Raw genomic sequence first — 72089 nt, 5'->3', positions numbered from 1 at the left:
AAATTTGCACAGAAAAATTTGTTGCACGTCAAAATTGGGTGCGGTCGCATCAAAATTGCGTGCAGTCGCATAAAGAAAAGCCACGGGAGACAAATAATGCAGGCAACAAAAAAAATTTGTGCGACAAATGCGTTTTGCGAATTTTCAGCTGTTTCGCGAATTTTCTTGCCGTTTCGCAAATTTTATGGTGAAGCGAAATAGGACAGATTCGCTCATCATTATCTACAAGTTCTATTCCAGTAGTCACTAGACAGAAGCCTTTGTGCCTAAGCTATCTTATTTACAGATGTATGCTATTGGCACATAGATTTAGTGACCAGTTCCTGTCAAGGTTGGACTAGGGGGTGCAGGGCCCACCAGTGCTGCTGCCCCCCAAATTGCCCCTGTCACCCGTGTCATCCACAACCCCCACAGGGGCCCCCACTACACCCCCTAACCTCCTTCAGGGGCCCCCACCACCCGCTCGACATTCTCCCTTGAGTACACATAAGTGAAACGCGTCAGGGAGGACATCGGCCCCACCAGGGCCCACCAGGTTTTTTCCCGGTGTCTTGGTGGCCGAGTCCAACCCTGCTTCCTCACTCTTCAATATAGTGATTGGAATGGGGTGGTTCTTCTTCTAAGGGTGATGACACACAGAGCTACTACTAGCAGCTAGTTTGCGTGGCTACTAATATAGCCAATGCTGATCTTTTACTGATAATTGTTGCTATGTTTATTTTAGCAGAGGCAATTCTCAGTATTGTCTATGGCAGGGTATTTTCTGATGTTTAGTTGCAGTAACAAGCCGTAACTGCTGCTAAGTAACTCCTTGTGTCTTTGTGCTTAAGATTCTTGCTATAAAGAGACAATTCTTCTAGAGAATTTAGGGAATGGGGGACACCCTGTGAACAAGGTTTAGTCAGATATAGGACTAGATTTGACCAAGTATGTTCTAAGAATGTAAGATAGAGAGACATAGCTAAAAAAAAAAATAGCAGCTTTGTACTCCACCTAAGGATTGATATCTGGATGTAGCTAACCCATAGGCATAACTGCCCTAAAATGAAAGGGCCACAGTACTGAACGCATTCGTCCTAGCCATATTGCTGCCTGAACATCTCCATAGGAGGGGATCCAAAAAAGTTGTAGCACTCACTTTTAAATATACCAATTAAATGCTCAAAAACTCCTACTTCCATCTTGAAAAAGCAATTGGCACAGTTATAATTTGCACTGTAATCATTTTCTCATTGTCAGCCTATTGACTACTGTTACATGCAAGTAAATATAAGTTGAGCTTATACTAATATATGGGATCTATTATCAGTATTGACAAGCAACATTTTTGGCAGGTATGAATTTGCGTTGAAATTATGAATTTTGCCATCGGTGAATATTTTCAAAACACCACAAAATTTGGTGCATAAATGTTTGCTGTAAAAAAAAACCCCTTAGATACAATGTATTCAGAACGGACACGGCAAAGCAGTGGTGAAAAACGTCCATAGACTCAAATGTATTCTGCGCAGAATTAGGGGTGGGTGAAATGTTTTGCTAGGCATGGATTCGCGGCGAATTTTCGCGTTTCGCCATTGGGGGATTGTTTCGCAAAACGGATGAAAAAATTTGACGCACGTCCAAAAATTGTCTCCGGCGTCAGAAAAGAATAGTAGCGGGCGTCAAAAGAATAGCCGCACGACAAAATAATAGCAGCGGGCGACAAAAGAATAGCCGTGCGACAAAAGAATAGCAGCGGGCGACAAAAGAATAGTCGCAGGCGACTATTTTTTTTGACGCACAACATTTTCGCCGTTTCGCGGATCTTTTGAAAGATTTGCAATTTTTTGGCGAAGCGAAAAGGAACAGATTCGCTCATCACTACGCAGAATAAGTCACTTCATTGTATTTCACCAATTTTAGCTGTTTCACAAATTTTCCCATGGTTTCGCTAGTTATTCTGCAAATCAAAGCAGAACTAGTAATGAGCAAATTTTTTTCGCCAGGCATGGACTTGCTGCAAAATTCTGCATTTCGCTATTGGCAAATTTTTTCGCCAAACTGATGCAAAAATTCGACTAAAATTCACAGAGTGAGGAAAAAGTCATGGGCGTGTCAAAAAAGTTGCAGTCACATCAAAAAAGTCATGTTTGCACCAAATAATTTGTAGTTCCGTTAGTGAATTTTTCACCATTTCCCGAATTTTCTGCAATTTCACAAACAGTACAGGTTCCATCATCACTACACAAGACAGATTTTCCCATCTCTATAGAAGACCATAATCCAGAAAGCTACAAAATACGGAAATGCCATTTCCCATTGAGTACTATTTAAGTAAACGTTACAATCTTTATTATTTTTTTATTGATTTCTTTCACATAAGTCCATTTTATGGCAAAACATAGTGATGAGCAAAACTGCCCTGTTTTGCAAAAAATTCATGAAACTGTGGTAAAATTTGCAAAAAGGTGACATTTTGGGTCAATGGGCATTTTTTTCTTGAGCCACATGCATTGGAGTCATAGGTATTTTTTCTTTTTTTCCATACCAGTATCATTTTCCATCTACACATAACAAATCACGTTGTATCTAACATTTCCAAGCAGCGCTGATAATTTAAGTACACAACATCTTTATCTTCCTCCTTTAGCAGAGGGGAGATGACTGACTAAACATGCGGTGTTTTATTGATGGCGCAGTAGAGAATCATCAGATTTCTGTCAAGCATCAGACAGTCATGAATGGAGTAGGAGGTGGCATTTGGGGTGGAAGTATTGACCCAGGTGACCACCATGATCCAAGTGCTGGAGATGTATCTGACATTGTTTAGGCATTTTCCGACATTTGTTAAAAATAATAACAATAGAATAACATAAAAATAAAGAAATACAGCCAATTTGCAGTTTTCCTTTGCCACATCCATAGCTTTGAACACTGTAATGTCATTGGGATGCAATTACCCAGCATGCACGCGTGCAGTTGAGTCAATAATAATGACTTGACAATGGCATAAATTAAGGCCAGTTCATAGATCCATGGAAATCACGGGGAAGTGCTGACAATTCCTTTGTCTGCTTATAATTATATGTTTACAGGAACACAGAGCAGCATTAACAGATCTAATGTAGAGAAGGAAGGAGACATGACTTGTGCAATATGCTCTGAAAGCCTTATGCGCTGAAACAAGCACAGAGGCCATAGAGCAACTGGCTGAGTGGGAGAGGGGCATGCTGGGAGCAAGGCTGTAGTTAGTGATGTCGGGGCCCTAATTATTTCTAATACAACCTGCAGCACTCCAGCCTTTATTTGCTGTATTTCCTAGAACCCCAAACTAGAAAATGACTATACGCCCTTACACTATTCCATCATTACAGTCCCATTGCCTAACATTTTTACTTTATGGCAGTCCTTCATTTGACTCCATATTGCTTTACTGTACATATGGTGCTACTGTTACATCCCTTTCCCTGATTATACCTTAGTACGCATGAAGTGACGTCATGCGTAGTTGTGCATATAACATCACTTCCGCAAGCTGGGGGTGCAGCTAGTAAGGTGCCTAGGGTGGCACCGGACCTAAATATAGCGCTGGAGGTGCCATACTCTTCTTTTATTTACTCCATATATAAAACTGCTGATCTAAAGTTAGCCATCAAAATAGAGTCTGGGCAATAATTCCTGCTTGTACCCCTCAAGTTATGGTTCTACAGCAGGGGTCCTAAATCTTTTTAAACAGGGGGCCAGTTCATGGTCCCTCAGACTGTTTGGGGGCCGGACTCAAACTCCGGCCCACTCCTGCTGCCTGATCCCCACTCCTTGCTGTATCCTCAAACTCCGGCCCACTCCTGCTGCCTGATCCCCACAGCCTGCTGTGTCCTCAAACTCCGGCCCACTCCTGCTGCCTGATCCCCACTCCCTGCTGCGTCCTCAAACTCCGGCCCACTCCTGCTGCCTGATCCCCACTCCTTGCTGTGTCCTCAAACTCCGGCCCACTCCTGCTGCCTGATCCCCACAGCCTGCTGTGTCCTCAAACTCCGGCCCACTCCTGCTGCCTGATCCCCACAGCCTGCTGTGTCCTCAAACTCCGGCCCACTCCTGCTGCCTGATCCCCACTCCCTGCTGCGTCCTCAAACTATGGCCAACTCTTGCTGCCTGATCCCCACTCCCTGCTGTGTCCTCAAACTCCGGCCCACTCCTGCTGCCTGATCCCCACTCCTTGCTGCATCCTCAAACTCCGGCCCACTCCTGCTGCCTGATCCCCACTCCCTGCTGTGTCCTAAAACTATGGCCCACTCCTGCTGCCTGCTCCCCACTCCCTGGTGCGTCCTCAAACTATGGCCCACTCCTGCTGCTTGCTCCCCACTTCCTGGTGTGTCCTCAAACTATGGCCAACTCCTGCTGCCTGCTCCCCACTCCCTGGTGCGTCCTCAAACTATGGCCCGCTCCTGCTGCCTGCTCCCCACTCCCTGCTGCGTCCTAAAACTCCAGCCCACTCCTGCTGCCTGCTTCCCACTCCCTGCTGCGTCCTCAAACTATGGCCCACTCATGCTGCCTGCTCCCCACTCCCTGCTGCGTCCTAAAACTCCAGCCCAAGCCTGCTGCCTGCTTCCCACTCCCTGCTGCGTCCTCAAACTCTGGCCCACTCCTGCTGCCTGCTTCCCACTCCTTGCTGCGTCCTCAAACTATGGCCCACTCCTGCTGCCTGCTTCCCACTCCCTGCTGCGTCCTCAAACTATGGCCAACTCCTGCTGCCTGCTTCCCACTCCCTGCTGCGTCCTCAAACTCCGGCCCACTCCTGCTGCCTGCTTCCCACTCCTTGCTGCGTCCTCAAACTATGGCCCACTCGTGCTGCCTGCTTCCCACTCCTTGCTGCGTCCTCAAACTATGGCCAACTCCTGCTGCCTGCTTCCCACTCCCTGCTGCGTCCTCAAACTACGGCCACTCCTGCTGCCTGCTTCCCACTTCCTGCTGCGTCCTCAAACTCCGGCCCACTCCTGCTGCCTGATCCCCACTCCCTGCTGCACCCTCAAACTCCGGCCCACTCCTGCTGCCTGATCCCCACTCCCTGCTGTGCCCTCAAACTCCGGCCCACTCCTGCTGCCTGATCCCCACTCCCTGCTGCATTCTCAAACTACGGCCCGCTCCTGCGTCATCCCTCTCCCTGCTGCGTCCTCAAACTACGGGCCACTCCTGCTGCCTGCTCCCCACTCCCTGCTGCATCATCCCTCTCCCTGCTCCCCCGCTCCATCGCCCCGCTTCACACTGTGTCCTCCTATTCCCCGGTGTGTCCTGCCACTCCCTGCTGCATCCTCGTGTCATGTCACCGCAATGAGGCAGACAGGTAGTAGCCAGGGGTGAGGACGCAGCTGGGGCCGGGTAAATCACCTTGGGGGCCCGTGGTCCGTAGTTTGAGGATACCTGTTCTACAGTAAAGTGGATGCTGAAGGTAGCCTATACTGCACAATTAGAGTTTGGCATCGATTCAGACTGAGCATCTTCAGAGTAAATATTAATGTACTAAAAGCAGATTTAATTGTCTTTCATAGGTATATATTTCTACAATTATATACTGTATAGCAAGCTTGGCTATTTACATAACAGTCTAATCATTCTGGGCTCTCTCAGACATATATGTTTATGTAAGATGTAATTAATGGTTGTACATTTTTCCTTTTCCTGGCTCCTGCACTTCTAAAGAACCATTAAATTGCATTGGGTAATAGAACGATGAGGGAACAGGTGCAGGCTACAGTCACTGTGTGGTGCGACATTGCAGCTGTTCTGCTTTGCCACCCTTCATAAGGCATACAGAGGGGGGACCCTGTATGGTAACTAAAAAGGGTGCTCAGTGCCATGAAAAGCTGCACATTATTCACTACTTTAACTCAAGAGGTTCAGACAATAATTGCAAAATAATCAGATTGTTGTGAGACGAGAAGCTGAAGATAAAAACTGTGAAGGAAACATCTGTTCTGGCTATCTGCAACTGCTGCATTTTATTGGAAGGAGCATACAGTAGAAGTGCAAGTCTGATCTACTGCCTGAAGCAATCGGCTTACTGTACTTGCATGCAAGACTAATGCGCCGATCAATATCTGTACACATACATATTTATTATGAGGCCTTTAAATGTTATGGCCCCTGCATAGCATGTTATGGAAAGGATTTATTTCCATCTTTTCTTTTGTCAACAAAATGTGTGTAATTTTCTGAAAATAAATAATTCATTTTTTGCAACCAGGACTGTATGCACTGTATTTGAGGGCCTGTGCTTAGGGCAGCAGCTTCGGGGAGTTGGCATAGGGTGCACACAAAAGAAAAAAAACCTTCCTTGGGAATATTTGCAGCTGCATCTGGTGGTGGAGCTAAGGGGTAGATGGGGGTTACCTTGTTCTTCTGCATTTGCGCAATTCAGATTGCCCAGGGAAGGGGGCAGGCTGAAGTCCAATGCCCAGGGAAGGGGGCAGGCTGAAGTCCAATGCCCAGGGAAGGGGGCAGGCTGAAGTCCAATGCCCAGGTCAGCACCAGACCTAAATACAGCCCTTACTGCCTCATTCTAATTTGTTCAGATTCTTAGGGCAATTGCGCAAGGGTCAATTTGCAGCATTTTGCCACCTTGCTTGCAGTTGCTAGCTTTCCAGGCAAGCAGAACAATTCTTGCAATTGTCCCTCATTGATAATTATCTGGACCCTGTTTTGTGAATCAAGCAAAAAAAAAAACAGTAAAAAAAAAACAGTTTCCCTACTAAAATACATGGAAAGCCCTGTCCCAGATGCTTCAGCAATGGCTGCTTCTTCTGCAGCTCCTGTTCTACCCAGTGAATGAAGTTTGTCTTGATAAAGTGAGTAATAAAATGACATTTATCTAATAGCTTTGAGTTCTAGGATTGATACCATGGATCCATATTAAAAGAGAATTAGGAATGCTGGTATCTGCCCAACTGCCAATGTCGTACAATGTTATACCTAATGCTGCCCAACAGGGAAATGTTTTTAATGTCCCCTCAAATCCAATAGCTTCAAGCAATATAACTAACACATACAGATGGAGCACAATTTACATAAAGAAGAAGATAATACAAACTTTTACTGAAGATTAATCAAACCAAAGCTCCATCTTTATACTAAATTTGTGCTTCAGTTAGAATCAGCATGAGGCCTTTATACCCCTGGGTCCCCAGAGCAGCTACCTCTGTTAGTATTCTGTTGCCCAACCCTTTCCATATTTCATAAATTCAGGGCACATGAATGCTGGCAACTTGTAAAAACCTAGTGCCCATACATTGTAATTATCCACTGTCAGACCTAAATTGGGCATCTGTGATTTATACCTGGGCTATAGCAAGCTGTGGGTCAACTGCAAAGGACCTGGTCTAGCAGGGTTGGTCTATAAACCTAAGCTGTGTGCATACTTAGGGAGTTATGTAATAAAAGGCACTAAATTTGCCTAGGAGCGGTAACCCATAGCAACGAATCAGCAGGTTGAATTTACTGGTTACCTGCTTAAAAGCACACATCTTATTGGTTGCTAAGGGTTACTGCTCCTGAACAAACTTAGTGCCTTTTATTACATATGGGGGTTAGAGAATAATATGGCTTAGCCTTTAAAACATGCTCTCCAAAATATGTTCTGCAGTGTAAAATCTTCTATCGGTAGCCTCTGCTACATGTATGGGTTGTATGGTTGATCAAGGTAGTGAAAGAACTTCTTATCCCTTAAGGTTTTTGTCACTGCCCAGGTTCTGCCTTTTGTGATGACCCTGGCAAGTAATGGCTGGGCTTGGAGTCTTTCTAGGTGGTAGCTATCAATGGGTTAGGTTATAACTACTGGACTGCTCACTACAGGTCTTGTTAACACTGAAATCAGGGGAAATAATTTGGAGGATATGCAGTCCCAAAATATATTCACGTATGAAATTCACCCCTGGTAACTTTCCTTCAGCCAGTACTAGGGCTGAAAAATGGTAAAAGTCAAAGCAGAGACTTCCCCTTAATGAAAATACATGGTCTGTTCTCCTTACTTGTACATTATGGCATTTTATTGCGCCGCTGTGAAACGGAAAAGCATTTTTAACATGGCAGCATTCAGCAATCTATGCTAAAGTAGCTGAGCCGGTCTAATGCCATTCCCCCCCCAACCCAGGAAACAGAGTTATGAGCTCCTTGGCGCCCATAACTCAGCACCTCATACTTTTTCTTCTTATCACCGAGATGGATTTCTCTGACACATTCTACTATTATGTGTAATTGATAAGGCTGAAATTTTTAAAGGGACACATAGATAAATAAGGATGTCACGGAAAAACCATTTTTGATGTCATCGGTGATATAACGATGCAGATCGAAGGGGCTGAATTATGGCCAATAAGATAACCATAACTCTGCTCGTGAAGGTTTTTATAACATCACCTAAGACTAATAACGGCTTTTTAATGCAGTTTCTCTGTATGGAATAACAAGATAAATCTGATTCGTCATTTAATATTCATTCAGAGAAACGTCTCTGTTTTTCTTTATTTCCAGGTTTCTAACAGAATCATAGAAATGAATGTGTATTGCTCTGGAAATCACAGGCACATCATTACGCTCATTCTTCTGCACATTCTCCTGCTGTCACACACACGGATACAGAATGCCTGCAGTTTCTATATTGTATGCCAACGGGCAGAATCTGACTATGTTAATCACGCGGGTGGGATAAAAGTGTTCACAGTCGTGACCAAATATTATAAGTAAAGATTTATATTTATATATATATATATATATATATATATAGACTGGCCAGCCTTAGTGACTTTATGCTTAGGTGCTAAACAGAGTATCTTACAATGTTTATGTAGGAGCTGAGATAGGGATCTTGACTTTATTTCTCATCAAATAAAACACAGACACTCTGGTAGGCTGTCTAATATTCAGCCAGGTTTTATCCCAATGTTAGCAAGGATTGGACAGTAGATGGAGACAGAGTTGCATAGAAATTCCTCAGGAACTGCAAGTCGCAGCTGGAATATTTAGGGGGCTAAACATTTATATGTGTGGGTACCCTTGCTATTCCATAGCCCAGAGACACATATAGAACCCACAATTGCTGAAGATGCAGACGCAGTTCTTGTATATTCTAGGCGGAAGCCTTAGATTCTCCTGTGAAAAAAGCATTTATCTTCTGAATGCAGAAAATAAGGGCAACGTTAAACACAAATGCATAATAAACCAATAAGCTGTATTTTAAAAAGCAGCATTTTTTATGGCTCGTATGAATCATGCGAATAACAGGAATATTTAAGGAGGCCTAATGCTGTAATTTGCTCATACATCACAAAGCAGGGTGCAGCATTGACAGAATCTAATCTCAGTACTTTCCATATTGCATTGTGGGAAATGTTTATTAAAATAAATGGATATAACTGGGGAAACGGTTTCTCTTGCACTCCCCCACACACTTCACAGGGGCCTTCTGGGGAAAAACTATAAGAAATATACAGTAAGATATAAATGTTGCACCAGGCATAGTTATCAACAACAACCAAGCAGATGCTGGAGTGACCAATAATTGCCACTTGTAGACTGATGGGAGTTACTAGGGCTAGTTACAGATGTAAACTCCAGGAAAATATATTTGGTTGTGTCCTGATTTCTGAGGCGTGGTCCTAAAAACCAGAGATACAAAACATGGCAGGCTCATTTCAAGGTATAAATGTACAAAGTTATCTGATTAGTAACCATTATATCTGACTTGTAAGTCAAATTACATGGACCTGTAATTGGGATGTATGCAACTGATGAATCAGAGGTTTTGTGAGATAGAACAAGTGGACAGAAATAGAGGTACTTGGCGTGTAGTAAAAGTGAGAAAGTTTGCACATTGTATAGTGAACGATAGCGACCAATGACATGTTTGCTTTCAAACAAGTGAAGAGTACATACTACCTGGGACAGCTTTTTTTATTTCCTTAACCTTATAGCGAGGGTGCTAAACAGGAATGTGTAGGTCTTGCACATTAGTCTCAAGAACGGGGTTATGGCTATTTGTAAACAAAATTTCCAGCCAATGGTATTGTTTGCCTGAAGATAGGCAAAATGCGCCAGTCCCATCATGTACAACATGCTAAATGATCATAGTCAAAAATGAGTTTTTTTTGTGCAGTTGACCACTTTTGAAAATTGTAGACAATATTCCAACACCAGGCTGTCAAACCAGGTACTGGGAGATCCTTCATTAAAGTATTAGGAAGTCATTCCAGATGTATCATGTATCCCATGAGGCTTAAAGCCAGGCAGCCATTATCTTATGAACCATACTGTCAATGCACAAAAATATATCCTTCTCTTTATCAGACTAGAAGGAAACACAAACAGCCAAACATAGGGCAGACTGTCAGAACATAATAATTCACAGGGTCAAAAGGATCCCATCTATAGTAATATACTGAAATATACTCTTCTTATTGTGAATACGACACTGGCATTTGCGCTATTGTATTATTGTGAGCTGTTGTTTAGCCAATTGTTTTGTAGATACACCTCCTAGATACCCTTTTCATTCATAATCTATATCACTACCAGTGCATCTGAGGCGCCATAACAATCCAGTACATCCCATGGTTTCATTTTAAAGCTCATTGCACAAAAATGTAAAACTGCATTTCAACCAAGACCACAACAAGCTTCAGAATCAATGAAGGAAAGTTATAATGCAGATAATTATTTGGATATTAATTGTGTGCATCCAGATAAGCATGTAAAATGATGCCTGACTGGAAGCACAATTACATTAAAGTTGGGGGAGAATAATTTATCACTGTCTAAATTCCAAAGGGAACATGATGTACTTGCACCACTGCTCTGTATTTTCCACTTCTCATTCATCTAAATGGCAAAATACAGCTGTCCTTCCATCAGCCTTGTGATACTGTGTATTGTACTTTCAGTCAATACACGGACAACTCTCTTATTGTCTGTCTATCCACCTGCCTATTTCTGTATCAGCCTAACCTTCTGACTATCTGGGGTGCAACAGACAGCCAGTTCCCACTCCCCTACAGGACTACTGTTTCACCTGTCCACACTTGAAGAGTAAAATTATTTTCATCCCTTGGTATGGTACGGGACAGGGCCATTGCCTTCACTTTAGATTTTGTTCTGGTTTGGGTCAAAATCCCATGGTGGCGTGTGGGGGGGAATGTCTTATCATTTTTTAATACCAGGCCGTCCTACCTATAGCCCTTTAGCTGATGTTGGGTTAACAAAAGCTGAGGGGCCATAGTCTAGCGAATTCTGATATAAAGTGATAGTATAGACATCTTGCCGACACCTACTACTGTTACCAGGTCTGGACTGGGATTCAAAGAAGGCCCTGGCACTTCATGTACACAGAGACCCAAACAGCCCCAACCAGCCCAAAAAATAGTGACTGTCTTTGACATTTTACAGCAGCCCCTTTGGAATTTGGGCAAGGCAAGAACTGGGATTTCCAGTCCTGGCCTGACTGTTACTCTCTGGGCCCCCTACTATGTGTGGGGCAGGGGTGTACAATTTAAACAGTGTTTTGTTGATTGTAACCCCCTGTCCTGGGCAGTGGTGTTCCTACACAACAGCAGACCCCTCATCTACAGAGATCCAAGAGAAAATGTGGCTTGGTGAGAACCATGACTGTTAACTTTCCTGTCTGCACCCATACCTTTCCTCCTATCTGTGGTTCAGGGGTCCCGAAGAAAAGGAAGAATAGCCAATGCTCATTAAACCAAGGGATTTCTCAAATTTGCCACATTCAATTCTAAAATGCTAAAAATGCACATAAGGCAAGCAGACACCCTCAGGAGACATACATGGAGTGCTGCATGGATGGCTGAGTAGGACCAAAACAGTTGTGCAAAGATAAAACCTGTAGAATTCTGACTAGTAATAATCATTGGACCCCCTACAGTTCTACCACTGTTCCCCACTGATGATGACCCTGCTTGTATAGTTCTTGGCTGCCTTAAAGTGGACCTGTCACCCAGACATGAAAATCTGTATAATAAAAGTCCTGTTCAAATTAAACATGAAACACAAATTCATTTTTATATTAACACATCCAAACCCATTATAAAGGCATTTAAAAATCACAGCTGTCAATCATATATTGCTTGCCCCGCCTCTATGCCTTAGGCATAGAGGCGGGCAGACAATAACTTTAGCTTTCCATTCAGCACTTCCTAGATGTCACTGCACATCTCACTTTTCCCCTCCCTCCTCCTCATCTAATTGTCTAGCCAGTGCATGGGCATGGGCATCTGGCCCCCCATTGTGGCACATAAGCAAGATTTTGGCATGATACAAAGCTTGTCTTAATAACAGTGCCCACAAAATGGTGCCTGCCTGCTTTGATTGAGTAATTCCGAGACGGAAGGAAACACGATTTATATTATTTATATAGAGTAAGTAAAGTTTATTTTGCTCAACTAACAATATAGAAAATAATTTGGACTTATTTCTTAGGGTGACAGGTCCGCTTTAAGGAAATGATACGGAAGTAATACTTCCCCAAACCAGTATTTCAAGGGGCATTACTTACATGTGTACTAACTGACTTGAAAATAGTCTATTTTTTGGGTGCAAAACAACTGATTTTGATTATATAAATTGCACACTGGCAGGAAGGGATTACCTTTAGCATTCCTGTGACCATGTGTTTGTCGAACATATATTAACTATGCAAAAAATGATTTGCATTGAGCAGATTTTTTTCTGTTAATGCTATTTATTACATTCCCCCATAAATCCTTACACAGGAGCTCTTACTCTGTCTCTGTGCAGTCCCTAATGGGAAAGGCAGTGACTGACAGCGTGACTTTGCATTGCATTGTTAGCATTGCCTTTTAGACTGTAAGCTCTAGTGAGGAGAGACCTCTCGACCCCTTCTATCAGTCTGTGCTTACTTGCAGTGGGTCATTTTCTCAGCTCATGCTGCCTTTCTATAAATACTTGATATTAATGTGTGATCTAAAATGCTCTTGTGATGATCCGTGACTAAAACCGGCAAGATTTAAGTCTAATAGTGTTTGTATAAAACATACTTCTTATTTTTTTACTATGCTCTCAATGACATTTATGAGATTTGTTATGTTTAGAAAAAAAAAAAAAAAAACCCAACACGGCCGACTCCAAATCAGTTAGACTTACAGAAAATCAGTGAGAGCTGACAGCATTGCTGCCCAGTTATGAGGAGATCGGCCCCGCTGCTTAATGATTTCAATTGATTTCTGTTGTGCATGGGCTATAGTTTATGTTAGGGATATTCCTGGGCAATATATTTGTTAAGAAGGGAGGAAAGTAGAAAGTCACCAACCTGCTGTTTTAAAGTAATGGATGCAATGGAGGAACAGTGTCTAATCCTGCACAAACAATGTCAGTCCTGTCCCCCTCAAAGCATAGACTCATATTGGGGGTCATTTATAATAACTGGGCACATTTGCACCTAAGCAGTAACTCATGGCAACCAAGTACAGATATGGGACCTGTTATCATAAGGGGTCTTTCCGTAATTCGCATCTCCTACCTTAAGGGGCTGATTTACTTACCCACGAACGGGTCGAAATGAGTCCGATTGCGTTTTTTTCGTAATGATCGGTATTTTGCGACTTTTTCGTATGTTTTGCGATTTTTTCGGATTCTTTACGAATTTTTCGTTACCAATACGATTTTTGCGTAAAAACGCGAGTTTTTCGTATCCATTACGAAAGTTGCGCATTTTTCGTAGCGTTAAAACTTACGCGAAAAGTTGCGCATTTTTCGTAGCGTTAAGTTTTAACGCTACGAAAAATGCGCAACTTTTCGCGTAAGTTTTAACGCTACGAAAAATGCTCAACTTTTTACGCAACTTTCGTAATGGATACGAAAAACTCGCGTTTTTACGCAAAAATCGTATTGGTAACGAAAAATTCGTAAAGAATCCGAAAAAATCGCAAAACATACGAAAAAGTCGCAAAATGTTCGTTTTCAAGTCGGAACTTTTCCAATTCGGGTCGGATTCGTGGGTTAGTAAATCAGCCCCTAAGTCTGTGAAAAAAATTATTTAAACAGTAATTAAACCCAATAGGATTATTTTGGCTCCAATAAGGATTAATTATATCTTAGTTGGGATCAAGTACACTTACTGTTTTATTATTACAGAGAAAAGGGAATCATTTTTAAAAATGTGAAGTGTTTCATTAAAATGGAGTCTATGGGAGATGGCCTTTCTGTATTTAGAACTTTCGGGATAATGGGTTTCCAGATAAGGGGTCCAATACTTGTAGTTATTTGCATTCATTGTTATACCCTAAAGCATTATGCATTGGTAGAACTGAAAAGGGTTGTTCACCTTCAAATTATTTTAGCAAGATATAGACACTGAAAATCTGAAGCAATTTATAATTAGTCTTCATTTTTATTTTTAATTTTTAATTTTTTTTTTTAGATTTTTGTTTAGCAGGGTCTGTCATACCCCAGAAACCAGGCAGCAGTTTGAATGAGAGACTGGAAGATGAATACGAGAGGGGCTAAATATCAAGATGAGTAATAAAAAGGAGCAATAACAATTGTTGCTACACAGAGCAATAAAATACTTTGGTATGCTGGGGTCAGTGACCACCATTTGAAATTTTGAGAGAGACAGAAGAAGAAGAAAAAATAAAAAACTACAGCTAATAAAAAAATGAAGACCAATTGAATAGTTGCTTAGAACAGTCCACCCCTTTGAAAATAAATAATAACATTCCCCTTGTAATTAGTCACATCACAGGGTGACTTCTATTATCTTTTACTTTTCTATTGCAAAGGGTCAGTTATCTTTTTCTGCTGTATGTACAATTACATCAAGGGGTATATTTATCATTTATCATGCTGTGTAAAAAGTGGAGTGAAGCATTCCCAGTGTTGTTGCCCAGGGCAACCAATCAGCAATTAGATTTCAACAGTTAGAAAAACAAAGCAAAGCATCTGATTGGCTGCTATAAGCAACATCATCAGGAAAGTTTTACTCCACTTTTTACATGATAAATATACCCCCAAGTGTTGGAGGGAGAATGAGGGGTGGTATGTTCAAAAACATATGGATGAAGATCAAGCTCCCCAAAAGTATTAGGTAGCAAGTAGAAGCAAGTTGCTTTGGTTCCTCCCCACTTTCCTGTTGAGGAGTAAGACTTGAAGTTAGGGTTAGTGATGAGTGAATCTGTCCCATTTCGCTTCACCAAAAAATTCGCAAAATAACCCCAAACATTTGTGAAACTGCGTAAAATATGCAAAGCCCGTTTGTTGTGTGACTTTTCCTGATGCGATCGCACCCAATTTGACACGACCACACCTATTTTTATGCGACTGCACCCAATTTGATGGGACCACACCTATTTTACCCCGACCATGAAAATTTTGGCGTGTAACAAATTATTGCAGAAAATGGCGAAATGTGGAAATTCGCTGCAAATCCATGCCTGGTTGACACCTTTTTTTGTTTGTAATACGGGCCTTTGGGTCGGGTGCTGCCCATGATGCAATTGGTGGGGGTGGGGCTATGGCATAAGGGGTGGGAAACGGCTAGGTGGGAAAAAGTCAAACGGGACCAGGGAAATGGTGGGGAAATGATGGACTGCAGTAGCCCCTGATAGTAACATTACAAGCAGACTGGGCTTGGAAATAGGGTGGCTTGTAAAAATAAGGCATGAGGTGAGAAAAGGTAGGGATTTATAGAGTATTACAAATGTACTGGCAAGTACTGTACATAGCCTGTAAATTTGTAATACTGGTGCTGGCCTTAGCTGGTTACTTACCAGCTGGGCTAGTTAAATACCGGCTAGGTGGCAACTCTACTTGAACTATTTCTGCCTTCCTTTCTGTTGGCTGGTCTTTCCTTGAAAAAAATAAAAATAAATAAATTATATATATATATATATATATATATATATAAAAATTCACTGTATTTTTAAAGTTATTATGTAATATAATGATATAAAAGCTCTCCTAAGATCATTAATATGATACAATAGTCTTTTATTACTTTATATGATGCATTGCAGCTTTAAATGCCAAGCAGCACTAATCTGCAGAAAAGAAATGGTGACAGTGATAATTTTACTCAAAGCAAATCACTTTATCTATTCATCTCATTCTGATGAAGGGCAGGTCCCCCTAAGTAATGTATGCACTGTTTATGCAAATAAAAATACAATGACTTATTGCCTGTAGCAATTGAAGTGTACAGTTCCTGCCTCTCCTAAACACTGATTGTCATGCTAGCAGCTTAGTTCTGCTCGTGCATTTTATTCACAGTGATCATCATTTAAGCAAAGGCATCTTAGGATTCTCTAGGAGGAAACACTTTAGGGATATTTTAACAGCAGACCTACAGCTTCCTAGGGACTGCGTCTGACTGTATGACTGCAGGTCATATCTAAGCGAGAGCCATGCAGGGACAGACTCCCTAATGCCTACATATTATGGCTCTACTAAATGTAAGAAGAAAGCATGGGAGAAAATTTAGTTACCTACCGAATTTTCCACTCTTGAATGTGGTGGCAGTGTAGGAGCTCCTATAGTAGCTGACATAATAACCTTTGCATTTAAGCTACTAAATGTAGTAGAACAGGTATAACAGAAAATGCCTGTAGCTGTGGCAGATAATGTCTTCTGGAAAGGGCTTGTGGCTTTTGGTTAGCAGGTATAGTAGGGAGAGATGGTGCCCATAGTAGCAGTGGGGGTAATAGCCTCTGGGAAGGGACTGGGGCTGCGGGATAGCAGGTATAGTAGGGAGAGATGGTGCCTATAGTAGCAGTGGGGGTATAATAGCCTCTGGGAAGGGACTGTGGCTGTGGGATAGCAGGTATAGTAGGGAGAGATGGTGCCTATAGTAGCAGTGGGGGGATAATAGACTCTGGGAAGGGACTGGGGCTGTGGGATAGCAGGTATAGTAGGGAGAGATGGTGCCTATAGTAGCAGTGGGATAATAGCCTCTGGGAAGGGACTGTGGCTGTGGGATAGCAGGTATAGTAGGGAGAGATGGTGCCTATAGTAGCAGTGGGGGGATAATAGACTCTGGGAAGGGACTGGGGCTGTGGGATAGCAGGTATAGTAGGGAGAGATGGTGCCTATAGTAGCAGTGGGGATAATAGCCTCTGGGAAGGGACTGTGGCTGTGGGATAGCAGGTATAGTAGGGAGAGATGGTGCCTATAGTAGCAGTGGGGATAATAGCCTCTGGGAAGGGACTGTGGCTGTGGGATAGCAGGTATAGTAGGGAGAGATGGTGCCTATAGTAGCAGTGGGGGGATAATAGCCTCTGGGAAGGGACTGTGGCTGTGGGATAGCAGGTATAGTAGGCAGAGATGGTGCCTATAGCAGCAGTGGGGGGATAATAGCCTATGGGAAGGGACTGGGGCTGTGGGATAGCAGGTATAGTAGGGAGAGATGGTGCCCATAGTAGCAGTGGGGGGATAATAGCCTCTTGGAAGGGCTTGTGGCTGTTGGTTAGCAGGTATAGTAGGGAGAGATGGTGCCTATAGTAGCAGTGGGGGGATAATAGCCTCTGGGAAGGGACTGGGGCTGTGGGATAGCAGGTATAGTAGGGAGAGATGATGCCTATAGTAGCAGTGGGGATAATAGCCTCTGGGAAGGGACTGTGGCTGTGGGATAGCAGGTATAGTAGGGAGAGATGGTGCCTATAGTAGCAGTGGGGGGATAATAGCCTCTGGGAAGGGACGGGGCTGTGGGATAGCAGGTATAGTAGGGAGAGATGGTGCCTATAGTAGCAGTGGGGGGATAATAGCCTCTGGGAAGGGACTGTGGCTGTGGGATAGCAGGTATAGTAGGCAGAGATGGTGCCTATAGCAGCAGTGGGGGGATAATAGCCTATGGGAAGGGACTGGGGCTGTGGGATAGCAGGTATAGTAGGGAGAGATGGTGCCCATAGTAGCAGTGGGGGGATAATAGCCTCTTGGAAGGGCTTGTGGCTGTTGGTTAGCAGGTATAGTAGGGAGAGATGGTGCCTATAGTAGCAGTGGGGGGATAATAGCCTCTGGGAAGGGACTGTGGCTGTGGGATAGTAGGTATAGTAGGGAGAGATGGTGCCTATAGTAGCAGTGGGATAATAGCCTCTGGGAAGGGACTGTGGCTGTGGGATAGCAGGTATAGTAGGGAGAGATGGTGCCTATAGTAGCAGTGGGGGGATAATAGCCTCTGGGAAGGGACTGGGGCTGTGGGAGACCAGGTATAGTAGGGAGAGATGGTGCCTATAGTAGCAGTGGGTGGATAATAGCCTCTAGGAAGGGACTGTGGCTGTGGGATAGCAGGTATAGTAGGGAGAGATGGTGCCTATAGTAGCAGTGGGATAATAGCCTCTGGGAAGGGACTGTGGCTGTGGAATAGCAGGTATAGTAGGGAGAGATGGTGCCTATAGTAAAGGTTGTTATAATAGCCAATTGCTTTAGTTGGATAAAGTGGTAATGTTTTTAATTCTGTGAAAATGTAATTGTTGTTAGAGTGCAGTATAATTCTCTACTCCCATTAACACATGTAGGCTTGTAGTTACAGTTCAATAGCAGATGACGGTCTCTATTATAGACCAACCTCTTGCCTCTATTATTGTCCTTATTAGCATAGAATGCTGGGAGTGCAGTAGGTTGCCTATTCTTTAAGACTGCAACATGGTGATCTTACTATCAACGTAAGCAGATTTCTGAACCAAAATAAACCACCTGAATATGTATGTGGATAAGGGGTAGAAAATGTTTATAGCTTCTAACCCGAATCTCCAGCAGAACAAGCTGCAAAGGCCGTCAGACTTGTTACTCTGAGAATATTGAAGGCATGAATGCTCAGTCGCTCACCTGACCGTGCCATATTTATGCCACAATGACAGACTCAGTTTCTGTTAATGGCTGTTAGAGCAGAAGCCATTAGCATGAATATGTCTTGCTCCTGTCCCCAAAACAATAAGGAAATTATCATAAATCCTGTCACATTTTTTATTACTTTTTTTTTTTGCAGCAGCTTTATGAGAGAGAAGTGGTGGTGAGAGAGGGAGAGAAAGGGCTTTTGTTCCATAAAGGAAACTTGATAATGGAAAATATCTTGTAAAATAACCAAAAAGCTTTCATTTTTTCTGCTGCTCTGTAATACACAGTGCATTTGGGGGTTATTATGTTTTTTTTTATAGCACTTTATAATGTTTGTTTAAATAAACCTGGATGAGAAGAATAGAAGTAGCGAAGAGAGAATACAAAAATATTGATTTCTAAAATTACTTTTATGTACAGTCCAGTCAGCGGGCCAAGTCATTCCAATTAAGTATAGAACTGGAGCTCTAAGTGTTAGAATCTTACAGGGCCCCATCTGGAAAGGTTTGTTTCTGATGGCTGCCTTATTTATGCACAGTTTCTAATGCCATTATGAAACCGTGTAGTGAAAATAACACAGAGAAACAATTTTTTTGACGCACTTGGGAAATATGAATGCTTGGTAAAATTTGATCTCTGGTGTGCCAGAGACTACACAGTGTAGGTTAATTTTTGGTGAGCGGGAGGCAAGTGCTGTAGTTTTGTAGTTACATTGTTTTCTGCTATGCCCATCTAGCACTGAACTTCTTTGATTGCTTTAGCATATTGACATAGTTCGGTTGGGTAGCCAAAATAAAATAGCCTCATTTAAACTGTTCAACTGATCCCCAGTGAATATATATATATATATTTAAAGTCCAGGAATGGTGCACACAGAGAACTCCAGCTACTGCCTGAGTGTGTGGTTAACATAACATAATTAGTAACACAGACTCAAGCCGTCTTCAGGACACACAATTACTGTACGTTGAATTAGACACCATTATTTTTGCTTCATACAAGTCTTGTTGGCCAACTATTATACAGGTATAGGACCCGTTATCCAGAATGCTCGGGACCAAGGGTATTCTGGATAAGGGGTCTTTCCGTAATTTGGATCTCCATACCTTAAGTCTACCAAAGAATCAATAAAACTGCAATTAAATCCAATAGGATTGTTTTGCATCCAATAAGGATTATTTGTATCTTAGTTGGGATCAATTACAAGGTACTGTTTTATTACTACAGAGAAAAGGGAAATCAGTTTTAAAATTCTGAATTATTTGATTAAAATGGAGTCTATGGGAGACGGGCATTCCGTAATTCGGAGCTTTCTGGATAACGGGTTTCCGGATAAGGGATCCCATACCTGTATATCAAAGTCAGCCCCGGTCTGGCCAGTCCTAATTAAAAGGCAACCATTTGGGGGTTTTAACCTTGAAAGCAAGCAAGTTGCAGGTAAAACTCAGTCCCTTTGCCAAATGTATATTGAAGAAGTTGAATTCTAATTTAATCAGATAAAAGTAAGTGTAGGACTGGCCAGACCATGGAAGAATTTGATGTAGCTGGCCATCTTGAATATATTGCAATATATTTATAAACAATCCCTGTTTTGCTTAAAGAGAAGGGCATATTTTGGTAGCTTAATGTCCTTATATTGATAATGGACGAGTGCATAGGAGCTCTTGTTGTTTTGTATATATATATATATATATATATATATATATACACAAAGTTCTCAAGAAAGACCAAAACTTTGGAATAACAAATAAACTTTATTTCTTTTTCACAGTATTTTTAAGTCCTGTGAGTGCCCTGCTTTATATTTTTACTCTTTTGCGGGTGTGCACCAAGGTACTCTCTCTAATAAGTGTGTGCAGCTATTTTTTGCATTATATATATATATATATATATACACACATATATATATATATATATATATATGTGTGTGCTCTGGGTTCATTGGTCATTGTGCCATTGGGTACTCTTAGATTGAAAATTGCCATCCTGGGATCATAGGATTAACAGTGCACACAAACAAGCCAAGGCACACATACATGCTAGGCCCCATCAGCCAATGAATAGACTAATGAAGTTTTGCCTTTTGCTGAATCCACACTTCTTCCTGTTACAGTTAGAGTTGCATTATTTCCTGTCAGGTGATCTCCGAGGGAGCACACAGTCCATCACTAAATGGTGGCTCTAGGGGAAAGATGTAAAAGGGCAATATTTACTGATATATATAATCCAGTTTGGCAAAATTCTTTAATAGACCACTTAATATGATATAAACTATCTGTTAGTTATTTATTTCTTATGGGGTTATAGTTTCCTTTAATATTATTAATGAATATTGTTCACTGCATCACATATAAAACCAAAAGAGTTGAGTTCCCCTTTAAAGATTATATTTTTTACAAAGGCATTGATACAACTGTAAAAAAATACATACTGTATGAGCCTACTGACAATATGACATCCAGGGGAATTGCATTCACTTTGTTCGGTGAGTTAAATGAGTAGCATTGGGTTGAATGGCAGCGAGACTAAATACCGCTCTGCCGGTTTGTTTGCTAAAATCTGTTGGTTAAGTATTCATTCTGAGGGTATAGTTTTCCTTTAAATTTATTTCTATGCTGACAAAAAAACTTAGCAGCATATTGACCAGAGTGCCTATATTTTACATTTCCTGCCCTGTCCCTGTGGAGCGGTATTAGCGAACAAAAGCTTTGATAAAGCTGTCTGTGGTATTTCAAGCAAACGAAGCAGTCGCTCGGCGTCCCAATTAGGAAGATCTTTTAGTAGTATTGATAAATTTTCTTTTCATTTGTCAAAGTATTGTACTGGTGTCAGATGCTTAAGCCAGCAAGTAAGGTGGCTGGAAAAAAAAATATGTTTTTAAATTTTCTTGAAATGGAGAGTTGTTGGCAGCGGGAGGGGATATGACTTAGAGCATAATTTAATTTTGCTGATTATTCCTTGGAGATTTTTTTTACAGCAGGAGATAATTAAAAGAGGTCGATAGCAAAGGTTGCAATGGACCATTGTAAAGGTTGAGTACACAATTATACTCCGGGCATCAATTTTATGTTGCTTTTATTGAAGTGTTGTGAGACCGGCATTCTTAAACGTAGAAAGGAGATAACAATGAATGCAATACCAGGAAAATAGAGCACAGTATGATTTCAAGTTTATTCAAAACAGAAAATGAGCTCTTTCATAAATACAGGTGTGGGACCTGTTATCCAGAATGCTCAGGAACAAGGGTTTTCCCAGATAAGAGGTCTTTCCATAATTTGAATCTCCATACCTTGAGTCTGCTAAAATCATTAAACAGTAAATAAACCCAATAGGATTGTCCTGCCTCCAATAAGGATTACTTATATCTTAGCTGGGATTTTAAACGAAGATGATTTTAAAAATGTTGAATTATTTTATTAAAATTGAATCTGTGATAGATGGACTTCCCATCATTTGTTTTCTGGATAAAAAAAACATGTAAACAGGCACCTGCCTATGTGGGATTTTGTGTGAGTATGCCGAGTGGGTAGCACCTGGGTCATTTGATTGAGGATTCGTGGGAGTGCTGAAATCTTTTGGAACTTTTATATTTATACATAAATATATTTCTGTAATCCATGAAATGGCTTTGTGGGTGAACCCATATTAAAGAATAAAGTGAAGGCTCACACAGGTCTTGCTGGTGAACTCAGCAACAGATTTCTTGTGTGAGCCTAATGATGGGGGTGCTGAGGAATTGGTGCCTACAAGAGAGAGGCAGGCAATCATGGTTTCCTTTTAGTCTGTGGAATCTGGTATGTCTGTGAAGATCGAAGCAATCACCATCATGTCGATCCCAATAATTAAGGCATTGTTCATTTGCTTAGCTCCTGCCCACTTATCATGTCCAGATCTTTAATAAACAGCAGGTTAATAGACACCATTGGGTCCATCTATCAAGAGTGGGCAGATTTGTAACTGGGCAGTTATGAATCAGTGATTATCTTATCTCAGCCAGCAGCAAGTAGAACACTCAGTTGTGATTGGTGGCAATGTGCTCCTGCCCAGTTAAAAACATACCCAGTGTTGATAAAAGAGACCATATTTGCTGACTGAAAGAATGTTGGTCCCCATCATCTTCTAGAATGTAAGAAGGGATTTCTCATACTTGGATTTCTTTGTTAAAACCATGTAGGTTTGCTCCCAACTGAGAAACTTTGTAATGTTCATTCATGCTATAATTAGACTATAATAACAATATCTTTCCTATACCTTTATTTAACAAGAAAAGAGTGTAATTAAGTGTGTTAAGCTCAAAATGAATACAAATCTATATCTGTAGGGGACCAACTGCCATGCAGAAATCTCACCATGTTTTACCCAGAGCCTTTTATTTGTATGTGTGTTTATTATACTTAGTAAAATGTCCCCCATCATGGAGAGAATTAAAGATGCTTGGCTTACAGGATTCTCAGCTTTCTCTGCCTCTTGTTTGTGAGCTGCTCTCCTTCCCTTGCGCAAGTGTTGCCTTTGTGTCAAATGGATGGTTGGAGATCTCTGGAGTTCTCAGTGGTGTCCACACTCCATTAAAATCCATGGACCATTTTATTTGTGGAAAGCACATAACAAGACTACCCTTACTAATCACAGACACAGACTGCAGTCTAAAAGGGATACACAGGATAGTGAGATAGCTGTGAGATAGCTGTCACTCAGCATGAAACTCCAATCATGTCCTTCTTTTACTAGGAGGAAACTACAATCACTGCCTGTAGGGAAGGCTAACCCTTTATGTACGCCTATATATATTTATTTTCTATGTCTCTATGTTCTATGTTTTCTATATTTTCTATGTTTCTATTGTTTTGTTCTCAATAAGGATCAATTATATCTTAAGCGTAGATCAAGTACAAGGTGTCTGCATAACCCCCACATCTAATACAAACTGGCATCTGAATCATTATCATGTTGTCAGGGTCAACCTTATACATTAATGCCTACAATGTGTAGACAAAACTTTCATACAGTTTTAATTTGACTATACATTAACTCCATTTTGTCACCCCAATGACCATGAGATTATTCATCTTGGGTCCTCTACAGTATTTACCCATATATATACCCATACCAGTGTCAAAATTTCCTTAACTTCTATAGTAAGGATCAACTTCCTTCTACACATGGGCCACTCCCCAACCAATAGTAGCACCCCAGTTTAATAGTCTTCTTTATTTGTATTCATGTAAACTCACTACCTTTCTAACCCTGGAAATGAACTGAAGGTCTCCAAGAAGGATTCCTTGTTTTAATCATATACTATAGTTCTTACAGATACAGTTTTCATAAAAGTGTATTCAAGTTCTTTAACCACTGAGGCTTTTCTTCAAAGAAAATATAGAAGAGAGAGCGCCTTGTGGAACTTAAAAAATCTGTCATTTACAGTGCAGATTTCCTTTACAATGTTCTTTTCATTATTCTACATATCTTTTAACATATTAATAAGGCATGCATTGTGTGCTCTTAATTAGTTTCTGAAGTAGGTATTAGGCATACAGACCATTTTGTACGTGGAAGCTTGACACAGCATAATAAATGCTTTGCTAGGTTCCTGCTGTACATTGCCTTTGTCATCAAGGGTTTCAAATCAGATAAAATAGAGATAAGGGGAACACAAATTAATTTTCCAAACAGATAAGGAGTATATATTTTATAAAGCAATCTGTCAGTAGCGGGGGCTTGGGGATATTTAAGAAGAGTAAATTAAATATGCAAAGGTAGTGCCAGAAAAAAGAACCCATAAGACTCACGTTACAAAAAGTATCATAAAAAGTAAATACAGGTATGGGATCAGTTATCCAGAAAACTCTGAATTACGGGAAGGCCATCTCTCACAATCTCTCATAATCAGATAAATACAATTTTTAAAAATGATTTCCTTTTTCTCTGTAATAATAAAAGACTTGGTCCCAACTAAGATATAATAGTTCTTTATTGAAAGGAAAACCATACCATTGGTTTTATTTTAATGTTTAATTTATTTTTTAGTAGACTTAAGGTATATGATCCAAATAGTGGAAAGACCCCTTATCCAGAAAACCCCAGGTCCCAAGCATTTTAGATAATAGGTCCTATACCTGTACCTGTAGAATGCCATAATTACTTGAAGGGGCTGATGAGAATTGATAGTGGTGGTTACTTGTACATACGTAGATCTCTCACGTGGTATGAGGAGAGCACTGGACATGTTTTATCTTGGGGCAGCTCCTCTACTCACTGGAGAACGTAGGATTATATGTGACCCACCGATTAACAATAACTATTCTGTAAAGTCAAATGAGAAGCAAGATACATGCAGTCTGTTGGTACATATTTTAAACAATGAAATGTCACCTATATGAAGATCATTTTGAATTTAAACTCTTTGTAGAATTCCATCATAAACTTTAGAAAAGAAGCAAGAATAAACTCTACAAAAGGTAGGGACACCTTATTATTATACTGTCAATTTCTAGCTATACTTTTTAAAACCAGGATACTTTTTGATGCTTTGCCGTAGGTTCATGTTTCATAAGGACAATAATCTAAAACACAAGGCCAAATTAATGCTGGAATAGTTTAAGAGTCGAAATTACTCAATGAAGGTCTCTAAACATCATGCAAAATCCAATTTTTTGTGGTCTAAGGATTAACCTTACTGCCATATTTTGAAGGATTATGCACCCCAAAATGTAGTATAACATTATCAGTAAATGCTTCATTTGTCTTGTGACCCAAATGGTGCAGCCAGCGAGGAAAGTGCATCCGATAAAGGAAAAAGAACTGACTTTCAGATTTCAATGGTTAAAGAGTTCAAGCAAGATACTAGAGATCAATTTGTACAACACATATTGTTCAATAAACAAAATAATATGAAGAGACCTTTATTCCATTGTAGATAGGCACCATTGTGGTAGTTTCACTCTGGGTTTATCAATAACCAAGTGAAGGCCAACAATTATCTGAAGACCTCTCAGAACCAATGACTTACTTTGTGTATGCAGCATTAAGATGCCCAGTGAAGTAAAAGGACAAGGATTACATATTTGTTGCTAATTAGATATTGGCAGCAGAACATTGGCCTGTGTTTGGCCACTCAGCAAAATTGAATATTAAAATAGGAACATTCTAATGTAGGCAGGCCAAAGAGAAAAATGTCTTCAGTTAATGTCATAGCAATACATAATTCTTCCTGGAATCATGGAATCAGTACTTTAAAAATCTTTTGCACTACACTCATTGCACTGAGGTTCTTATGTCCCTTAACCATGAAAGATGATCCACCAATGAAAGATGATCCGCAATACAAAGACCTAAGCTATAAAGGAAAAATGGAAAAACGGTTAAAAATAAGGTACAGTATAGAGATTTTTCAGCAGAAAAGTAATTTTTCACTTTTTGATTGAAGGGGCATTGATAAATAAAAATATAGGTTTTTGCCCTGTAACTGCCTTACTTCACATTCCATTTGCACAAAGATCATGCGACTGTTCTCCAAAGGTTTCATTTCCTGGGAAATAACAAAAAGGCATATGATTTGTTTTAAATTTAAAATTAAATATAGCTTTGTAAATAAACAAGACATAGAACAATCATATTTAGGGGATGAGTCATAAGAGAGGAATATTCTCTCCTTCTTAATTATTCGAATACACTTAACACTGGTAGCAGTGATTATTTTCATTCATTGTGTTAGTAATACAGCTCTGGGGACTAATATACTATAGCTGGAAATGTCAGTGTGCATGTGATTTGGAAATTGCCTTTCTGTTCGCTAGAGATATGATTACTCTTTGATATTGTCCGAAGAGCGTTGATGTGGAGTGAGTTTGAATGGTTTGGGCTTTAACTGCCTTGCATGACCATGTTCTCTGATATCTGGAATGGAAGAATGGCAATGGATTAAAATTCCCTTTGTTATGAGTGGGGATTTTACACGGAGATTACAGGCCATGGTATACAATTTAGCTTTGTGGAACTCATGTTCTGGGACAATTTATTTAGCACATTCAAGGTTCTGTCAATCTACAACAACATTAGGGAAGAGATGCATTAAGCTTTTGTGCAATAAAACAGCACACATTTATTTTTTTCTACCAAAGGGATGTGGTAAAATGACAGTTCTAGATTAGTGTCTCCTACAGGGTGAGAGGTAGAAGAAGACTATCTGATAATCTGATGTCTCCACTGGTGATGCACTGTACAGTTATGCTTAGGGTCAGGTAGCCTTCTCAATGTATATATAAAGACAGGGGAGTCTTGCTTCAGTCTACTGGGTTTCCTTTAGAGATGAATGAGGATGTAGTATCCTATGGCAGGAGATCTGAGTAAAATGCAAATCTAAGGGTGGGGGCAAATTAATTAGGCCAACCAGTGATTAGGCTATTTATCCTACAGAGCTGCTTTAGAACAGTCAAGAATCGCTTTCTAATAAAATCAGCCAGTGTTGGTTGTGGTGTTTGTTACACTGTAAATAACACTAAGATCTACCCTAGTTCCCCCCAAATCCTGCCTTTATTGCAGCTTTGCTAAATATGTAGTTTTCCCCTAAATGCAACTTCAAATGTGCTGAGATATGTTCTTATTTTAAGATATCGTAGACTTAAAGTGTAAGTGCACAGCATTGTACATTAATGATTTTATGATTATAAGTGGGAGCAACTATACTGACTCAGCAGAGACAAACTTTAACAAGCGACCCATAGAATTAATGAGCTTTACTGTCTGTTGACAGTGCCTCTGAGGCACCCAATGTGTCAGCTTCCGCTGATATGCCTATTGGATAACAGTAAGCTGCTTCATAATATATGACTTCCTGCTTACATTTGGAAAAAAATGGGGGGAAACTTATATGTGTTATTTTTATTATATCTGTACCTGCTGTAAATGTGATGATTTAGTAAGCTGTTGATCACTAAGGAAAATCAAAAAATAAAAAATTATCTGATTTTAGGATTCAGAAGGAAGCAATGATAACACACTCTTTCAGAGGGAAATAATCCGATACAATCCTGGTGGGTGTAGGCCAGGGACAGAAAAATGGCAGTAAGGTTACCAGATCACTAATAAATAACTCTATCAGTGCATCCCTTATAGCTGGATTTGCTAGATATGTCCCTAAATTGTCAAGTGATCTGGTAACACTACAACAGACTCATGACAGGGCAGAAATAATAGTAGGGACAAAAATGGCAAGGCTGGTAGAATAGGGTGGCATTTTCCCCTTAATATCTCTTGCCCACTCTTTCTAGGCAGTGGTGATGTTGGGGTGCTAATTAGTGGTAGGTTGGTGATAATAGTATGATGGTTGGTGTATGACTGGGGTTGGTAGGAAATGACTGAAGAGGCTTCTATGAAAGGGGACAGGATACATGGTAGAGAATTGGGTCTAGTAGTCACAGAATGATGACCCATCCATCTCTATAAAAGACATTTAGAACTGTTTACACATTTAAGCAGCTACTGTATCAAAGGTTAGAAAAGGTATGCTCGTTTAATGTCTATATATTTTATATTGGTATGCACTTTACTAATATTAACTGGTGTGAATTTTATGTTTATTAAGTGTGATAGACACAAGCTTCCCTATAGTCCAAAGTGCAGTGGTGGGGGAACTATCATTTAAAGAGAGAGGATCATTTATTGGAAGGAGTCACCAATTCCAGACTGCTGTCTGTGATAAGTGCCTGGGAGCTACATGCCACATGATAGACCAATACAAGTGATGATGGCAGAGCTGTGCTTCATTGAACTGTATTCAGTATTTATTTATTTTTTGAGACACTTGGTGCCACCATATAAAATAGAGTCATATGCAACATTTTTGGTCCATGACTATGTATGTTCATGTATGTGCTTTAAATGTGCACCCCAAGTTGCCACTGGATAGAGCGTACGCACCTCAGGAACTCTGTATATATATATATATATATATACTGTATATACATATAGGTTTCATTAATGCAAGGCATGTTTACTTTACATACAAGATACCTGTAAGCTCTTTTTGAGCTTTCCTATAAAAAGATGATTCCTTTCACTATAAATGACCAAATCCTCTATAGCTGATCAACATCTAGACATATATCAGAACCTCAGCTAAGCTTATTCAGTCAATATGTGCTTATACAGTCAATACTGTATGTGTAACTTTCCCTGTAAGATTTCTACAAATATATGCCCTTCCTAACAAGCTCCTTACTCAAAGCAAGTCACAACTCTCTAGCTCTGCCGACACTTGCAAATAATAGGGCTGCCAAAGCCTATAAACAAACAGTTGGCCCCGAGATGCATTTCTTTGTTTCTGTACCCAAGGGTTTAAGGGGAATAGCTTGAGCAGGGGAGAAGTAGAGCACAAGCCGCACTTTCCAAGCCTGTGAAATGTACCTGGGCTCAAAGAGGGAGGGCGAGAGACTTGTTGTGCTCACAATCTGTGATGCCTGAATCTGTCCTGTGTCACTGCCTGCCTTCCCCTGAGCCTCAGCATAGCTTCTGGCAATTGCAGTTTAGCAGCTGCACTGGGGAACTGAGCTGTATCTACATTAGCAGCGCTGACCCAGCAATGAAGTCCAGCTCCCTGCCTTCTTTGATGGAATCTGTTCTGTGTCAGAATGTTCCCATGCTGAATTCTCCTCTGTCATGCAGATCCCTCTCATCATGGTTTCTCCCGCTATTCTCCTTTATTACATACAAAGATTAGAAGTCTGCATATATAATAAGAACATAAAGTAGTTCCAAGAAAAGGGAAAAAAATATTTACAAACCAGCTTAAAAATAAGCTCCTTTTTAAACAAGCTCATGTTTTATTTACTGTAAGACACCTAATACAGAGTGCCGGTCTGTTTCATGCAGGTATCAGTTTTCAATATGAATCTGATCAAATGCCTCTGGGCCTGGCACACACTGAGGGGTCTGTTTGCTGTTCCTCAGCGACATTTACTGTGTGCAAATAATAAGGATATTATGGGGTTTGTGTACAAGAATTATCCTGCTTGTTTACTTTCCTATACCTTGCCTCTGGGCTCTCAGATACTCCAACCTTTTCTTTAAATAAAATATATAAGTGATATACTGAACTACTACATTGTATATCAATCTACCATTGGGGGGAGTGCTTGTAGGAGTCTATCCAGGTGTGATCCATCCAGGAACAATTGTTTCAGACAGGGAATGGGTTGGGACTTCAATGGTTATGGGGCATATCAAAAGATATCCCATTCTACAACCCATAAAGGGGGCAACCATGCCAAGAAAGTAGAATGAGGCTCAAATATGAAGAATATTTTTACTAAACATTAGAGTTCCTTAACCAGTCTGGTTATCTGTACCACTTCGAGGATCCTCTTACTTCAATCCTCTTACTTAAATCATTAAAAGTGGACCCGTTCTAGGACCATCCTCCACAGCTACATTATAGGGATAGCTTTAGCTTTTAGCTACTATATGAGATAGTAGCCTAAATACATTCTTGCCATTACAGAACCAGAATAACAGAGGTCTTAATTATACAGCACCTAAAACCCATTGGTCTTCTCCAAGGTCGCTCATTTAACTCAACAACGCTAATGAGAAGTCAATTATCCCACTATGTATCATTTATTGACAATCAATGATGTCATGTTTACTAAGCAACATTTCATTGTATTCCTATTTTTTTTTTATTGCCTCCATACTTGTTTTAACTTTTCACTTTTTCAGCTTTCTAACTCTCTGCCCTTGTCATCCTTGTTCCCTTCTTGTTTAATTAAATCCCACAGACAGCAGAAAAGTCTTAAGCCTGACTCCTCTGTACAGATCTTTGTACTCTGATCTCTTCACTCTTTTTATTTTATAGAACATTTTATCTGTTAAGAAGCTTTTGGGCATGATGCTTTCAGCTTAACATAGCAAGGAGGTTCAGATATGGAGAGACAAATTACAAGCACTGGGTTATGGAATAAAACATTCACAAGTTCAGTAGCAAAATCTGAAGCACAAAATGACCTGTTTGGAAGACAGAGGGGTCAATGTTGGTGAGGCTTAAAGGAGACATATCCTATAAAAATTAACAATGTACCAGGGAATTATACTCCTCTAGATATAGAAGGAATGTGCTTAAAAATGTTGTGTTTCAGACTGATTTATTGAGAAATTCCACAAAAACCCCACTAGTCCCGCCCATCTGTTCCACTTCCTGCTGGCTGAATTCTCTGGATGAGCTGGGGAGCCGGCGGCCCTCCGTACAATGCACTGTAGGATAGGAACCAATCAGCAGCTAGGCTGACCTGATAGGGAACTGAAGCCTGTCTGTGCTTTTGTGACTGCAGGGCTGTGATTGGCTCTCCCCCTCCTACTGTGCTTCTGGCAGGGACCGTTAGGACACGCCCACTCTTCATATCACACTGGACAGAGAAGTGATAGGATCTATAGGGAGCTCCAATAAAGGGGCCATTGTTACAGATAGGATTAATTTTTAGCACAAAGGGAAACCAGCACCGTATATTATTCATAATTGCCTACAAAATTTGCGGTTTTCCCATTTATCCAATATGTCTCCTTTAAGCAAATAGAGACCTAGGGAATGGGAATTCTAATGTACATAGTGAGTTTTCCATGTGTATTGTGGTGTTCAATACAGCTCTTGCAATGGTGGGAATTTATGAAGTACCAACATAATTAGCATGCTATGGTGCCTGAGGGCTTTCTCACATGAATCCAGGGCAGTAACTAGATGAAGGCAGAAGAGGCATGTACCTAGGATGTGACAAAGGGAAAGCACTGAGCATGTACCTCTTTGCCTACCCCCAGTTTGGCTTTCTGAATCTGCCTCACTGCCTTTAGATGCACCATTGCTGCTATGTGCAAAAGTGCATCACTTCCATCGCATATCACAACCCTGCTCATCAACAGCCCCTCGCTTGTCACTTCACTGGGGCTGCAGGAGGGGGTGATCAAGGGCAGGGTGTGTGTGCGCCTTGGGTGCTACTGTTGCTGGGCCCAGCACCATATCAATCATGCAATTTTAATTTTACTAGCTCCAAAAACCAAAGATATTTACAACAAGCAAGGGAAACAGCACCAACAGCTTTCAGGTCACATGTATAAATGTATGAGCCAGAGATATCAACCCAGAGCATCTGGAATATGGCAGATCTTTGGCGCAAAAAGGAAGTGAGGTTGTGAGGATTGTAAAGAATTAGCTAAAAGTTCTACGTGCTAAACATTTACATAATATAATTGATGATACATGCCCACAAGGTGCAAATTAAATGAAAAAGAGAAACTGCAACAAGCAGAAATTTGGAAACGTTTACATGGAGTTAACTGAAGCACTTGGTTAAAGAAACACACATCCAAGTGGGCGGGACCAGAGGCACCATTTGAACAGGAATTGATGGATCCTGACAGTTAATATGGCCAGGTTAGGGTTACTTTAATGTTTCTTTATAATCATGACATTGATTCATAATACATTTTATTTAGTGATACTTAAAAGTGTTTTGGGTGTGGGATAACTTGACCTTAGCAGTATTCCTAGATGGTGTCAGAGTTCTACGAGGGATCTTAGGCCAAGAGGAGTGGCACATTTTAGATGTGATGAATAACTAAAGAGAATCCAGATTATACAGTGAATGATGTGAACTCACCAATATAGGTGGGGGTCCGGGTGCTCGAGTACCAAACCTTCTGTATAGGGGAGGTAACAGATACGATTCTTCCAAAGCAGCAGGCTGGCACAAAACCGCACCATCAACCCGTGTTAGGCTGTGATTAAGTTCCCCTCAAGGCACAAGACGCATAAGGCTTGTCTTTATTGAGATGTTTTTCTCACTACATAAACAGCTATTTAACTGCATTACTTCTGTTGTGCCAGCCTGATACTTTAAAAGAATCCGATTTTAGATGTGTCAGGTGAGTTAATACCTACTGCCACTACTCAAAGGGGCAGATTGATCAAAATGTGAGTTTCAAGCTTAATTTGTAAATACTTACCCACTTTCTATTCTTTCTTATAGGATTTTTAGACGTATACTTAGCAATGGGTGAAAGTGTTAGAGGTGCCCTTATATAGAAAGAAAAACTCACAACCAAAGGTGCTGAGGAGCAGACATCAAGGAGGTCACAAGTCAATGGAAGAGGTGTCTTTCATGCAGCCATTTTTCCCCTCAGTTTTCTGCTTCAGCTAAATGCAGAACATTCCCTGAAATAAAAGCAGCATACTACATCTTTTCAGAATGACTTTTACCCAGAAAACCTTTTTAAACATAGGGTTAAGCTTCTCTTCAGGCTGTTTCCATTTCTCCCCACTACGAGGCCATTCCAAGTACATACTACTAAATGCACCCTTCTAGGCTGATTCCATGGATAATAAAATCCCAGTTTGTTTAAGTGATTAAACACATTATGGATCTACAGTAGCTAAAAGGAGAAATTTTTTTAACTGCTGGGTACAGCGTGCCACCGGTGCAGCTTTTTATAGCCAGTTGACTTAGCTTTTTTTGTTTAAAGTTTATTGCAGCAGATGCTAAAGCTGCAGCATAAGCTGCTCATCCTGGCCTTGCTCTATTAAGCAACTGTCATAACACTATATAAATGAATAACCAATGATTCTGTATATACTGTACTAGCAAATGGATTCATTGTTGACTGGGTTTAAGTAGATTTAAGCATGGAAATTGAATTCATTTAGGGAAATTTATGTGTGAGAATGTCATAGAGAAGGTATAGTCCCTGCATATTTTAAGTTTGGCTTTTTTAACCTTTTTCTCAGATGGGAATCAAATTAAGGCTTGGAGTCAGACTTGTAATCATCAGTTAAATACTTCCTTTTGATTACAACTGACTGTTATTTGCACTATACATAACTGTATTTGCAGGAACATGGTGACCCCCCCCCCCTTTTGGGGCTAGGTGCAGACCTCCATCAGAAACTCATGTTTTCGCCTATGACCTTGTACAAGTCAAATTTGGGGGTAACTCAAAAAATGCTGAACATCACTACATATTGATTTTAAGAACCCTAGCCATGACAAACCCCTTACAATTGTATTGTCTATACTTCTTGGTGGCTGCCTCCAAGAATCTGCATTTTGGGCTTCTCAGGAAGCAGCACGTTACCTGCAGCTGGATTGCTATTTATTTACTCACAACGCAACATTTTTTCCAGAATTCCAGTTTAATTTTAGGCAAATGCTAAGATGTCTCTTACATAGCAATGCAAATGCAAATTATCAACCATTTTCATAATTCTTGCACAAGTTGAGACGCACACTAGGGGCTCATTTACTGCACCTAGCATTGATGCTTCCAACTTGCGCAAGTTAGGAGACCGGTTTGGGGGGCCACCAGTCCTTCATAAAGGGGCACATTGGAGCCATTTCATATAGTAGCTGAATAATGTCATTGCACGTTGTGTATCCATATGTATGCATATGTGTACTTAGCACTTGCGATCATAAATGAGCCTTACATGTGATTCATAAATCAGAAGCAAATGAGGTTTGGGGGCAAAGCACTAGTATAATGGACAGTGTTTGTGGCAGTAAGTGCCTTCCCAGGGTATTAGAGTCTTTGGTGAACACCAAGGGGCTGATTCACTAATCCACGAATCCAAATGGGAAAAATTCGGATTGGAAATGAAAATGTTGCGACTTTTTCGTATTTTTTGCGACTTTTTCGTAGCCACTACGACTTGCGCGAATTGTCGCGACTTTTTCGTAGCCGTTATGATTTGCTCGTATATTGTCGCGACTTTTTTGTAATGAGCGCTCGTAAACGGCAGGCAAAACTTTCAGACTTTGCATGATTTTGGAAGCCTCCCATAGGGCTCAATGGCACTCTGCAGCTCCAACCCGGCCCAAGGAAAGTCTCCCATAGGGCTCAATGGCACTCTGCAGCTCCAACCTGGCCCAAGGAAAGTCTCCCATAGGGCTCAATGGCACTCTGCAGCTCCAACCTGGCCCAAGGAAAGTCTCCCATAGGGCTCAATGGCACTCTGCAGCTCCAACCTGGCCCAAGGAAAGTCTCCCATAGGGCTCAATGGCACTCTGCAGCTCCAACCTGGCCCAAGGAAAGTCTACCATAGGGCTCAATGGCACTCTGCAGCTCCAATCTGGCCCAAGGAAAGTCTCCCATAGGGCTCAATGGCACTATGCAGCTCCAACCCGGCCCAAGGAAAGCCTCCCATAGGACTCAATGGCACTCTGCAGCTCCAACCCGGCCCAAGGAAAGTCTCCCATAGGGCTCAATGGCACTCTGCAGCTCCAACCCGGCCCAAGGAAAGTCTCCCATAGGGCTCAATGGTACTCTGCAGCTCCAACCCGGCCCAAGGAAAGTCTCCCATAGGGCTCAATGGCACTCTGCAGCTCCAACCTGGCCCAAGGAAAGTCTCCCATAGGCTCAATGGCACTCTGCAGCTCCAACCCGGCCCAAGGAAAGTCTCCCATAGGGCTCAATGGCACTCTGCAGCTCCAACCCGACCCAAGGAAAGTCTCCCATAGGGCTCAATGGCACTCTGCAGCTCCAACCCGGCCCAAGGAAAGTCTCCCATAGGGCTCAATGGCACTCTGCAGCTCCAACCCGGCCCAAGGAAAGTCTCCCATAGGGCTCAATGGCACTCTGCAGCTCCAACCTGGCCCAAGGGAAGCCTCCCATAGGGCTTAATGGCACTCTGCAGCTCCAACCTGGCCCAAGGAAACCCTCCCATAGGGCTCAATGGCACTCTGCAGCTCCAACCTGGCCCAAGGAAAGTCTCCCATATGGCTCAATGGCACTCTGCAGCTCCAACCTGGCCCAAGGAAACCCTCCCATATGGCTCAATGGCACTCTGCAGCTCCAACCTGGCCCAAGGAAACCCTCCCATATGGCTCAATGGCACTCTGCAGCTCCAACCTGGCCCAAGGAAAGTCTCCCATAGGGCTCAATGGCACTCTGCAGCTCCAACCTGGCCCAAGGAAAGTCTCCCATAGGGCTCAATGGCACTCTGCAGCTCCAACCTGGCCCAAGGAAAGTCTCCCATAGGGCTCAATGGCACTCTGCAGCTCCAACCCGGCCCAAGGAAAGCCTCCCATAGGGCTCAATGGCACTCTGCAGCTCCAAACCGGCCCAAGGAAGCCTCCCATAGGACTCAATGGCACTCTGCAGCTCCAACCTGGCCCAAGGAAAGTCACGATACTGAAGCTTGAATGAATCTGAAACTTTCGTACTCGTACTTATGAAAAAGTCTCGACAATTCGTAACGCTACAGAAAAGTTGCGATAATTTACGAAAAAGTCGTAACGGCTACGAAAAAGTCGCAACAATTTACAAAAAAAAACCGCAAAATACCGATCATTACGAAAAAAACGCATTCGGACGCTTTTCGGACGTTTGTGGATTAGTAAATGTGCCCCTAGGAGATAGTGATGAGCAAATTTTTTCGGCAGGCATGGATTTGCAGCGAATTTCTGCATTTCGCCATTGGCAAAAATTTGTTGCTCTGAATTTTTTTTGCTTTAAAAACTGCTGTCGGACTATAATTCCCAACCTTCCTTCTAAAAATCACGGCATATATGATAGTATTTTGACTGGGGAAACAAAAATAAATCATACTTGTTTATTCGGAGGAAAACTGTACAGTTCACTTGGATTACGCCTCCTATAATTAGCACCTTCATTTAGACATGTCAGCATTGTTTTAATCTTCTTTGTGGATAAAGGCACTTCCATCTACTGATTCATAAACTGATTGCCAAGTTAATTAGATTAAAAAAAATCAAAGACGCTTTAGATTCAGCAACATAAAGGTGGTAAAAAAAGACCTTGCAGCAAAATGAATAATAGAGGAGATGGAGAAGAAAATGTTTTAATTTGACAAAGATTTAATAAGAAACAGAAATAGAAAAGTTTATTCTTTAATGGTTTGGTCAACATTTGGCCAATGTTTGTCCCAGGTCAGTAACCCACGGTGACCCATATGCCGTCTTTATTCTAACTCCTCTGAACCAGTAGAAGCTTCTAAGCCATGAATAATAGGACTGGCCTAAACATTGCCTCTTTGTTACCTAGATTGCACAATGACAGAAATAAGAAGAGGATGCCTTAGGATAATGTTTTTCCCAACCTTTTCTGAACAGATTTCAGCCTGGTTATTATCCCACAGTTCATTGCCATTGCCCACAATAGTTTGGGTTAGTTCACATTTTTCACCCAAGAACTAACTGCTGCAGTACAGTGGTACAGTGGCTCAGAACTGGGCTACTGCCCGGCACCAAAGAGGTTAACAAAGGACTGTGGGCAGTGTTTTCAAGTGGGGAAAGGAATTCAGTGTAGTTAGGATTTTAGTTTGGGATTGGCCATCTAGATCAGGCGAGGGGTCAATGTTTAAGAGTAGGGAGAGCCTTACCTGCTTGCCTTTTTCACCATAAGGGCACTGGAACGCTGGCCTAATCCCCTGGACAACCACCTCCTTGGCTGCGAGTATTGTATGCTTTTTAGGCACTTATCATGCCTTGTGGTTTACTTTACACTTTAACTCACATTTTCTGATTTTAGCCTTTGTTTTGATTGTGACTTTGCAATATTTATTAATTGTATGTCATAGCAGTTGGCAGTTATCTAATTATGTCCATGCCATTTGGTAGAGGTTACCATGGTTCACTTTACATGCCCACCACAGCTGTGGTGCCTACATTGGGATTTTTAAAAGTTTTGTTATGGCAGGGCAAGGACAGGTTATCTGCTTAGATAAATATAAATAAATAACATAAATAAAATAAAGTTGTGGATGACCTACACTCATTCAAAGGGAAATATGGTCTCAAGGTCTTCTTTACCATTACTGTACACCACCTTTTTTCTGCCAGTTAAGATTTTTCAGCCTACATGAGCTGCACCTCCCTCCCCACAGTCTTCAGCCTAGCCAGGGCACTATCTATAAGGGATGTTTATGTTTTATTGTACAGAATTGTTGGTGCTTTTAAGCATGTGTAAATAATAATAATAATGGTTTGCCTATACTTGCACAGGTTTCTTCCAGGTATTCTAGTTTTCTTCCACACTCAGAAAACATACATGGATGTTAACTGGTTCCTGATAATAGTGAACAAGTCAGTGTAATAGGGACCATAGACTGTAAGCTCCACAGGGACAATGAATGATCTGTAAAGATGTGTGGAATATATAGATCCCATATAAATAAAGGATATTAATTTTTCGCCTGCACAAGCCTGCTTTTCTGTCAGTAGTGTTTAGTGAGTAGAAAATTAAAGCAAATGAAGTACAGAAGTATATGCATATCAGGAATTTTAAAATGCAAATCACAGAAAAAATAGTATTTCTATAAAGATTGCCGGAGGAGAGTGAACCAGATATTGTGGAACAACAGGGCCATGACAAGGCTAGGAATGAGGGAAGCAGAGAAGTGTGTTAGGAATTATGGGGGTTGTAGTTTGTTGGGTTGCCTGCTGGAAGGGTGAAGACACAAGGGGTTAAAGGAGGAAGGTGACATTCTCTTTTAGCTTAAACAGCTTCCATCCGCCCTTCCCAGAGCAAAGGGGTAGCAGAATAAGGGATGGTACTAGTATGGAGCTGCAGTGGAAAGGGCTCTTCTGGGGTTGGAGCTGGTGATTAGTGATGGGCGAAATGTTTTGCCAGGCATGGATTCGCGGCGAATTTCCGCGTTTCGCCATTGGCGGATTGTTTCGCGAAACGGATGAAAAAATTTGCTGCGGAAAAATTCGCCGCACGTCCAAAAATTGTCGCCGGCGTCAAAAAAGAATTGTCGCGGGCGTCAAAAGAATAGCCGCGCGACAAAATAATAGCCGCGGGCGACGAAATAATAGCCGCGTGCGACGAAACAATAGCCGCGCAACGAAATAATAGCCGCGGGCGACAAAACAATAGCCGCGCAATAAAATAATAGCTGCGGGCGACGAAACAATAGCCGCGCGACAAAATAATAGCCGCGGGCGACAAATTTTTTTTGTCGCACGACATTTTCGCCGTTTTGCGAATTTTTCGCCGTTTCGCGGATCTTTTTAAAGATTCGCTAATTTTTCGGCGAAGCGAAACGGAACAGATTCGCTCATCACTACTGGTGATAGGGATATGAAGTGTAGAGTGTAACAGGGGTTAGGCCTGGGGCCAAAGTGATGGAAGGGGCCTGTGACTTATGAAGGAAAGCTGTGCTTAGAAGGGACAACAAGCGGGCCCTCACACTTGGTGAGAATGGTTTGCAGCCTTCAGCAGCTATTGGAGGTTACAGGGAAGTCAGTTGTTGAATATTATATTAATGTAATTGTTTACATTGACTTTCACTTAACTGATGTTTATATATGTTGGTTGTATTTATGTACATTTATTAATTAACCAAGTGTTTTGTGTAGTCTAGTATGTTATCTTAATAAAGGGGGAGGAGCTTGTGGTTGTTGGGAGAGGCCCAACAAATTGACACTGCCCTTGTCAAGTAGAAGTATTCACTGTATGACCCTTATGCTCTGTTTTAAGTAAAATACTCCATACCCTCTGACAGCACTCTTTTTTTTTTTTGCCTAGCTTTCTAATATCAAAAAAAAAATTGGAACCTTGAAACATATAAAGTACAGTATAGAACCGTCCCCACTGCGCTTATAACATTCTGCCCAGAGCTATACATTGCTAGCAGTGATTTAAAAGGATGCTGCTATTATGGAATGAATTCTGGAGGGGAGAGAAGAAACAAGGAAAGAATAGCCCATGCTGTGTGTGTGAGACGGGCAGAGGCACGCAGAGAAATTAGCTGAGCATAGCACAATATGAAGATTTATATCAGTTGCAGATGTGTGAAACACAAAAGAAGAAAAGGAAGGGAGAAAAAAAAAATGACTTTATAAATTGCACGTAAATGCATATTTTGACTGTGTTCCCAGAACAATAGTTCCTGTCTTCTCTTAGAATCTCTTAGGTGTGCTCATCCTTCATATTCATTCAGATAAACTATGCCCAGCGTGAATCCCAAACATTCGCTTGAGTCAGCACCATAGTGGGGAAAGAGAGAGTGCCAGCTAATAATAAGCGGGATTCAGGGGCAGGCACGGCTTGGAGTATGGATTAGTCCCAAGCAAATAGTGATCACTGACTCTGTATTACTTATTATTGACACAGCTTTTTCATCATTACACATGTTCCGCCGCTTAGTTCTGTCACAGGATGTTACCTTTTGGGATAATATCTTTTAGCAAACAAACTGGCAGAGCGGAATTTAGTCTCTCCCTGCCACGTCCCCAGTGCGCCTCATTTAACCCCCACGGAACAAGGTGAATGCAGTTGCCCTGGATGTAAGATTGATGGTAAGGTCATACAGTATGTATCATCGCCTTCATGAAAATGTAACCTTTAAAGGGGATATCAACTGTAACCTTTATGTTTTATATGTGATGCAGTGAACTTTGTTAGTGAACAATATTCATTAATAATATTAAAGGAAAACAATAACCCAAGAATAAATACTTAACCGATATGTTTATATCATATTAATTGACCTATTTAAGAATCTTACCAAACGGGAATATATTTATCAGTAAATATTGCCCTTTTAAGTCTTTTCCATTTAGCCACCATTTTGTAATGTTCTTCCTCAAAGATCACCTGACAGGAAATAATGTAGCTCTAACTATAACAGGAAGAAGTGTGAGAGCAACTTTTACTATTAATTGACTAATGTGGCCTAACATGTATGTGTGCCCTTGAGTTGTTTGTGTGCGCTGTGAATCACATGATCCCAGAGGGCGGCCCTAAGTACTTGGCAATTTTCTGTTTATATTGATCCAATGGCACATACTACAAACAAGTTATTTTAAACAATATATTTTGTGTACATTGTTCAGGGGGCTACTTTTTCTTTAATATCCCCTGCATTCCCTGTAAATGGCAATCTTAGGTTTATTGGGTACCAACACTGATCTACAGTATTGTTATACCAAATAGTAAAAGTTAATGACCCCTATATTCTTATGCAGCGGCAACCAATCACATTTTTACTTTCCTTTATTCATGCGGCTGGCTGAACAAAGCTAATCCACTGAGGCCCGGCCAGGCAATCTGTTTGCTCTGGCAAATGCCAGAGGGGCTGCTGTAAGATGCCATAGACCAGTAGTTCTCAACCTTCCTAATGCCGTGACCCTTTAATACAGTTCCTCATGTTGTGGTGATCCCCAACCATAAAATTATTCCTAAGACCATTGGAAATATGTGTTTTCTGATGGTCTTAGGTGACCCCTGTAAAATGGTTGTTCGACCCCCAAAGGGCTCCAGACCCACAGGTTAAGAGCCGCTGCCATAGACAGTCATTATTTATTTGGCCTGTAGGGGGCTGTTTGGGCCTCTGTGTACTTTAAATGCCAGGACCTATTTTGAATCTCAGTTGTGAGTTGTGATCAGACTGGTTGCTGTGTGGTTTACTGCCCAGCTGCAAATGTGACTAGTACTAGCAAATGAAAATGAATGGCACTGTATGAGAGAAATTTTATTTTCTATGACCCTGTGACCTAATCGGAATTTCATTTTTTAGCAGGAAACTCATAATAAATCAGGTTTAAGTGATTGCTTGTGCGCAAATATGACAGTGGAAGCGCATGAAAAATAAAATAAAAAAAAAAACATACAATTGCAATGAACAAAGCACCAAAAGTGCAAAGTGAGCAAAACAAAATGTCTGTCACATTTGCGCACGTATCTGAGGCCCATCCAAAGGGTTTATTTTTCATGAGGAAGCAGCAAACAACAGTGTATTAATACAGCACTGAAGATTTTATTCAAGATTTTCCACCAAGAGTGCAGAGTATTGTTTTTTATTTTATAAAAATAAGTCTTAAGTGATTGCTTGGCCAGGGCCAGGAATTTTTATTTTCATTTCTTGTTTGTTTTCTTTCGTGGGTCATGTGCTGGGGCGTTTCTGAAGCCCTTGTCACCTGAGATGGTTGCCTTGATGCAATCCCCCCACCTTGGGCTTACCTTTTCTGCATGTTGGCTAGGGTGAAGGAGGCCTCCTTGGTAGTAAAAAAAGTACAGCTCATTTCCAATAAAACAAAAATAGTTAATTTAGCTTAGTAACAATAAAAATGAAAGTAAGTAAAATGTAAAGTACTGATGTCCTGCACTGGTAAAACAGGTGTGTGTACTATATAAATAAGATGCTTTGTAGCCATTGGGCAGCCATTAAAAGGGTCAGGTTACATAGCAGATAAGCTATGTAGAATATAATGGTGTTCTACAGAGCTATCTGCTATCTTCTACGTAAGCAGTGCTGTTTAGCCCTATTTCAGTTACCCCCGTGGCTACACAACAGCTTATTTATATAAACTGTAGTAGTGTTCCTGGCGCGAACACAACAGTTTTACCAGTGCAGGGCAACAGTACATTATATTTTAATTACTTTAGAAGACTTTCATTTTTTGGTGTCACTGTTCCTTTAACATTACCATGGGAAGCTGTTTGTTGCCCCTGGTAAAGTGCTGCCCCAGGCAACATCCTCACCTTGCCTCATAGCCAGAGTGGCACTGATAATGAATGCCTCAATTAAAACAAACTGTTCTTTCCTAAGAGCTGTCTGTCTGCTCCCGCTCACTGGACTGATATTGAATATATAAACATTTTACTGGACTTTTTATTTGGTAATGCAGATGGGCAATGCCCAATCTGAGATGTTTGTGATGTTTTGTTCTCAGTTACAGATCCCCTCATTCCCAGAAGGCAGTTTATTTAAGACTACAGCTGCAGATAGACCTCTCAGGGGGGTGAAGGTGCTATACTTCCTGGACCCATTAAAGTTATGATCCATAAAGGTGTGATCACAACAGTTATCATGAACTCTCACGTAGCAGTATTGTGTCTCCAAGCTGTGTGCCTTGGGGGGCTTCTCCATCAATGAGCAGAGAGACATCGCTGAAGCTAACATTGCACAGACTTTTACAAAGTGAAGTTTTCCATTTTCACGCTGGTCATATTCAAAATAATATATTTATATATAGAATTGTTTATGTGATATATTTTTTAAAGAGATCTGCAATGTTCAAGGGTGTAGTTTCCCTTTAAAGGTACCAGCCCATAAATATATATATCTCACTGGTAGATTGGCCAAAGGCTCAATTAAAAAAACAGCAAGTGAATAGTAAATCTCATTGTCACATGTCTAAAAATGTAAAAAAAAAAAAAGGATGTAATTAAAATGTCTCTTGAAGATGTAGCTCTCTACTAGACAAACATTTACTAGCAGGTACTGTAGATATTGCTATACTGAGGCAATTTGCAGCTGTCTTCTTTTTCTGATGGTTTCTGAATTATTATTAGCCTTTAATTATATTGGGATAGCATATTCCTCAGCGCTTTACAAAGATTATACATCATTCATATCAGTCCTTGTCCCAGTGAAAGTTACAACCCGAGGTCCCTATCATATCATGGCCATTTTTATTTTATCAGGGGCCAGTAAACCTGCCTGTATGGTTTTGGAGAGTGGGAAGAACCTGACAAAAACTCACAGATGCACAGGGAAAACATATATAAGTCTCTTGCAGATAGCTCCCTTGCTAGTGCCAAACCTATAACCCCAAGGCAGAAAAGCTAACAATCATTCCAGTTATTTGTCTAGTGACTTCTACTAACTTAAAATGCAGTCTGGTACAGTTTGGGTCAAGCTTTTGACCCATCAGACTGCCTCCTATTCACCTTTCAGTCAGTCACTGAAATTAATATCTGGCCGCTGGCATTAGAAACTACATTAGCAACTATTAGTACAGTTATTGAATCTCTTGTCCTGTGATCCAAAAAGCTTCAAATTACAGGAAGGCCATCTTCCATAGACTTTATTTTAGCAAATGATTATAATTTTTAAAAGTGATTTCCCTTTTCTCTGCAATAATAAAACCAATACTCTACCTTGTAACTAAGCTGCATGAAAAACATAATGGTGGCAAAACAACACTACTGGGTTTATATAATGTTTAAATGTTTTTAGTAGACCTAAGGTATGGTGACCAAATGACAGAAAAAAACACATGTGGGAATCTCCTGGTTCCAGGTATTCCAGATATTAGATCCCATGCCTGTGCCATATTTTGACCAAATCTATAAATATTCCAGACCCAAGAGAGTGGCTTCTACTAGACAATGATATTAGGGTTGCCAACTCTGACAGCTTTTTTCGCAGGGCAGGGGGCAGACAATGACATCATGGGGCGGGTAAGAGGCGGGGTTGTGACATCACGGGGTGGGGAAGAGACAGGGCACTGTCAAGTCAAGTAGGTTTTTATTATCATTCCAACCATATACAGTACAGTACACAGTGAATCGAAACAGCGTTTTTTCAGGACCAAGATGCTAACATACATGCAACACATGAATTAACAGCCCAACATCAATTAAAAAAATATTGTGCAAATAATTGCAAAGTGCAGTTCAGGTAGGTATGAACAATTGTGAGATAGTTTTAGATTAGGTGATTTTCATGTTTGTGTTTGTCAGTTCAGACCTGATGTTGTTTAGTTCGTCTGAATGATTTGTGTGTGTAAACAGTCCCTTTGTGTTGAGAAGACAGATGGCTTGTGGGTAAAAACTGTTACATAGTCTGGATGTGAGTGCCCGAATGCTTTGGTATCTTTTTCCAGATGGCAGAAGGGTGAAGAGTGAGTGTGAGGGGTGTGTCCGATCAGCCACAATGCTGGTGGTTTTGTGGATGCAGCATGTGGTGTAGATGTCTTCGATAGAGAGGAGAGACACCCCGATGATCTTCTCAGCTGTCCTCACTCTCCGCTTTAGAGTCTTTCGGTCTGATATGGCACAATTCCCAAACCAGACAGTGATGCAGCTGCACAGGATGCTCTCAATTGTTCCTCTATAGAAGGTGGTGAGGATTGTTGGTGGGAGCTGGGCCTTCCTCAGCTTTCTCAGGAAGAAAAGACGTTGTTGGGCTTTCTTGAGCAGAGAGCTGGAGTTGAGGGACCAGATGAGGTTCTCCTCCAGGTGGACACCCAGGAATTTTGTGCTCTTGACAATCTCCACAGAAGATCCGTCAATGCTGAGCGGAGAGTGAACGCTCCGTGTCCTCCTGGAGTCAACAACCATCTCTTTTGTCTTATCGACATTCAGTGACAGGTTGTTGTCTTTACACCAGATCGTTAGCCTTTTCACTTCCTCTCTGTACGCTGACTCATCGTTCTTGCTGATGAGACCCACCACGGTCGTGTCATCAGCAAACTTGATAATAGGATTGGAGCTGTGTGTTGCTACACAATCATGAGTCAGCAGCGTGAAAAGCAGGGGACTGAGCACACAGCCCTGGGGGGCCCTAGTTTTTGACCTGGAGAGCCCTTCCGAAAACCGGGCTGTCCGGGACAAAACAGGACAGGTGGCAACCCTAAATTATATTCATTGTGGGCACAAGTCACTAATGCAGTCCAGTCTCCGTGACATTGCAGTCATGATCGGCTCCTAGCCTAGGCTGGATGTGTTGCCACCAGGGGTTAACTCCAACATAGCCTGTTTTTATCTGAGCTCAGACATTCAGCACTTTCTCCCTACTGCCCTCCCTTTCCTTTGATTAGAGGTTCCCATGCTTGAAAGGCAGGTACACAGAGGGCTAATGACTCCCAAAGGGAGTTTCGTGACTGAGAATCAAAGTCTAATCAACCAAGGGAGGGTGTTCATGGGGGATTGAGGTGCTTTGTGTAGCGAAAATTGTACCATGGAGTGCATTGGACAAATAGAGAACTTTTTTTGCTGTTTTATGTCCTTTCGTCTTGATCCTTCCTGTCATTAGGTCCTCTTTTATTTTCTACAGTGTACTATTTTTGCTTAGAACTCATCCCCCCTGTTAGTTTCTGTGGGACTATAGTAGTGTTACCAGAATACTGTTTCCCCTGTGATCATTTACTGGTTTCTTGACTCTCATCTCTCACATGCCATCACAGCAGGCAAACTTTGCCTTAAAGGAGAATGCAAGTCAAAATTTAAAAAGCATACTGCCCAATAGTCCTCCTATTGTTTAGTAAAAACGCCACACTTTTGGCTCACCTAATCAATTATTTACTCAGTCACACTTACTTCACATTTTCTAGAACAGGCAGCCATCTCTAAAAAAGTATTCTCCCTTCCTTTCCCTCCTTGCTTCATACTGCACATGTGTTTCATTCCCCCCCCCCTCTGCCAGATCCGCTTCTGATTGGCTGGTGGGCATGTGTAGCTCAGAACAGGAGACAGGATCAAGTTACACACATGCTCAGAGAATAGGAAGGCTGCCGCTGGCACCTACAGGAAGGGGAGAGAGATTTCAGTGATGTCACTGTAGTCTTCACACTGCTGTAGGCTGCCAGCACCATATCTCAGAGAAGCAAGCAGGGATCTGGGAATTTAGATATGCAGTAAGTACTTAAAAAGAATGCCTTTAGACTTACTTTTAATTTATATTAACCTTTCCTTGTCCTTATTCAAGTAACCTCAGAGTCACCCACTAATCGGATCTTTGCTTTCATTATCTATTAGGCCAGTAAAACATATTTGCTGATTGGTTCATATATACAGAATGAAGACCTAACATTGTCCACTGGAATAAATAGCCTAATTAGCTATGTACATAAATATAAAGCCATATTCTCTCTTGCCCAAAGAATCAGGGGACCAAAAATAATGACTAAAATCCCTGTGTGATCTGGAAACAAGGATCCAGCAAAAATATGTCTGCCTAACCTTCATGGTTTGTAATCCTGAGTGAGGTTTTTTGGTAAGGGATATCCCTAGGATAATGCAAGCTTTATTCTTGAGCCTAAAAGAAATACTGTCATGGGAAAACATGTTTTTTTTCAAAATGCATCAGTTAATAGAGCTTCTCCAGCAGAATCCTGCATTGAAATGCATTTTTCGAAAACACAGATTTGTTTATATTTATTTTTAAATTTCACATATTCTTTATTTCCCAGGGTGCCACAGCCATGTGACCTGTGCTCTGATAAACATTAGTCACACTTTACTGCTGAGATGCAAGTTGGAGTGATATCCCCCACCTCCCAGCAGCCGATCAGCAGAACAATGGGAAGGGAGCAAGATAGCAGCTCCCAGTAGGTATCAGAATAGCACTGAATAGTAAGAAATCCAAGACCGGCTTTGGACTCCTCCAGTTACATGGGATTGGAGAAACAATAAGTTACCTTAAAGCAGTTCTAATGTGTAGCGCTGGCTCCTTCTGAAAGCTCAGACTCAGGCACAATGCACTGAGATGGCGCCTACACACAAATATTGAATAAAATTCAGAATAAAATTTAAAATGGTAGAGTGAATTATTTGTTATGTTAACAGTGTAATTTAAAAATAAAATTCATGACAGAATCCCTATAAAGAAATAATGCACAAAATCCCCATGACGCATGTCTTGCCCATCAAAGTTGGTTAGGAAGGAAGGAGAATTGGTTGCTGGTAAACCACTCTTCATTTGCAATGTTAAAAGAAAGAATCTTTACTTACTAAATAAAAATACTTAGAGGCCCATTTATCAACGTTCTCGTTTTAGTGGTTTTTGAAACCACAAAAAAACAATTTTTCACTAAAACCACAAATGTCAAATCATTTATTAAAAAAGCCTAATATAAAAAGCACGAACAAAAAAAAAACAAAACAGAAAAGAAACCAAGGAAGAATACAAAACCCTCAAAATCCTCATTTTCATAAGAATTTTTGTGCGCTTACAAATGAAAAAACCCCATAAAAGCCTCTAAAACCACACATTAAATAAAGATTGTTCCAATGTGCCTGGGGCAATTTGCTTTTAGATGGCAAAGATTTGTATTAGTGTTAGTTTTTGCACTTATATAAATAACATTTTTGTGGTTTAGAGTAAATATTATAATCCACGATTTTTAGCCCTAAAAAACATTTTGTGTGAAAACGGACAAAATAAGAATGTTAGTAAATCTGGCGCTTAATATTTGTCAGGGTCACTGACCCCCGACAACCGAAAAACAGATTGATTACAATGCTTCACTTTCATTGTTAAATTGATTTTTTTATTGCTTAAGTTTCTTTTTTAGAGCCTCTCCTATTTATCTTCCCGTCACCTTTCTAGGGCAATTAGGTCCCTAGCAACTAGATTACAGTTAAAATTCCTAACTTGATATCTGCAAAACATAAGCACTTAGAAAACCACAAAGAATGAAAAATAAAAACGACTTGCTTTCTGTACCCCCAACCTGTTTAATCTAGAAAATTTGAAAAATAAAGAATATGTAAAAAAAAAAAAAAAAAGAAAACCCAATTCAGTGAATATCCCCCGTAAGCCTTTCATCCTGGGCCTATGGCTAGGGTGCTTTGCTGGCGAGTGTGGGCGTGCCATTCTTGGTCCCTGGTATCCCTGGTATATGAAAAATGGTCTCATGCTACGATTTTTGACGCGCCACAAATTTTTTGACGCCAAATTTTTTTAGACGTTTTGCCAAATGCTACAATTTGCTGCGAATCCATGCCTGGCAAAAAAATTCTGATTAATTTTGGAGACTTGACAGCTCTGGGGAGAGGGCAGTACTTGAGAGAGCTCTGTAGATCCAAGGTGTGCTTGACCATACCCTCTCTGCCCCAGCCACACCCCATTCTTCCAGGCCAGAGCTCATTAGAGCTCCATCATCTGACTGCTTTTAAGGATTTGGGTGACTTTTCAATGCATTTGGTAAAGGTAATAAAGAAAGGCAAGTTAGATTTGGGTGTAAATCACTGACAGGGGTGACTTGGCTGTTACTGTGGGGTGACTAGACGAGGGGTGGCTTGAATCCTGAAAAATGAGGGTAGGTTGACATGTCTGGTACAGCATTAACAAATCAAGTGGTTGTTTATGTATGTTTGGGCATCTTGTAGATTGTAAGCTCTTTTGGGCAGGGCTCTCTTCACCTCTTGTATCGGTTATTGATTGCTTTATATGTTACTCTGTATGTCCAATGTATGTAACCCACTTATTGTACAGCGCTGCGGAATATGTTGGTGCTTTATAAATAAATGTTATTAATAATAATAATAATAATAACGGGGTAAGGGGACTGTTCATTGAGTCCTTATTAAGTCAAGGCAATTTTAACAAATGTAAGTAATGGGACTAGTACATACTTTTCCACACACAAATGTACAGTATTATCACAATGTGAAAGTGTATGTGAGAATAATTTATTAATGTGCAGAGTGTTTGTAATGTAACCACTTGTTTTCAAAGCTTGTGAAGCCTGCACTTAGGCACCTAGAGAATACTCGGGTATTCTGACTATTCAGAGACCTACAAATATTCTTCTGCAGATTCTTTCATTCTGTTAACTCTTTCATCAGAAAGTTTATGATATTCCTCTTGCACATTAAATGGAAAATATATCATTTATCATTCAATGATTTCATTTGAAACTGCTGCATAAAAGTGTTTACATAAATCACTGGTATTTAACATTTCAGAATTAAAAAAAAAAAGCCTGACAGGGTCATTTATGGAGTAAAATGGTGCCTGCAATCTGCCAAGCCAGAGACTGAAAGCTCTTACTTCTGACACAGAGTTTTTTATTGCCAGGTTCCCCTGCCCCTTTTTGAAAAATTGCATTAACACATCTGCCGTTCTGTTATATATAGTAAACCCATTCAGTCTTGAAAGAGGTTAATAAACTGGAAGCAAAGCCATTATTCTGTTGCATGTGGCCATAAGAGAGCCACTGAATCATGAGCAGAAAGATGGGAAGTGGACAATATAAATACAGCTCAGAGGGCAAAAAGGAACAGTAATGGATGTTTTATGTGAATTTAAAATTGCAGCTACAGTGGGTTGAGGCACAGTTGTAGATTACGAGCCCCAATCAGCAGTGAGGGCTTGAGCGCTCTGTGCTAACGAGGGATGCCATCCGTTTTGCTAGTCCAGCCAAGTTGTGAATATTTCATGGGGCTGTATATCTGAGGAGAAGTAAGGAGTGCTGAATGCGAGGTGCGAGGCAGGCTGGGGGAAGGGGAACTGGTGTAAATGATGCTGACTGCAGCACTTGATACACAAACTGCTTTCCCTTATAGGCCCGGAGGCTGCCCGTGCCAGGGAGCCCATGTTTGAGGGTTTCAGACACCACTTAGCAGCCCTTACAAACTTATTACAACACAGCTAGAGGTTCTCCAGAGAGCTGGCCACAATGCTGAGAGATATTACTTTACCGATACCTCACTCCCAGAAGCCAGCAAAGCGCTTATGTGAAGATCCGGCAGCAGGGGAGGGCCAAGGGCTTTGATTCCTTTGCACATCACAAGCTGTGTATTTACAAAGAATCATTCTACAGGCACATTTACTGAAACAGCCCTGCAGGGCATTATCCAATTAAACTATTTTGACAATTGTTTCCCAGTTTAAGCATACGGCTAAGGTGTAGAGTATTGCATCTCCGCAGGGTGCAAAACATAGCTAATTTTATTCCTCAGAAGGATTGCAGTGTTTTTGTCCTGTTCAGCATTGACAGTAAGAGAATACTGTAAACTAGCAAGTTCATGTGCTAGAGACCGACAGTCTACTATTCCCATTAGCTAGGAAAGAACCCTGCATATTGCCAGATTATTCACTGCACTGCAGTTGGTCTGGATGGAACTGCCTAGAGTACAGATTCCAACTCTCTCCCAAAACAATGATGTATTAGGCTTAGTAAAAAGTAATCTCCAGTTGGGACAGTGACATGCTGTTTTAAGCCCCAGACTCTCTATATTTGCATTTCATTAGAAATGAGGACCATATTTCTGTTCTACAATCTCTATCAATACAATTACCTGTTCATAGTAAATAAATACATTAAAGTTCGATTTTATTTGGAGCAGCCATAAAATGTGTAAGTGAACTTATGAGGTCAGCAACTAGGTGATCTATTTCCCCTGCAGATCCCACTTGGAGAAGGAACCTGGTAATGGTACTGGTAGCATTCAGTAGAACCTGACACTACTCTGCGTATTGGGTCAGCTATAAATGAGGGATGAAAGAGGAATAAATGTGTGGAGACTCCCTCCTGTTATCAATAAAAACAAGAGTCATGAAAAATCCTTAACATTTATCTTATAGATGGTGTTTAGGGATTTTAAATTATGCACATATGGTTGTCCATTGTGTCACATGACTCATGTCTAGTGATGAGCGGTTTCATGGTTTTTTCAGCAAAGCCAATTGGTGCATTTTCATTTACTACAGATTACTAGAAATGCATATATTATGCAGCTGGTTAAAGAGGTAAAATGCCCCCTTTGTTCATCATCATCAGTTCAATAAATGGGACTTCTACCAAAAATACTACACTTGTCTTGAGAAATATCTACAGTTTTTGTTATTTCTTTCACTTTCAAGTGGGGCCAGCAGTGAAATTGAAAGAGTTTTTGTTTTACAACAGTAGAGTAACTCCGGGGACCCCAGTCCCATGTGCACAAAATCAATGGTGACTTGTGATGGGAGCAAAATTGGGGTTCACCTGCACCCCCCCACAAAATTGAGGTGTTTACTGAGGAAGCAGACCCTGGCCTCTACCCCGCCCCCCCATCAGCTGCAGAGTCTACTTCCTAGGTAGTTACGCCAATATTTTACAACTTCTTGGTTTGTTAACACAACTGGGGAAGGATAAGTGTAGAATAATATTACTGTTAAACAGCTCAATCCACAAGCTGCAGCTATGGAAGAGAGGGGCTTGTTTATACAGAGCTTAATATTATTGAGTAAACAAAATACCCCTATCACAGGGGAAAGGAAGGGGAGGTAATTACGGAAAGACAAAATAATGATCCACTGGTTTATAACAGAAACAATAAATACAATACACATTTTTAAATAATTAAAAAAAAAGGTAGAATACAGTACATATTTATAGAGCTACTGCTGAACACTGTTCAGTTTATATAAGTGTATACTGTTAAATATATATGTAGTGTGTATTAAAATATCATTAGAAATTAAAAAGACAATTGCATTTAGTTTGACTTTTAAAGTCTACCGTGCATGTAATACCTGTGTGATATTTATATAGCATTGATACAATCTACGACTAATTGGATTGAAAGATAAATCTGATACAAGCCTATCTCCCCAAAAGGTTTAAACAATATTATGAAACAAGTGAGCATAATAGGATTTTGACCCATGCAGACACGCCATTACTTCTCTGCCTATACTGACCACTTTTTAAGGAGCTAGATATCCCCAAACAGCACAAATGCATTGTCCTTTTGACTATTACAGAGGTACATTGACTTTTAAACAGTGTTTAAAATTTAACATAGCCCCTCTTGTCTGGCTTGCTTGATGTAATGGTGTCTTTATAAGTTCTTGCCTTCAAACTTAGCATAAGCCCGTGACACAAATACAGATTTCCTCCTCTCATGCACTTCACACAGAGATTTCTAGGCTATGTATGCAAATGTCTATATATATATATTTTTCAAACATGGTAAAAATAATTACAAGATTTTGCAACTCAGGACTTTTCAGCCTTGCAGGAATTTGCTATGAATCTCTTGCTTCTTTTAATATAAGGCCTTACTGATATATTTCACAAAAGGAAAGTCAAACTTTAGTGTTGCTAAACTGCTGAGCTATTCAGATGTCAGTTGTTGGCACAGGGGAGAAATATCATCTCGACAAAATGTTTCTTTATCACATATAATAAATATCACCTTTATGCTGATGATACCCAACTCTACCTGCCTACTTCTGACCCCTCTCCTTCTGTCCTTTCCCAAGATTGTCTTTCTGCTGTGTCCTACTGGAAGTATGGTTACACTGGTAGATATATTAGGTAGCTTTATGAAGGGGTTGGGAGAATTTTTACTGAAGTTAACTCCTAGCACAAAGCTGATCCAGGTACTGGTCCAAATGCCATCATGGAATCAGGAAGGATTTTTTTTCCAATTGAGCAAATTGAAAAGGCTTCAGATGGGGGTTTTTGCCTTTTTCTGGCTCTACTAAGCAGTTAGGCAGGTCTCATTTAGACCAAAAGTTTGAACTCTATGAGCATGTATTTTTTCCACCCTAAATTGAAATACAGGTATGGGATCCCTTATCCAGAAACCCATTATCCAGAAAGGCCATCTCCCATAGACTCCATTTTAATCAAATAATTCAGAATTTTAAAACTGATTTCCTTTTTCTTTGTAGTAATAAAACAGTGCCTTGTAACTGATCCCAACTAAGATATAATTAATCCTTATTGGAGGCAAAACAATCCTATTGGGTTTAATTAATGTTTTACTAATTTTTTTTGTAGACTTAAAGTATGGAGATCCAAATTACAGAAAGACCCCTTATCCGGAATACCCTTGGTCCCGAGCATTCTGGATAACGGGTCCTATACCTGTAATATCATATTTAGATATAATATCATAGATTATTATATCAAAAATATCACTTTTATGCTGATGATACCCAAATCTACCTAATCTACTTCTGACCTCTCTCCTCCTGTTCTTTTCCAAGTTACAGATTGCATTTCTGCTGTGTCCTCCTGGTTGTACTGGCAGATGCATTTGAAGCTTGAATACCTTGCTTTTTAGCAAGCAAAAAACACAGAGTTACTGAGCGCAAAGTTGATCCAGGGACTGGTCTGATTGCCATCATGGAGTCAGGAAGGAATTTTTACCTCCTCTCAGGAGAGGTTTTATGCCTTCCTCTGGATTGGAAGTTAGACAGGTCTTATGTAGACCATTAGTTTGAACTTGATGAAAATGTGTTTTTTTCAATCGAAATTACTGTGTTACAATGTCATCTGAAACCTAACCTTTTTTAAAACCAAATTTATGGCATTTCCTCTATCATCCCTGTACCTCAAGCACAGAGGCACAACTCTCTTCCTACCAAAGCTGCTGCCAAAGGTAGCGCCTATATGGTAAGTTCAGCAGTGGTCCTAATCACACTGAGCATGTACAGTGTCGCTGACATTTTAAAGACATTTTAACAAGTTCCAAGATGGCAAGTTCCTATTGACAACTTATAAGGCCTTGTTCATTACTGTTATAGGGCAGCTGAACCTCTGTACAGTAAGTTTAACAGTAACAATAGGGGAAGCCGACCTCATGGTCGTGGGGGGACCCAGGGTACAGAAGGGCCTAGACCACACGGTCTGCTTCCTCCATTTGCATGTAAATCTGGACTCCACGCTGGCTCCCAGGTAGAAGAGCTGGTAGGGAGTGAGGATTTATTGGTAAGTGGGCGGGGAGGAGGAGGACACGTTAGGGCCCAAAGTAGTTACACCACTGAAGTTCAGTATATAAAATACAGCAATTCTAGCAATGTTATGTTTTAGGCTTTAGTGTTCCGTTAGATTAGTATCTCCAAGATGTTTGTCTTGAAGACTGTATGCCGAAGATCACTTTATACATCTGCATTAAGAAACCTGCCCCCCCCCCCAAGTTTGATTGGCTTCCCAAGCTACAGTACAAAGCCATTCTTTACTCACCTCTAATTGCCAGCACACATCACACATCAGTTTTTTCTTTTGTACTTATGATTTAGCTTGAACAGAACATGACACTTTAATTAGTGAAGTAAAAAGAAAGTAGTTGAAAATTGCATTGTAAGGACAGTAGATAACCAGAAAAGTACACATTTTAATAGAACATTAAAATTTGATAATAGTTTTGCTTCATTAGCCTTTTTCTCTAGGGAGAGGTTCTGGATAATGTTACTTACTCGCAACCTGCAGTTTTAGTAATGAAGCATACGCTTGGAGTGGAGATGCGCAGTATGGTCCCAGACCAATCAATTGAAATGATTTGCAGAATAGGCTCAAAATCAGTATTTCCGTAAATCAGTCTATGGAAAAAAAGAACATATGATTGGCATCTACATCTTCTTTGACATACAGAATTCAATCAGCTGTAATGTACTTTCTATGGCAGAAATTGTTCTCTACATCAGGTTTGGCCGCAAAAATGCACCCATAGACTCCAATGGCCGCAAAAAAAAGTTGCGTGGTCTAGAAAAGGTTGTCACAGAAAAAGTCCACTGACTGAGGAGTTTTGCAATTTTTTGCAGTTTCACAAATTTTCCAACAAAGTGAAATGGAACAGATTGGCTCATTTCGGTATAGGGCATTTTGTGGATAAAAAGTCAATTCTGGTTCAAGAACTGTCTTCTAAGTGTTTAAAATTTTTAAGGTGATTTAACCTTATGGTTACATGGAGGTTTTTGGCCTACAACATACAATGTTTTTGTATATGTTCGAAGCTGCAGAACGGTTTCTGAAGAGAAAAAATTCAATGGGGTTAAGTGAAACAGTCCAAAGAAGAGCGACTGATAAAGGGTGTGGAAAAAGTTCCCTATAGGTAACGCTGTAATTTTTATGTGAAGTTCCTAACCCTGACTGTTTTGCCAACCTGATTGTCTCTTCTCAGCCTGTCAGTTATAACTTCTAATGCTAACGGCCTCCTGCTGCACAAATATGGCCGCCCCTCATAGAGGGACATGGGGGATCAGATAGGGAATGTAAAAGCATCGGGCAAATACTTTTATGGCAAAATTATAAAGCTTATACAGGTATGGGATTCCTTATCTGGAAACCCATTATCCAGAAAGCTCCGAATTACGGAAAGCTTGTCTCTCATAGACTCCATTTTAATCAATAATTCAGAATTTTAAAACTTCCTTCCTTTTTCTCTGTAGCAATAAAACAGTACCTTGTAATTGATCCCAACTAAGATATAATTAATACTTATTGGAGGCAAAACAACCCTATTGGGTTTAAGTAATGTTTTATTGATTTTTTAGTAGACTTAAGGTATGGAGATCCAAATTACGGAAAGACTCCTTATCCTATACCCCTTATCCTATACCTGTACAAACACGATGTTATGATAGATTTAAAAAAGCTCAATTTCTGGTATCAGCATCTATTTAAGTGGGTACTGTAAATGAAGAAAAACAACTGTTGGTGGGTAAATTGGAGAATAATTTGGAGAGTGAACAGTGCATTGACTATTAGGTAACTAGTTGATAAATGCAGAGACTGATTACAAAAAAGAAAAAAGTTTTGAGGCATGATTCAACATTTTCCCTCACTACAGTAGCAGGTATCTTTTATGGGTCTATATTTTGTGGTCCATTAACAGAAGAACAAAAAGTAGTTGAAAAGTTGAAAGCATAACTATTATAACTGAGTTATTTTCACCCTCCGCTGCCCCTCAAGCACTAATGGGTTAAAACTTTATCCATTAATTGTAATCCCATCCGAGAGACAACCGTTATATTATTACCAGTGAAAAACACAGTGGAGATATAGTATGTTAGCAGCACGCAGGATTTATTATTCATATTTGTTGAATAAGTTATCATAGTGAATGAGGAGTATGTGAATTTTTTATAACTCTCCATAAGTAATGAGGAATAGTACTAGGAAGTATTATGGCTTTTAAACTGACTCCTCTTGGTCTGTTCACTAATAAGTTATGTTTTTGGAACCCTCCAGAATGCATGAAGAACAAAACAGGTTTCTTCTACCAAATGAGCATCCGTGCAGCAGTCAGTGGTGTAGGGAATGGTGAATTTTAGTTTTTCTAATTTGGAAAACCAGGCAGGACTCTCTTCAGTTGATGTGGTGATCGGCCAATCACCAAGGTCTTAAAATGGGACCTGCAATGGGGCCTTATGAAACCCTTAAGATCCCCATACACGGTAAGATCTGCTCACTTGGCGAGATCGCCAAGCGAGCGGATCTTCCCCCGATATCCCCACCTACGGGTGGGCGATATCAGGGAGCTTGAAGTTAAAAAAAAAAATAATCCGATCATTTGGCCCTGGGTTTGGCCATCGGATTATGTAGGCGGCAATGGGGCATTCGGTTCGGGGACCACATCAACGAGCCGATGCGGTCCCTGATCCGACTGGATTATCCAACTGGGACCGATATCGGCAGCTACAATCTGCCCGTGTATGGGGACCTTTACTCTATTTGCCAGATAATCAGTTTATGCAATTTAGGGTGTTTATTACATTTCTTGATACAGCCATAAAGACCAGGTTGGACCTCAAGGTCTGCTTCCTTCATTGTTGCATATAAATCCCTGCTACCTGCCAGCTCTCAGGCAGGAGAAAGGGTGTCGGGATACGTCTGGACGAGGTGGAAGAGGGCCGGGTAGGGTTACTCTGCCCCAGTCCCCTCCCAAAATTTATTGCAGGGGGCCCAACATTATATATGTTATTAAAATACATAGTTTTTTTCAAATGAAAATAATTGTAATTAATTCCACACAACAAATGTATCACTAGGAACTTGCCCTTAAAAAATGTTCCCTTTTATCAACAACATTAGCATTAAATCTTCAAGCAGAGGGCAGGTAGGGCATCGTTAATATTGCAGGGATTTTCATTAGACTACAAGTGGAGAGGGAGATGTAATGTTTTCATTCAGCTTAAATGAAACTTAAAGGAAAATAAAAATAGAAACCGATGACCCCTTAAGATGCACATAATTACTAATTAATTGTAGCATGGAGGAAATAAATTGCTTTTTACATGCAAAACAGAGAAAAAAGTGGCAGCATCTCAGTTTCTCCCAAGATAGGCGGTTTGATGGGAGAAACATATTTACGGGAACGTTGGAATTAACATTGCGCTGCTTATTTATAGAAACATATGCAAGGGAGCAGCTTTATTTAACGTACAAATATTAAATATAAGGAAGCATCTTTTGTGATATAAATGTTGCTTTAATGAAGATCTGTTTGAGGGGGATCAATACCCTACAGCCCAGCAACACGTAGCAAAACTTTTATAAATATGGAGAAAGGCTACTATTTTTACTTACTTGCTATTGACTAACAAACTAATTCTGTTTTTATCTATGGATTTTGGTTGTGACTGGTGAAGCAACGTGCAAGTATGTATCTAAACATCCATCATATGGCTATACATTTTAGTAATTACAGTTAATGATAAGTGAATTCAAATGATGAGTGAATTCAAGAATCTGCTGAAAAATCCGCGGAATGTCGAAAATTTACAAAATGGGGATACCACTCAACTTTTTTGATGCGACTGCAAGTTTTGACGAAGCCGCCACTTTTTTTACATGACCACAACTTTTTTTGTGTCAGTTTCACGAAAAAGATTCTCCAATGGCGAAAGGCAGAATTTCACAGCGATCCATGCCTGGCGGAAAAATTTGCTTATGACTTAATACAGTGCTTGACATAGGATAGTGAATGGTAGGGGAAGGGGCATTCTAGCTCATAATTAGTGATGAACGAATCTGTCGGCAAAAAATTTGCAAAAAGCATTTATCGTGAAATTTTTTTTTTGTCGCCCGCGTCTAATTTTTTTGTTGCCCATGCTTTTTTTGTTACGCAACCATGCCCAATTTGACGTGCAACATAACAAAAAGTTTCGCAAAACTATTCACCAATGGCGAAATGTGGAAATTCGCTGCAAATCCTTGCCTGGTGAAAAAATTTGCTCATCACTACTCATAATAGTTTAGAGAGGCAGGTGGAAGGAAGGAAGGAAGGAAAGAAGTACTGGATGATGTATAGCACTTTGCTCTTCTATCTTTTAACTAATATTAATAGTGATTGGTAGCCAGGTGCCTAATATATGGGGACATAAACAAACTGTAACTGTTGAAAGGGTTGCTGGCTGCTTTTCTTTTTTAATTTCCCATAAATAGATAGGATTTGGTTGCACTGGTTAGTATCTAGCATATATGAGACGGGGGCACCATTTTTTTTTTTACAGAAGTTGGTATTGGAAGCAAACACCAGTTGTCTAACATATTGTCAAAAGTAGAAAAATTCTCAGGTGACCTTGTGGTTCTGTATTGTGACTGGCAGCATAAAAGTCAACTGGAACCTACTGCTTCATTTCCACTTAATGCTTATAAAAACGTTCTACAACTACGTGGTTGCTATGGCTAGAGTGGAATAGCGAAAGCTCCTGGTTCTCAAAGGCAAAAAATAACCCCACTACTACTAGTAGCCCACAACAACCAATCATCAAGCCACATTTAGTGGTCTGCAGAATAAAAGTAAACATCTAATTGGTTGCTGTGAGATACTACAACTGTTGTAAACAGTGAGCCTATCATTACATTTCTACCTTATTCCTGAGCATTCTCTGAGATCCACCCCATTTGGATCAAGTAACATTAAAATTAGTTCTCAGCATGTAGACATGTCTTAGAATACAATTATTTCTGGTACAAATATTGATACTGACAAATATTTTTAGGCTTTAATATGGCAGTAATTCAATGGCTCATGTTTACCATTACAGTCAGGGCTGGAACTAGGGGTAGGCAGAAGAGGCAGCTGCCTAGGGCGCAATGATTGGGGGGCGCAAGGCAGCCTCTCCTGCCTACCCCTAGTACAGTTCGCATCGCAGCGCTTCATATGGCGCGTCGCGCCGCACCACCCCCGCGATCGAACTGCGCATGCGCGTTAAAACACACGGCGGGGGGGGGGTGCGATGTAGCGGTGCAGGGGCGAGGTAGCCGACTGGGTTGCTTGGGCGCCCGGTCGCGTCGGTCCGCCCCGGTAACAGTACGTCTACTTAAGTAATGGGAGGTTTTAATACCCTATAACACAAGAGGATTGCTATATAAGGTGACAATGCAGGTTGAGGCACAATGGTTGACATTGCGAATTAGTTAGTTGTTATTATGTTAGTAGTTACACACCCCTCCTGACTTCCATTAAACAAACAGTAAAAAAGAAAAGTGAAATGATAGTGCCACTTTAAAGGAACAGTTCAGTGTAAAAATGAAACTGGGTAAAACACAAAAAAAAAAATATTTTTGAGATATAGTTAGATAGACAAAAATGTAATCTATAAAGGCTGGAGTGGGCAGATGTCTAACATAATAGCCAGAACACTACTTCCTCCTTTAGAACTATTTAAGCTGTTAGCAGTCAGAAACCAATCAGTGCCCTGAGGGAGGGGGGGGGCTGTATGGGACATAACAATTAGTTTGCTTTTGAATCGTAACTGCATGCTCACAAACTAACTGGACTGTCATGTCCCATGTGCCCCCCTCTAAAGTCACAGACTAACTAAGAGGTTAGAGAGCTGTAAACAGAAAGTTGTGTTTTGGCTATTATGTTAGACATCTGCCCACTCCAGCCTTTATATATTACATTTTTGCCTAACTAACTCTATTAGAAATATTTTATTTAGCGCAGTCTGTCCATTTTACCCAGTTTTTATTTTTACACTGAACTGTTCCTTTAAGAGCAGCGTCAGAGCCTTGCTTGCTTCCATGAACCTTTTTACTGTTAAGAATAAAGTGACTTGTTTGTAACATTTTCTTTTCCTTTGTTACGATCCAGTGCTTTACCCTATATGACAAGTGATCAGAGCTGATGTGATTTCTGTCATTTTTCATCATCTATTGGATAGCCCATGGATGTATCCTAGAGGATTAGCTCTTCCTATCGCACAGATGACATGAGGCTTTGGCATGAAGTATTGTTCACTTAAACACCTTCTTTTCCTTAATCATTGCCTTGAACATTCTGTTGCACAAAGGGAAGAGTTTAAACACTGCTGCCAAACCAACCCCCCGCATTATAGTGTATTGTTATGATACTTAGATTGTAAGCTTCACAGGGCAGGGATCTGCTTCCTCTTGTCTATTTGGCACTTAGCTCTTAATCTTTAATGTGTTTATTTGTATTCATTATTGTACTGACCCCTGTTTGTTATGTTTATTTATTGTTCTGCTGTGCATTAGTGATGAGCGAAATGTTTCGCCAGGCATGGATTCGCATTGAACTTCCGCGTTTCGCCATCGGCGCGGAAAAATTCGCAGTGCATCCAAAAATTGTCGCGGGCCGTCAAAAGAATAGCCGCAGGCGTCAAAAGAATAGCTGCGGGCAACGAAATAATAGCCGCGCGACAAAATAATAGCAGCGGGCAACAAAATAATAGCCGCGCAACAAAAGAATAGCCGCGGGCGACAATTTTTTTTTGACGCCCGACATTTTCGGCATTTCGCAAATCTTTTGAAAGATTCGCAAATTTTTCGGCGAAGCAAAACGGGACAGATTCGCTCATCACTACTGTACATGGCTACGTACATACAGTAAGTAGCACTATATGCTTATTTACGCTGTAGGAAATTAACCCCTATCTCATATGGAAAACAATATAGGCATAATATCAGTATCAAGTAGTGATGAACAAACTTTTTCAGCAGGCATGGATTTACGAAACTGTGTCAAAAATTAGCTGCAAAAAAAAGACAAAAAATGTGTGGTTTTTGAATTATTTAGCTTTTTGTTCAGCAGCTCTCCATTTTGCAATTTCGGCAGCTGGTTGCTAGGGTCTAATTTAACCTAGCAACCAGGCAGTGATTTGAGAGAGAGACAGGAAAATAAATAAAGGAGGACCTAAATAAAAAGTTAAGTAATAAAAAGGAACAATAATAATAATAAAATTGTAGCCTCAGAGAGCAATAGTTTTTTGCCGGAGATGGCTGCTTATTATACCTTTTCCCATTAAAATTAATGGAACGACATGTGCTGTGGTTGGCCATGTTATTTCAAAACAATACTGGCTTTATTCTTCATTCAGTTCTGTGAACAAATCATGCCCCAATTTTATTGATTTTTTTGAAGTGCTCCTAGACAGCTAATCCGGAGTCAATTAGCCCTTAAAGAACACTGAGCAAATCTGCATTTAGAAAACAATAAATGTGTTCTATGGATTTTCTTCCGGAGTAATACAAGGTTATTCCCATGGTTAAGAGATGCTTTCTTCAGAAGATATGGCATTAAACTGTAATATACAGATAAGAAAGGCTCACCATATAGCAAGATATAAGGGCTCATTTACTTGAAGACCATTTTTTTGCTCTCCTGCTAATTAAATTATTATTATCCCTTATATTGTTATACATGGTGCAGAGTGCAGCATTCCCCAGGGGCATCTGCTTGTTAAATGAAAACTAAGGGGCACTCGGTTTAAGTGAGCCCATGTCTGAAGGTATAATGTAAGTTGAACGAATATACTGTTTAAGACCATCCAATTTCCAACGCATGTTTCTTGTACTGGAAGGTACATTAGTTTCAAGAAAGGGCTGAATGCCTTTTTATCAAATCCAAGGTTGCTAGTATTAATACTGATGGTATGATCCATAGACTGGACCAATTGCTTTGCCCTTCTAAGAAGGCTTTTTTCTCCTTTCCTTTGGAAAAGATGAAAGCTGGGGGGAAATTGTTTGAGCAAAAAGTTAAACTTGATGGGCATGTGTTTACCTTTGGCCTCATACTGTATGCTGTATACCCATAAACAGAAGCCGAGAATCACTGGCCTTACTGCCAACTGTTCAACTCAATGATCATCAGCAGTCTTAGTGGCAGGCCATTGTTCTATGGAAAGGGAATCATTTCTAAAGAACTGTTTTCCCCTATGACTCCAAAGGCCTTTAGAGCAATCAAGGCAGCAATCAGGTACACTAAGGGGGAGATTTACTAATCCACGAATACGAATCTGAATCCCTAGAGGGAAAAATTCGGATTGGAAACGAAAATTTTGCCTTCTTTTCGTTGCCGTTGCGACTTGTTCGTATTTGTCACAACTTTTTCGTCGCCGCCGCGACTTTATCGTATTTTGCGTGACTATTTCGTCGCCGCCGCGATTTTTTCGTATTGAGCGAATGCAAACTGCGGAAAAACCAATCCGATTTTTTTGCGGCGGCGACAAAAAAGTCGCGGAAAATATACGAAAAAGTTGCGGCGCCTTCGAAATAGTCACAGAACATACGGAAAAGTCGTGGCGGTGATGGAAAAGTCGCAAAAATACAGATCATTACAAAAAAAACGCATTCGGACGCCTTCGGACCGTTTGTGTATTAGTAAATCTGCCCCTAAGTAAGCTGGAAAGTGACTTCTCCAGGGCCATAGGGAGTTGCCACAGTGACTTTAATCAGATTCCATCGAATGAGATCTCAGATTAAAGACTAATTAACCTTTAGGGCCTGATGACAGTCAGTAGGAATCGGGCTAGAGTCTAGTTAGTAGTCACAATAATCTGGCAAAGGCAACCTAAAGGATGCCCCAAAATATGTGCAGGAGTAACCATCTATGAGAAATCCCTGAACATACCCACAAAATAAGACATTCAGCCCCATCTACAATTAGAGCCTGTAGCATTCCTTTTTTCTTATTCTTTTGTCTATTGTCTTGTTTCTGCAATTCATTTGCAGTAATCTCCCAAACCCACCTCTGCCAGTCAGTATTTCTGGTTCCAGCGGGGGTATATGGAAGAAAAGCAGGTACCTATTATTCCCACTGCCAAAGACATATACCCTTCAGCATCTATGTATAGCGATATTGCAGGTGATTTTCACGTTAATCAAATTATAAACAAATAAATGGAGCCCCTAACCGTTATTATCCAATGAAATATTTCACTACAATTTCACATTCCATGGGAATTATTTAAGTATGGTCGTCCCTTTCTCCTCCCTTATAATTCTTCTGTAAATAAATTACGTTTGGAAAGTAAATGTTTAAAAAGCAAATGTCTCATTGAAAACTGCAAGCTTAGTTTCTGGAACTAAAAGACTTCCAAACCCCAGAATTGCCTCTAAAATCTAATAAAAGTAAATGTACTGTTAAAATAAGATGCAGTCAGTCTCTAATCTCACACTTTGATAGGTGATAGATTGGTGTTAAATTGCACAGCATTCTGAGAGGAGCTGTTTGTAAAAGAAATGACACAATCTGTACTTGGGACTGTAGCAAGGTTTGCCCAAGAATATCAGAGGTATAAGATGTAATGAAACCCTTCACAACAGAACCAGGCTAACCCAAAACTCTGTTTGTTAAGAATAACTTTGCACAGTTTAATCAGGTGGTTGTGGGAAGACAATACAGGCAAAAAAGTGGTTGTTTGCTTATGTATAAATTTGCCTTTATAAAAGAGTCATAATTCTCATTTATTTTCTCCAAGGTTCTGTAGTATTCACAGGAAAATAAGTGTATGTGAAATAGTAGTGATCCCTGGATTTAATGGGTCTTCAAAAACACATAGGGTTCCTTTTGTGCCATAAAGTGAACCATATTGCTCCTTGCATCCAACTAGCTGGCATTATGGCTCTTGGGTTTGACTAGTAATACAATAATACTTGTAACACAACACTGATACTATTACTGGTACAAATTCTATATGACTTGTTATTGATCACATTTGAGCATATTTTTACACTTTACTCCATGGGGCAGCTTGATAATTTAGACCCATTGACCCGTTCCAAACATCTAAACCTGTGATGCTTTAGCTTTTAATTAGTCATATCCTAGCATATTGAGGGCACATTTGTTGGTTGGGCATTTTGTGGAAGAAGCTGAAATGTCCTATTGCCTGGGATTATCAAGTAAATTCCCTAGCCTATTAGAGAGAAAGAGAGAGGGGATGGATCCCTAGCTTGGGACACTTTGAACATGAGATGCTAGAAGTTGGTAAATACTGCCAGGAGCCTGAGGTAAAGTAAACATCAGTACATAGAAATGCCCTGAGGTTGGGAGATCTTGTTAATGAAGTCACAGAGAGGAATGAACTAGAAAAAGAACTTAGCCCTGTAAAGCCTCCAATTAGGAGAGTCAGACATAAGGCAGATAATATAGCAGCCAAAACATCTAATAAGGAGAGCACAAAGGTTATAGCCTTCCAATAATTCCTAGTTGTCTGGATATTGAAGAAAATACCCCATACCTGTATGACATTAGGCTATGTTACAATACTTTTTGATATGTATTTTACTGCTCTAGATCCTCAAGACCAGGGGTCCCCAACCTTTCTTACTCTGTGAGCCACAGTCAAATGTAAAAAGACTTGGAGAGGAACACAAGCACCATAAAAGTTCATGGAGGTGCCAAATAAGGGCTGTGATTGGCTATTAGGCAGTCTCTATGCACACTATCAGCTTACAGGGGGCTTTATTTGGTAGTAAATCTTGTTTTTATTCAACCAAAACTTGCCCCCAAGTCAGGAATTCAAAAATAACTCCCTGGTTTGGGGGCACTGAGAGCAACATCCAAGGGGTTGGTGAGCAACATGTTGCCCCCGAGCCACTGGTTGGGGACCATTGCTCAAGACATATTTACTGTTGTAATTTTATTCCCACTCTACATTATGTAGGAGAGCTAAGAATTAATCCTGGAATTTAATCCATCAGACCTATCATAGTATTCCAGTTGGAGGCTGGGTCACAGTGTTGGGAGAGAGAAGAAGTCTCCCGTTTGTTGGTTGGGCATATTTGTAAAAAAAGTTGAGTTTCCTTTCGCTTGGGACTATCAAGTAAATTCCGTAGCCTAGAGAGATTGAGAGAAAGGAAAAATCCCTGGCTTGGAACTCTTTGAACATGAGGTGCCGGATAGTGATGAGCGAAATTTTTCTTCAGGCATGAATCCGCAGTGAATTTCTGTTGGATTGTTTCGCAAAATGGGGGCAAAAATTTTTGCAGTAAAATTGGGTGTGCAACAAAATAAAAAAGTAACGAGCGTCAAAAAAGATTGTTGTGCAACATTTCGCAAATTTTTTCAAACTTTTTTACAAATTTTTCAGTGAAGCGAAATGGGACAGATTCGCTCATCTTTAGTGCTGGAAGATGGTGAATATTGTCAGAAGCCTGAGGGAAAGTAGACCTCATAGAAATGGCACACAATTCCCGGATCCCAGGTTTCACACTGTGCACAAACAAACCAAGGGCCCATCAGCAAATTAATGAACAAAGTTCTTTTACTCCTTCTCTTCTTCCTGTTAGAGCTACATTATTTCCTGTCAGGTGATCTCTGAGAGAGAACAGAGACCATCACAAAATGGTGGCTTAAAGGAAAAGATATAAAAGGGCAATATTTACTGATTTATATTTTTCAGTTTGGAAAGATTATTTAATAGGCCACTTAATATGATATAAACTGTTAGTTAAGTAATTATTCTGGGGGTATAGTTTTCCTATAACAATTGTTTTCGGGGACTACTGTTTCTTATTGGGATGCAGTAAAGAGTGTGTGGAGAGCCTTTCCTTAAGTCAGGGATCCAAAACCTTCAATACCCTTGAGCCACATTGAAATGGAAAAAGAGTTGGGGAGCAACACAAGCATGAAAAATGTACCTGGGGTGCCAAATAAGGTCTGTGATTGGCTATTTGGTAGCCCCTATGTGGACTGTTTGGAAGTACACCTGGTTTTCATGCAACCAAAACTTGCCTCCAAGTCAGAAATTCAAAAAAAAGCACCTGCTTTGGGGCCTCTGGGAGCAACATCCAAGGGGGTTGGGGAGCAACATGTTGCTTGCGAGGCACTGGTTGGGGATCACTGCCGGGGGAAGAGTTGTGTATAAGGCGTATTCTCCTGGGATCAGCAGGATCCTGCCCAAAGTGATGTTTCATTTAAATAAGAGCACTGCATTACTTTAAATGTTGAATATTTTTATTTCTTTAGAAATCCTAACACTACAATATAACTGCCAGAGTGTGAAATGATACAGTCCCAACATTGGCGCGGATATACTAGGTGTTACAGAGGGAACAGAACATTAATAGACTGAAGTGGAAAGGTGCTGAAACATTTGAATAGCGAGCCAGAGCGTCACATCTAAACAGGCTCCGCAGCAGAGCCAAAAATCGACAAGGGGAACCACATCAAATTAGCAACAGTCTAAAGATATAGATAATTAATAAGTTTAACATTATTAATCATGCTAATTATGGCTTCACAGTTGCAGGTCGGTCAGGGTGGACAGGCGATCAGCAGATAATTAGTGCAGCTATAAAATGAAGGTTGCTGACTTTCAGATGACCTTGGTGCTTGTTTATAGAGTAACTTCTTGTCAATCTGCAGAGACCACTGTCACCGCTGTCTTCCCATGTCCCACGTGACTGACAGCAGCCATCAAACAACATAACTGCCTGGAAGGTTGAAAAGACCGCACAGATAAATAAAGAATTTTTTAGTCATTACTGAAGCAAAGAAAGAATGTGAATAACGAAGCCCTTCCACGTGACGGCTAACTAATTGCACTTTCCTATATATTAAGATAGTAGAAAGGCGTCATATTTTTAAACATATATCTGATCATATGAATAGATTCTCATTATACTGCAGCTATGGCTCACAGCTCATAACTACAAAATATAGCCAAATTGTTGCTGTTGTACATCTGTTTATTCTTCGTGAAAAAATAAAAAAAGCTGGTAAATTTATTCTGCATTAAGCATTAGGAAGGCTGACAGGGAGCCATGACCTAATCTCATTACTGCTACAAACCGTTGCTCCAAATGCAGATTTTTTAAGAAGTCTATGCACTGCTGTGTACAAGTATGGAAATTTAGATTTTTCTTTTTTTCCCCCATAAGCTGTTTGTTGGCTTATATATGTAGAATTAATATTTTTTTATTAACCATTAAATTGAACAATTTTATAATTTCATGCTTTAAGGAATTATCTGCTAGTGCTGGCATTGAGTCACGTTCTGGTTTAATATATTTAATAATCTGTTTCCTATGCCAGTACACTGGATTTTGTTTTTTGCTATTCACAAATACTTTTCAGTGCTTAAGAAATACTGTGGATTTGACTCTTACTGTACTTCTATCTCCTTGCCTCGCATACAGTACACCTACATGGGACAGACACTCATTCTTTATAGTTCTCTATACAATCCCAAGCCCTAAATAATTCTAATAATAATAATAATAATGAAACATATGTTAACCCAGCAACACTAGAGGGGAACATGAACTGCAAGCAGTGTACCATCTCCATGCCTTGTATGTGGCTGGGCAAGATTAGTGATGAGCGAATATGTCCCGTTTCGCTTCGCTGAAAAATTTGCAAATCTTTCAAAAGATTTGCGAAATGGTGAAAAATTTGAGAAACGGCGCAAATGTTACGCGTCAAAAAAAAAAATTGTCGCCCACAACTATTCTTTTGTCGCCCGGCTATTTTTTTGTCGCGCAGCTTCTCTTTTCTCGTGCGGTTATTCTTTTAAAGCGCGGCTATTCTTTTGATGCCTGCGACTATTCTTTTTTGACGCAAGACTATTCTTTTGACACGGGCGACAATTTTTGTACATGCTGAGAATTTTTCCGCGGCAAATTTTTTCATCCATTTCTAAACAATACGCCAATGGCGAAATGCGGAAATTTACCGTGAATCCATGCATGCCGAAACATTTCGCCCATTACTAGGCAAGATACTTGGTGGACATAAGGCTACAAGACAAATTAAACTACCAACCCCTGTTTCTTTATTTCTTCTTGAAAACTTTAACCAGCATTGCCCACCCCAGCCTATGTGCCGTGCTTCCTTCAGGCCAACAGTTTGAAGCAATGTTATCCTTTTAGGGCTCTGGCACACGGAGAGATTAGTCGCCCACGACAAATCTCCCTTGTCACAGGCAACTAATCTCCCCGAACTACCATCCCACTGGCGAAAATGTAAATCACCTGCTCAGCGTGTGCCATCCCACCGGCGACTTACATTTTCGCCGGTGGGATGGTAGTTCGGGGAGTTTAGTCGCCTGTGACAAGGGAGATTTGTCGCGGGCGACTAATTTCCCCATGTGCCAGAGCCCTTAGTAAACTGCAAGCATCAGCCAGATAAGATAATAACAATAAACCTATAGAGTTCTCACCCCTTGGTCTGGCAAATCAGGCTGTAAAGTAAGTCATTCTTCCATATACAAAAGTATATCATTTCATTATAAGACACAAAAGACATGAATATCCTGTAAATGATATCCTTATAAACGGTGCTTAGTGATGTCATCAGTTATAATCGGTGCTTAGTGATGTAGCTTCTGTTGCATGACTCACATAACTTGTGATATCAAATAAAGTACCTCTTGTTGTAAAATATATAGGTGAAGACACACTGAGCTACTTGTAGCAGCTACTTTTTCATGGCTACTAAACTCCAGAAAATACCCTGCCATAGACAATACTGAGAATTGCCTCTGCTAAAACAAATGTAGAGACAGTAATCGGTAAATGATCAGCATTGTCTATTTTAGTAGCCGTGACAAGTAGCTGCTACTAGTAGCTCTGTGTGTCTTCAGCCTAAGGATATTAGAAGTAACCTCAGAGTTCCCTGACCTTCCCTGGACTTTTTTCTTTCCGATTCAGATTTCTAGCACTAAAAGTCGCAGTAAATCATGAATTTTCTCAGCTTTACTATGCTTCTTTGCTTCCAAACTTTACAGGTTTTGGATTTTTGACACTGTTTTTTTTGTGCGACAATTCAAAAAAGGTGCAGTTTTCATGTGACGTGTGTCACGTGTATGTAATTATGGCATTTCAAATTTTGGATTCATTATTAATATGCTTAATTTCAAGGACCCGTAGTCCCCTGCTAGCTCTTATTTTGATCTCTATAACTTGCTTGGAGCACTGTCAATAAATGGATTGCATACGTATTGCCTCATTAAGGGACTGAGCTCATGGAAACACAGCTACATGGAATGCTGCTCAAATGTTTTTCCACCCAACCCAAAGCTATGTTCTAAATTCTTATCTATAAGTATAAGTGACAACATAACTTCATAACTTGTATGCATGATGACATTTAACAAGAATAAGCCTTACAGGAAGGTTAAGGGAAGGGGCCCTAGTGAAATACCATAACATTCCTTACTACTAACCTGTACTTTATAGTGTTTTAGACAAACACGGGTGGCTTTGGAATGCTGTGGTATTTAGAGTCTCAGGCATGTTGGAGCAGGGCAGTTCCATAGACTGACGCTCTTCCATATGGATGTGTACTGAACCTGCCAGATAGTGATCTGACAAACAGACACACACACACAAGTATCTTAATCTAATTGTATATACAATAAATGCTCTGTCTGGTTAAAGAGATTTATGTATATGGAAGAGCTTCAGGAAAATTCCAGTGCAGATGAGAAATGTACTGCTTTATACAGAAAATATCCAATCTGCAGTAATGTACACTGGCACACTATTATTATAACATGAGAAAAGCCGAGGAGGCAATTGCTGTTTGCTCTGATACAAATATATACAGTATATATAGGATAATCAGAAAGAGAGCTAGAGCTCAGTGCTAACAGGTTTTTATTAAAACCGTGAAAATGGTAATGGGAGATTAACTTTTTCACTCTGCAGTAAGAACCTTTTGATGTTTTGTTGACAGATACAGAAAGAGAGAGAAATCTGAGAATCCAATTAATTAAAAGCAGGATTGATTGAACCTAGGCTTTATTTTAAAACATAAGGGAAACGCAGTGCACTCCTTTATAATTAATTAGACGATAAGTGCCACAGGGTCAGAGATCTTCTTTCTCCTGTGGCTCATAGCACATGGCACGTAAAGAACATATAAAGCCTATATATTTCTACACTGTATATAAGTTGGGCACATCTCCCCCACCCAAATGACATCAATTGTACTGCTTGCTTGAATTTTGCCGCTAATCCATGCCTGGCGAAACATTTCGCCCATCACTACACATGTGCACTGTAAAGTTCATGCAATGAAGAATGCAGGCTTACACAGGCAGGACTTACTTTGATAAAAGGTTCTGCTTTGATTGAGCATTGTAGTTGTTAAAATGAGCTCAGGAGAGGAGGTAGGGAGGAAAAAAACAGGAGTAGACAGCTAAAGCAGAGTTTCTATGGGAACCAGCAAATGCCATCTCTTTATTGGCTGCTAGACTGGAAGGCTTGTTTAGTAATCTAAGCTAAGAAGAACTGAGCATGCTTAGCAGCCAACAGCCAAAGTAAATTCCTGAGGGAGGGGGCAGAATGAGTTACAGGAGGAGAAGGAATCCTAAGTGATTAAAGAGATGCTGCAGCCTTACTATTAACCTTTAAACAACCACAGTGGCAGGTTTTTAAAGATTTCAAAAAGGCTGTTCACTGATTACATTTTTATGTAATGGGTTTACATGTGCATTTTTGTAAATCTGTATATTTAGATGTACTTATTGCAATACATGTCCTGCTTTTTTATACTTTTACTGTGGCCAAAGGCTTAGAACTGAATGTAGGGAAACAGGGTTAGAAGTGCAGCCTGCTCTCATCTACTTTTTCAATGCTTAGGGGGGTTGGTGATTGGGTAGTTTTAATTTCCCAGATGGCTAGGGTGGCTTATGCAGGGCATGTAATCTTACCCTTCAGTTGGTTCCGAATAGCAACATCTCACAACATTCCACCCTCCGTTCCTATTAGGTGGGGGGGGTTTTGTAGCAGCTGGTGGAAGGTACTTTTACACTGAGCCCCAGGGGGAGGTAAAGCATAGTGTGTGACAAGAAGTGTAAGTAGCTTGGTAGGCATAGGGTCCTGATAGGAAGGTAGTCAGCCATGGTTTAGGGCTTGGGAGAGCCAGGAACAAGGTGTTACATTTGGGAGCAGAGTCGGTCCTCTTGGGGGCTAGTAAGGACTGTAAATGTTTGTTATACAAATGGTCTTGTTCCAGGTTGCTAATGTTATACCAGTAACTGATAATAAGATTTATGGTTAATAAATAAATAACTGCAGCCTTCAGCCTAACCTTATGTAAATCTCCAATGACATTTCAGTTGGAAACTATTTGCACAAAAAAGGGGCTTTTAGTATGCCAAAAGCTTGCAAAACGACAGCATTTCTTCACTGGCCTTAAATACAGCATTTATTATCTTTCCTCTCTTAAAATGAATTTAACATTTCTTGCATTTTTTTGCTTCGCTGCTCAAAACCCCAGATTAATGGATATACGTTGTTATATTTGTTTTATGAACTTTGAGTTCACTATATATATGTGTAAAGAATCAGCAGATAGCTCAAACACAAGATATGAGAGAAGATGTCAATGGCCCATTCTTTGATTAGACTAAAGTAAATAGCAGAGCATCACAACATTGTCACAACATGTTTATTTATTACTTAGAAGCCAGAATTGAAATCAGTGTCCCTGTGTTCATGGATAATACAAAACTGTGGGGAGCAGTTGGGTTCATTTTAGTTGTGTATGTCTGCTACGAGACCTGGTTAGACTGACAGAATGACCATGCCGGCCTATTGATGCAGTCAAATGCCTTTACCATGCTGTTGCATTATGTCTTTTCCAGGGGAATAAAATAGTACCAAACTTTACCACCAGGTGGTGCATGGTCTATGCACTTTCTATTGTATTTTACTGGCAAGTCTTTGCATTCTAGCACCATCTAGAGGCAGGATTTAACGCTCAAAAAAGTTTGTCTGGACATGGTGAAACAAAACTTGAAAACTTGCTGGCTGCATCTCTACATTGGTTGGTTACTCCTGACTATGTAGGCTGATTACAGGTTTAAATAAATAGCTAGAATGATAGCTTCC

This window comes from Xenopus tropicalis, chromosome 3 (assembly GCF_000004195.4).
Source record: "Xenopus tropicalis strain Nigerian chromosome 3, UCB_Xtro_10.0, whole genome shotgun sequence".
NCBI lineage: Eukaryota > Metazoa > Chordata > Amphibia > Anura > Pipidae > Xenopus > Xenopus tropicalis.
This window is presented reverse-complemented; position numbering follows the sequence as displayed.